General features: G+C 41.3%; 4 protein-coding genes across 4 annotated transcripts; all 4 read left to right on the forward strand.

The window, feature by feature from the left end:
• Positions 1–3,708: 3,708 nt before the first annotated feature.
• LOC308640475 (proline-rich protein 23C-like) lies at positions 3,709–4,428 on the forward strand (the record flags this gene model as incomplete). Its single annotated transcript, XM_081312369.1, has 1 exon — positions 3,709–4,428. The coding sequence occupies one exon, from the start codon at positions 3,709–3,711 to the stop codon at positions 4,426–4,428; it is 720 nt and encodes a 239-aa protein (XP_081168495.1).
• A 6,787-nt stretch (positions 4,429–11,215) lies between these two features.
• On the forward strand, positions 11,216–11,935 carry LOC308640472 (proline-rich protein 23C-like; the record flags this gene model as incomplete). The annotated part of the gene is made up of 1 exon (XM_081312366.1): positions 11,216–11,935. One exon carries the CDS (start codon positions 11,216–11,218, stop codon positions 11,933–11,935), a length of 720 nt encoding a protein of 239 aa, XP_081168492.1.
• Positions 11,936–41,227: 29,292 nt separating this feature from the next.
• Positions 41,228–41,947, forward strand: LOC308640473 (proline-rich protein 23C-like; the record flags this gene model as incomplete). The annotated part of the gene is made up of 1 exon (XM_081312367.1): positions 41,228–41,947. The coding sequence occupies one exon, from the start codon at positions 41,228–41,230 to the stop codon at positions 41,945–41,947; it is 720 nt and encodes a 239-aa protein (XP_081168493.1).
• Positions 41,948–48,709: 6,762 nt separating this feature from the next.
• On the forward strand, positions 48,710–49,429 carry LOC308640474 (proline-rich protein 23C-like; the record flags this gene model as incomplete). The annotated part of the gene is made up of 1 exon (XM_081312368.1): positions 48,710–49,429. One exon carries the CDS (start codon positions 48,710–48,712, stop codon positions 49,427–49,429), a length of 720 nt encoding a protein of 239 aa, XP_081168494.1.
• Between the last annotated feature and the right edge of the window lie 3,571 nt (positions 49,430–53,000).

Consider the following 53,000-nt stretch of genomic DNA (forward strand, 5'->3'; position numbering starts at 1 on the left):
CTCCACCACAAGGCCAGTAATTAAAGTTAAGCCCAGAAATATGGGCCTGTAAACAATGAAGGGGAGGGAAGAAAGGCACATAATTGTGTGTGTGTGTGTGTGTGTGTGTGTGTGTGCCTGCGCGAGTGTGTGCATGCATGTGTGTGTGTGTGTGCAGGTGTATGTGTCTGTTCTGCAGGATTCACCCAACATAAACCAGTAGGAATCAAGTATAAAACTGAAGCTGCTGGATATCAGCCTGTTAAAGAGAGAGTTTGGAAATTTAGAAGAATTCTCCTGTAATACAAGAGAGTTTTAACACCCTGGCAAGGACTTTGTTAAGACAGTACTCACATTCTTAAAAGCAACTCTCAGAAGCTTGGAGAAAAGAATGATCCACAGTACAAGCATATAAGCATATAAGTCTTACAGGAGGCAGGACAAAAGTGTTGAAAGGAAAGAGGACTTAGAGGTCACGTGTCAGAAATAGTCTATGAGAATATTCAAATAACCACAAAGTATACCAGAAGTAGAACTGTAAGAATAATAGGGAATCAGATAATCAGGTCATAAAAGACTATAGGAGAGCCATAGACACTTCATTAGACATCTGAGAAGTAAATGGTGTGTAGTATTCTGAGACCCAATTTATTAAAGTAAAAAAAAAAATAGAAGAGAGGAATATTTTATAGAAAATATAAGAAAATAATTGCCAATAATTATATGAAAAAAAAAAATGATGTGGCCACACAGGTAATCAGAAATGCAAAATAAAAACACAGGGTAGCACTTTACTATATCGGGTAGGAAAAGATTTAAGAATCCAGCAATAAGAAATGCTTGCAAGGCAAGTAACCCAGTCGATAAATGGGTACATGAAGTGTACAGACACTTCTCAAAAGAAGTATGAAGGGTCAACAATTATATAAAAAAATGTTCAACATTTTTAGCCACCAGGGAAACGCACAACAGGGTAGGGGATGTGGCTCAGCAGCACAGCACTTGCTTAGCACCAGCAAGGCCCTGGGTTGGATAATCTGCACCAATAAAAATAAATAAATAAAGGGAAATGCATATCAAAACTATACTGAGCAGTGGTGTACGCCTGCAATCCCAACTGCTAGGGAGGCTGAGGCAGAAAGATTGTGAGTTCAAATCCAGCCCCAGCAACTTAGTGAGGCCTTTAGCAACTCAGTGAGACCCTGTCTCTAAATAGAATACAAATAAGGACCTCGGGATGTGGCTCAGTGGTTAAAGGCCCCTGGGTTCATTCCCCAGTACAAAAACAAACAAACAAACAAATAACCTATACTGAGATTCCATCTGACTTCAGTTAGAAGTGCAGCCATCAAGAATACAAAGAATAAATGCTGGTGAGGATGGGATGATGGGGTAAGAAACTCTTACACACTGTTGGTGGGAATATAAATTAGTACAGCCACTGTGGAAATCAGTATGGGGGTTCTTCAAAAGGCTAAAAATAAATCTTCCATGTGATCCAGCTATACCACATTTGGGTATTTGTCAAAAAATAAAAAATAAAGACAGCACATTTTACAGATAACATGCATACCATCTTTATTGCAGCACAATTCACATTAGCCAAGTAATGGGATCAACCAAGGTGTCTGTCAACAAATAAATGGATAAAGAATACTATATATATATATATATATATATATATATATATATATATATACACACACACACACACACACACACACATATGACAACCACAAAATGCAGTTTTATTCAGACATAAAGAAGAACAAAAATGTCACTTGCAGAAGAATAGATGAAACTGGAGACCATAATTTTTTTGAGTGAATAAGTCAAAATCAGAGAGAAAAGTACCATGTGTTTTCTCCCATGTGTGGAAACTAGGAGGGAAAAAAAGGACCCCATGAAATTAGAAGGGAGATGGGAGAGTAGAGGGAAGGGATCAGGGGAGAAAAGAAGGAATAGTGAGGGAAGCACTGGGGAATGAAATTGATCCATTTATGGTTTTGTGTAGTAACCAATGAGCCACAGTGAAAGTTGCCATTCTGTACATTTTATAGGCACTGATGAATGGAAGAAAAGCAGGCAGGCCAGCAGACAGGCAGGCATATGAGAGATAAATGTTTGCAAGAATGTAGTGAAATTGAAACACATTGGGCTCCCGCGAATGTAAACCAAGAAATAGAAACATTGGAAATAAAACAGGGTAGACACACATGTTAATATGAAAGGCACACACAGTACCAAATCAGTGTTCGTTAGGTGTACACAATAAATACCTAAATTAAGTATAATTGATTTAAAGTCACGATTGCATTTGATTCTACAACAAACATAAATGAAGTGTTTAATTATGGGAAATTTTGCTTTACCACTTAGAGCCTCAGCTGTTGTAAGGGGAAAAAAAAGATCATATCTGGCAAGACCAGGGTGAGGAAGTACCAAGGATTGAACCCAGGGATAACAATTTAACCACTGAGCCAAATCCCCAGCCCGTTTTTTTTTTTTTTTTTCTTGAGACAGGGTCTCTCTAAATTGCTTAAGATCTCTTTAAATTGTTGAGGCGGGCTTTCAACTTGGGATCCTCTGGTTTCAACTGGCCAAATCGCCCGGATTACAGACATGCACCACTACGCCTAGAAAAATCATTTTTTAAAACAGTAAAATGGTGGACATATAAGTAAGTGCTCAATAAAAAAGAAAAAAAAGTTAATTGTATTGCTTTAATTTTAATAATGCAATTAACAATTTTATTACAGGCCTTAACCTTCAGGAACAAACTGCCATAAAGCTTTTCATTTTAGTATTTAAAATGCACTTTTCCTAAAAGAAAAATCTACATTTTTCATTTATTCTTAAGATAAAACGATTGTCAAACATTAAAAAGAATTTCAGGCCGGGCATGGTGGTGCAAGCCTGCAATCCCAGCAACTCAGCAGGCTGAGGAAAGAGGATCAGGAGTTCAAAGTCAATCTCAGCAACAGTTAGGCTCTAAACAACCTACCAAGATCCTAACTCTAAATAAAATACATAAAGAGCTGGGGATGTGGCTCAGTGATGCAGTGCCCCCGAGTTCTAAGTACCTCCCCATCCCCTCAAAATAATAATAATAATAAAATACTCAGAACTGGAATCTTGCTTAGCATTTGTAAGTCCCTGAGTTCAATCCCCAGCAGCAGAAAGGACAAAGTGGGGGGGCACTTTAAGTAGCCTTTGGGTGGGTTGGAGGTTGGGGATTACTAGGTGCAGGGGACTTTTTGAGTGTTTTCCCCAGAATCCTGGAAGACATGAATTCTAACGTTAGCCATCTTGAAATTCTACGCCTGTTTTTATCCCTCCACGCAAGAAACACCAGTGATTCTGCCCACTAGGTATTTCCCCACAGAGACACACCACAGCCAAAGCTGTTAGCCAGCCGACTCCTCCCATCTAGGGGCGGAGCTCCGTAGGGGCGGAGCTTAGCGTGACACTGGAACTTGGGTTGCGCGGGCAATATAATTGGCCCTCCAGGGCGCATCCGGGTCAGTGCATAGTTGCAAGGTTCCAAAGTGGGACGCCAAGCACAGCAGTGGGCGCAGATCCAAAGAAGCTAGGACTGCCGCCCACTCGAAAGCTTAGCGCACCTCACCTGTCCTCTGGACCTGACTGTCAGCACGCGCAGGACCGCGCCGCCTGCGCCCCGCACTCACTTTGCCCCGAAACGGGAGCATCCACCACAGCGCTGTCGACATGGTGGGCATTCGTCCACGCAGCCCCAGCGCCTGCCCTGCGCCCTGCGGGGGACCACAGCCTGGAGGACCTGGCCCTGCCAAACGCCGCCGACTAGACGACCCTGCAGACCCTGCAGAGGCCCCGGCGGAACCCACCTTGCAAAACTCTGCAGCAGCAGCCAACGCCACCGCGCTCACCTCCGTGGTGGTTGTGGCCGCGGGCTGCTCCTTACAGGTACCCATGGACGACGGCGACCTGGTGCTACAGCCTGCGCCAAGCTCTGTCCTGCAAGTGAGTCTCCAAGGACACAACCTCATTCTGATCCCTGAGGGCCTCGTGGGAGCCACCGACCAACGCCCAGGAGGCCAGGGAGACTGTCCTGAAGACCCGGAACTGGGCGCCTTCCTGAGACCCCTCGGTGAGAACATGGTCGTCGAGCAGGGATTCTTCTGCGAATTTATGCCAGAGATCGTCAGAAAAATAGAGGCCTTCGAGGAGCAATGGATGGACCCTCCAGCCGGCCCGCAGGGGCCCATCCCATATCTCCGTGCTTGGGCCCCCACCCCTAGTCCAGTGAGGCGCTCTTCTAATCCCGCCTACGACGTGGATTTCCACCTTCTGAGGCCCTTCCCCACCTCACCACTGCAACCTCTACCTCCCTCTCCAAGTTCAAGTCCCCAGGTGCGTCCTCAGCGCTCTCCAGGCCCTAGGAGCAAAGCCTGCAGACGTCTGTTCTAGGAAGAAAGGAACTTCTCCCCACCCCACCACCGGACCCAACTCCTGGACACTCTCCTGGGGGGCCTGCTGGATCCCCAGAGCCCCTCAATAGTCAGCAATTCTGTGCTGACAATTGTTTTTTCTGTACCCGATTGTAAGGAAATAAAGACATCACGAAGAGAAGGCAGATTCCACATTTCATCTTGGAAATGGAAAATCTTCAGGAAAACCAAAAACTGTGTTTTCAGATTTGGGGGATTCTTCACAGGATCATTCTCTAAACACACACACACACACACACACACACACACACACACACACACCATTTCCCTGCATTTTGTAGACGTTGTTTTCTCTCAAATGCACTTTTTAACTCATGTCGCCATTCCCCTCTTTTTTCCCCAAACCAAGAAAGCACTGGCTTTCTTATGCTGTGAGTTTCCTTCTGTGTTTTCCCATGGATTTATGAAGACATTCAGCCATAGCATGTCTAGTTCTTGATTTTTCCAGCTGCTGCCCCAGTGAACTGCCAAATACTATGATGGTTGCCACATCTGATTGTATGGTGTTTGTTCTCAGCAGTCTCTTAACCTGTTGAAGAAATTCTCTTCCAATCTTACTTCTTAATGTAAATGAGATTTATGTGGAATTTTATCAGATGTTGTCAGCATGCATTGGAATATATTTTTTAAATAAGTTCATCTGGTGATTTAAACCAATAGACTGATGGAAATGTTTGCTTTACTGCTATTCCACAGTGTTTTCTACCATTTAAATTGTACCCTGATTTTTTTCTAATGTAAATAAAACTTGTAACATTTGAAATGTTAATTTATTACCATGTTTGCTTCATTTCTATAAAGTAAAATATTACAAAACTGAAGCCAAAGGGTCATTTCATTTCAAAACATCAGTAACTATTCAGATTGACCACCGCACCTTACTAATTATTATTTTTAATTTTTAGTTGTACCTGAAAATACCTTTAGTTTATTCATTTATCTATTTTTTAATGTGATGCTGAGGATTGAACCCAGTGCCTCCATGGACTAGGCAAGGGTTCTACTGCTGAGCTACAACTCCAAATCCACATTACCAATTCTTTCCTACCTTTTTATTCTTAACATTCTACTCATTCAGTCTAGCCTCAATTTTCATCTGGCTGAAGAATATCCTTTCATAGTTATTTCCACCATGTCCTATGTGTGGTAAACTATCTTGGTTCTATAAATTTGAACATGGTTTTGCATGATAAACTCTCTTAGTATTGTATGCCTGAAAAGGCCATTATTACTCATGTATGAACATTTCAATTTGGTGTCAACACAGCTTATATATAATCAGAGATATGATAAATTATTGTATAGTTGTGTATTAAGAATTGTAAGGCAAAATAAATTTTAAAAAGAAAAAACGCCGTTATTACATATTCATTCTTAAATATAAAATGATATATAACTGTTTGAACAATATTCGCCTATTGCCATTTTTGTGATTGCAAGATAAAAAGTCTGCGAATCAAGTTGTTATTCCTTTTAGATGTGACTTTTCTACTCATTGTAGTATATTTTTAAATTGTCTTATTTTACACTTTGTGTTCCTTGATTTTTAAATGTTTTTATTATTGCATTATAGTTATACATAATAGTGGGGTACATTTTTGACACTCATATATGCATAGAATATAATTGGTTCCATTTTAATAACCATTACTTCCACTTTCCCTTCTCTCCACTCTCCCCTGTTCCTCTTCCTCTCTACTAGTCTTCCTTCTATTTATTTTTAGCTTTTTAATCAGTTGCTTTATAGATAATACATAATGACAGAATGCACTATGACATATTCACATATGTACATAGCATAATATGATCAATTTCACTCCACAGCTCCACACTTTGCCCACTCCTCCTCCTTCTCCCTCAATTCCCTTCTTCCATTCCACTGATGTCCCAAAGGAAAAAATTAAGAGCATGAATAAAGGGCTTACAGAATGAGGAAATCTTTACCACTACTCTACTGACAGGGAATTCATACTTAGAATATATTAAGAACTCAAAAATCTTAACCCCCCCCCCCAAATCACAAAAGAACCAATCAATAAGTGGGCAAAAGAACTAAACACACTTCTGAAAAGAAGAAATACAAACGACTAACAAACATGAAAAAAAAATGTTCAAAATGTTCAACATCCCTAGAAATCAGGGAAATGGGAGATACAGGAGTTTGGATTGCTTCAGAATCATGAAAGATCCAGTCATACCAGTGTTTTGGAAGAATCATCCAAACATATTTTTAAATCATTAGGAATTGTGACAGAATCAATATGGAATAGAGTAAAAAGCATTCAAGAAATGAGGGGCAAGAGCCCCAGGGTTGGAATGACAGTGGAGAGCTACACTAAGAAAGAGTAGTGGGCGGGATTGGTGTGGTGGCTCCCTTATTCCCAGAAGACCATCACAACATCTGAAGGTTGAGGCAGGAGGGTCACAAGTTCAAAGCCATCCTCAGCAACTTAGTGAGGCCCTAAGCAACTCAGTGAGACCCTGTCTCTAAACTACAAAAAAGAACAGGGAGTGTGGATCAGTGGTTGAGGTGAGGTTCCCTGGGTTCAATCCCTGGTACCAATACAAAACACAAAAATAACAAACAAACAAAAAAACAAAAAAACAGTAGTGTGGAATTGAATGACCATTTCTAAAATAATCAATGCATTTGGGAATGAGAAGGATGGTTAATTACCAATGAAATCTAAATATGAGATCCAGGCAGTCTCTTCAACTCATACAATTAGTCTTACATCTCTTGGAGCTAGGGGTAGGAACCTAAGCACCTGACCCAGAGTTTACTGAACAGATAGGTTGAATTCTCAAATTAGGCAAGTCTGTGCTGGTGAGGTCACACCTCTGATTGGGCTCTGACACATGGGGTAAAGACAACCAGGTGGACAGATTTGAATATCTTGAATTCCCAGACCCCAAGCCTGGAGAACTGGCCTGGTCTTCTCTGTTAATGGTTGACAGTGCCTTGCATTAAGTTGACAGAAGCAGCTCCCTGGCAAGGCAACATGAATTGACCTCAAAACCTGCCCTTAACTCCTCTCCACCACAAGGCCAGTAATTAAAGTTAAGCCCAGAAATATGGGCCTGTAAACAATGAAGGGGAGGGAAGAAATGCACATAATTGTGTGTGTGTGTGTGTGTGTGTGTGTGTGTGTGTGCCTGCGCGAGTGTGTGCATGCATGTGTGTGTGTGTGTGTGCAGGTGTATGTGTCTGTTCTGCAGGATTCACCCAACATAAACCAGTAGGAATCAAGTATAAAACTGAAGCTGCTGGATATCAGCCTGTTAAAGAGAGAGTTTGGAAATTTAGAAGAATTCTCCTGTAATACAAGAGAGTTTTAACACCCTGGCAAGGACTTTGTTAAGACAGTACTCACATTCTTAAAAGCAACTCTCAGAAGCTTGGAGAAAAGAATGATCCACAGTACAAGCATATAAGCATATAAGTCTTACAGGAGGCAGGAAAAAAGTGTTGAAAAGAAAGAGGACTTAGAGGTCACCTGTCAGAAATAGTCTATGAGAATATTCAAATAACCACAATGTATACCAGAAGTAGAACTGTAAGAATAATAGGGAATCAGATAATCAGGTCATAAAAGAGTATAGGAGAGCCATAGACACTTCATTAGTCATCTGAGAAGTAAATGGTGTGTAGTATTCTGAGACCCAATTTATTAAAGTAAAAAAAAAATAGAAGAGAGGAATATTTTATAGAAAATATAAGAAAATAATTGCCAATAATTATATGAAAAAAAATGATGTGGCCACACAGGTAATCAGAAATGCAAAATAAAAACACAGGGTAGCACTTTACTATATCGGGTAGGAAAAGATTTAAGAATCCAGCAATAAGAAATGCTTGCAAGGCAAGTAACCCAGTCGATAAATGGGTACATGAAGTGTACAGACACTTCTCAAAAGAAGTATGAAGGGTCAACAATTATATAAAAAAATGTTCAACATTTTTAGCCACCAGGGAAATGCACAACAGGGTAGGGGATGTGGCTCAGCAGCACAGCACTTGCTTAGCACCAGCAAGGCCCTGGGTTGGATAATCTGCACCAATAAAAATAAATAAATAAAGGGAAATGCATATCAAAACTATACTGAGCAGTGGTGTACGCCTGCAATCCCAACTGCTAGGGAGGCTGAGGCAGAAAGATTGTGAGTTCAAATCCAGCCCCAGCAACTTAGTGAGGCCTTTAGCAACTCAGTGAGACCCTGTCTCTAAATAGAATACAAATAAGGACCTCGGGATGTGGCTCAGTGGTTAAAGGCCCCTGGGTTCATTCCCCAGTACAAAAACAAACAAACAAAGAAATAACCTATACTGAGATTCCATCTGACTTCAGTTAGAAGTGCAGCCATCAAGAATACAAACAATAAATGCTGGTGAGGATGGGATGATGGGGTAAGAAACTCTTACACACTGTTGGTGGGAATATAAATTAGTACAGCCACTATGGAAATCAGTATGGGGGTTCTTCAAAAGGCTAAAAATAAATCTGCCATATGATCCAGCTATACCACATTTGGGTATTTGTCAAAAAATAAAAAATAAAGACAGCACATTTTACAGATAGCATGCATACCATCTTTATTGCAGCACAATTCACATTAGCCAAGTAATGGGATCAACCAAGGTGTCTGTCAACAGATAAATGGATAAAGAATATTATATATATATATATATATATATATATATATACACACACACACACACACACACACACACACACATATGCACACACACAAAATGCAGTTTTATTCAGACATAAAGAAGAACAAAAATGTCACTTGCAGAAGAATAGATGAAACTGGAGACCATAAATTTTGAGTGAATAAGTCAAAATCAGAGAGAAAAGTACCATGTGTTTTCTCCCATGTGTGGAAACTAGGAGGGAAAAAAAGGACCCCATGAAATTAGAAGGGAGATGGGAGAGTAGAGGGAAGGGATCAGGGGAGAAAAGAAGGAATAGTGAGGGAAGCACTGGGGAATGAAATTGATCCATTTATGGTTTTGTGTAGTAACCAATGAGCCACAGTGAAAGTTGCCATTCTGTACATTTTATAGGCACTGATGAATGGAAGAAAAGCAGGCAGGCCAGCAGACAGGCAGGCATATGAGAGATAAATGTTTGCAAGAATGTAGTGAAATTGAAACACATTGGGCTCCCGCGAATGTAAACCAAGAAATAGAAACATTGGAAATAAAACAGGGTAGACACACATGTTAATATGAAAGGCACACACAGTACCAAATCAGTGTTCGTTAGGTGTACACAATAAATACCTAAATTAAGTATAATTGATTTAAAGTCACGATTGCATTTGATTCTACAACAAACATAAATGAAGTGTTTAATTATGGGAAATTTTGCTTTACCACTTAGAGCCTCAGCTGTTGTAAGGGGAAAAAAAAGATCATATCTGGCAAGACCAGGGTGAGGAAGTACCAAGGATTGAACCCAGGGATAACAATTTAACCACTGAGCCAAATCCCCAGCCCGTTTTTTTTTTTTTTTTTTTTTTTCTTGAGACAGGGTCTCTCTAAATTGCTTAAGATCTCTTTAAATTGTTGAGGCGGGCTTTCAACTTGGGATCCTCTGGTTTCAACTGGCCAAATCGCCCGGATTACAGACATGCACCACTACGCCTAGAAAAATCATTTTTTAAAACAGTAAAATGGTGGACATATAAGTAAGTGCTCAATAAAAAAGAAAAAAAAGTTAATTGTATTGCTTTAATTTTAATAATGCAATTAACAATTTTATTACAGGCCTTAACCTTCAGGAACAAACTGCCATAAAGCTTTTCATTTTAGTATTTAAAATGCACTTTTCCTAAAAGAAAAATCTACATTTTTCATTTATTCTTAAGATAAAACGATTGTCAAACATTAAAAAGAATTTCAGGCCGGGCATGGTGGTGCAAGCCTGCAATCCCAGCAACTCAGCAGGCTGAGGAAAGAGGATCAGGAGTTCAAAGTCAATCTCAGCAACAGTTAGGCTCTAAACAACCTACCAAGATCCTAACTCTAAATAAAATACATAAAGAGCTGGGGATGTGGCTCAGTGATGCAGTGCCCCCGAGTTCTAAGTACCTCCCCATCCCCTCAAAATAATAATAATAATAAAATACTCAGAACTGGAATCTTGCTTAGCATTTGTAAGTCCCTGAGTTCAATCCCCAGCAGCAGAAAGGACAAAGTGGGGGGGCACTTTAAGTAGCCTTTGGGTGGGTTGGCGGTTGGGGATTACTAGGTGCAGGGGACTTTTTGAGTGTTTTCCCCAGAATCCTGGAAGACATGAATTCTAACGTTAGCCATCTTGAAATTCTACGCCTGTTTTTATCCCTCCACGCAAGAAACACCAGTGATTCTGCCCACTAGGTATTTCCCCACAGAGACACACCACAGCCAAAGCTGTTAGCCAGCCGACTCCTCCCATCTAGGGGCGGAGCTCCGTAGGGGCGGAGCTTAGCGTGACACTGGAACTTGGGTTGCGCGGGCAATATAATTGGCCCTCCAGGGCGCATCCGGGTCAGTGCATAGTTGCAAGGTTCCAAAGTGGGACGCCAAGCACAGCAGTGGGCGCAGATCCAAAGAAGCTAGGACTGCCGCCCACTCGAAAGCTTAGCGCACCTCACCTGTCCTCTGGACCTGACTGTCAGCACGCGCAGGACCGCGCCGCCTGCGCCCCGCACTCACTTTGCCCCGAAACGGGAGCATCCACCACAGCGCTGTCGACATGGTGGGCATTCGTCCACGCAGCCCCAGCGCCTGCCCTGCGCCCTGCGGGGGACCACAGCCTGGAGGACCTGGCCCTGCCAAACGCCGCCGACTAGACGACCCTGCAGACCCTGCAGAGGCCCCGGCGGAACCCACCTTGCAAAACTCTGCAGCAGCAGCCAACGCCACCGCGCTCACCTCCGTGGTGGTTGTGGCCGCGGGCTGCTCCTTACAGGTACCCATGGACGACGGCGACCTGGTGCTACAGCCTGCGCCAAGCTCTGTCCTGCAAGTGAGTCTCCAAGGACACAACCTCATTCTGATCCCTGAGGGCCTCGTGGGAGCCACCGACCAACGCCCAGGAGGCCAGGGAGACTGTCCTGAAGACCCGGAACTGGGCGCCTTCCTGAGACCCCTCGGTGAGAACATGGTCGTCGAGCAGGGATTCTTCTGCGAATTTATGCCAGAGATCGTCAGAAAAATAGAGGCCTTCGAGGAGCAATGGATGGACCCTCCAGCCGGCCCGCAGGGGCCCATCCCATATCTCCGTGCTTGGGCCCCCACCCCTAGTCCAGTGAGGCGCTCTTCTAATCCCGCCTACGACGTGGATTTCCACCTTCTGAGGCCCTTCCCCACCTCACCACTGCAACCTCTACCTCCCTCTCCAAGTTCAAGTCCCCAGGTGCGTCCTCAGCGCTCTCCAGGCCCTAGGAGCAAAGCCTGCAGACGTCTGTTCTAGGAAGAAAGGAACTTCTCCCCACCCCACCACCGGACCCAACTCCTGGACACTCTCCTGGGGGGCCTGCTGGATCCCCAGAGCCCCTCAATAGTCAGCAATTCTGTGCTGACAATTGTTTTTTCTGTACCCGATTGTAAGGAAATAAAGACATCAGGAAGAGAAGGCAGATTCCACATTTCATCTTGGAAATGGAAAATCTTCAGGAAAACCAAAAACTGTGTTTACAGATTTGGGGGATTCTTCACAGGATCATTCTCTAAACACACACACACACACACACACACACACACACACACACACACACACCATTTCCCTGCATTTTGTAGACGTTGTTTTCTCTCAAATGCACTTTTTAACTCATGTCGCCATTCCCCTCTTTTTTCCCCAAACCAAGAAAGCACTGGCTTTCTTATGCTGTGAGTTTCCTTCTGTGTTTTCCCATGGATTTATGAAGACATTCAGCCATAGCATGTCTAGTTCTTGATTTTTCCAGCTGCTGCCCCAGTGAACTGCCAAATACTATGATGGTTGCCACATCTGATTGTATGGTGTTTGTTCTCAGCAGTCTCTTAACCTGTTGAAGAAATTCTCTTCCAATCTTACTTCTTAATGTAAATGAGATTTATGTGGAATTTTATCAGATGTTGTCAGCATGCATTGGAATATATTTTTTAAATAAGTTCATCTGGTGATTTAAACCAATAGACTGATGGAAATGTTTGCTTTACTGCTATTCCACAGTGTTTTCTACCATTTAAATTGTACCCTGATTTTTTTCTAATGTAAATAAAACTTGTAACATTTGAAATGTTAATTTATTACCATGTTTGCTTCATTTCTATAAAGTAAAATATTACAAAACTGAAGCCAAAGGGTCATTTCATTTCAAAACATCAGTAACTATTCAGATTGACCACCGCACCTTACTAATTATTATTTTTAATTTTTAGTTGTACCTGAAAATACCTTTAGTTTATTCATTTATCTATTTTTTAATGTGATGCTGAGGATTGAACCCAGTGCCTCCATGGACTAGGCAAGGGTTCTACTGCTGAGCTACAACTCCAAATCCACATTACCAATTCTTTCCTACCTTTTTATTCTTAACATTCTACTCATTCAGTCTAGCCTCAATTTTCATCTGGCTGAAGAATATCCTTTCATAGTTATTTCCACCATGTCCTATGTGTGGTAAACTATCTTGGTTCTATAAATTTGAACATGGTTTTGCATGATAAACTCTCTTAGTATTGTATGCCTGAAAAGGCCATTATTACTCATGTATGAACATTTCAATTTGGTGTCAACACAGCTTATATATAATCAGAGATATGATAAATTATTGTATAGTTGTGTATTAAGAATTGTAAGGCAAAATAAATTTTAAAAAGAAAAAACGCCGTTATTACATATTCATTCTTAAATATAAAATGATATATAACTGTTTGAACAATATTCGCCTATTGCCATTTTTGTGATTGCAAGATAAAAAGTCTGCGAATCAAGTTGTTATTCCTTTTAGATGTGACTTTTCTACTCATTGTAGTATATTTTTAAATTGTCTTATTTTACACTTTGTGTTCCTTGATTTTTAAATGTTTTTATTATTGCATTATAGTTATACATAATAGTGGGGTACATTTTTGACACTCATATATGCATAGAATATAATTGGTTCCATTTTAATAACCATTACTTCCACTTTCCCTTCTCTCCACTCTCCCCTGTTCCTCTTCCTCTCTACTAGTCTTCCTTCTATTTATTTTTAGCTTTTTAATCAGTTGCTTTATAGATAATACATAATGATAGAATGCACTATGACATATTCACATATGTACATAGCATAATATGATCAATTTCACTCCACAGCTCCACACTTTGCCCACTCCTCCTCCTTCTGCCTCAATTCCCTTCTTCCATTCCACTGATGTCCCAAAGGAAAAAATTAAGAGCATGAATAAAGGGCTTACAGAATGAGGAAATCTTTACCACTACTCTTCTGACAGGGAATTAATACTTAGAATATATTAAGAACTCAAAAATCTTAATCCCCCCCCCCAAGTCACAAAAGAACCAATCAATAAGTGGGCAAAAGAACTAAACACACTTCTGAAAAGAAGAAATACAAACGACTAACAAACATGAAAAAAAATGTTCAAAATGTTCAACATCCCTAGAAATCAGGGAAATGGGAGATACAGGAGTTTGGATTGCTTCAGAATCATGAAAGATCCAGTCATACCAGTGTTTTGGAAGAATCATCCAAACATATTTTTAAATCATTAGGAATTGTGACAGAATCAATATGGAATAGAGTAAAAAGCATTCAAGAAATGAGGGGCAAGAGCCCCAGGGTTGGAATGAGAGTGGAGAGCTGCACTAAGAAAGAGTAGTGGGCGGGATTGGTGTGGTGGCTCCCGTATTCCCAGAAGACCATCCCAACATCTGAAGGTTGAGGCAGGAGGGTCACAAGTTCAAAGCCATCCTCAGCAACTTAGTGAGGCCCTAAGCAACTCAGTGAGACCCTGTCTCTAAACTACAAAAAAGAACAGGGAGTGTGGATCAGTGGTTGAGGTTCCCTGGGTTCAATCCCTGGTACCAATACAAAACACAAAAATAACAAACAAACAAAAAAACAAAAAAACAGTAGTGTGGAATTGAATGGCCATTTCTAAAATAATCAATGCATTTGGGAATGAGAAGGATGGTTAATTACCAATGAAATCTAAATATGAGATCCAGGCAGTCTCTTCAACTCATACAATTAGTCTTACATCTCTTGGAGCTAGGGGTAGGAACCTAAGCACCTGACCCAGAGTTTACTGAACAGATAGGTTGAATTCTCAAATTAGGCAAGTCTGTGCTGGTGAGGTCACACCTCTGATTGGGCTCTGACACATGGGGTAAAGACAACCAGGTGGACAGATTTGAATATCTTGAATTCCCAGACCCCAAGCCTGGAGAACTGGCCTGGTCTTCTCTGTTAATGGTTGACAGTGCCTTGCATTAAGTTGACAGAAGCAGCTCCCTGGCAAGGCAACATGAATTGACCTCAAAACCTTCCCTTAACTCCTCTCCACCACAAGGCCAGTAATTAAAGTTAAGCCCAGAAATATGGGCCTGTAAACAATGAAGGGGAGGGAAGAAAGGCACATAATTGTGTGTGTGTGTGTGTGTGTGTGTGTGTGCCTGCGCGAGTGTGTGCATGCATGTGTGTGTGTGTGTGCAGGTGTATGTGTCTGTTCTGCAGGATTCACCCAACATAAACCAGTAGGAATCAAGTATAAAACTGAAGCTGCTGGATATCAGCCTGTTAAAGAGAGAGTTTGGAAATTTAGAAGAATTCTCCTGTAATACAAGAGAGTTTTAACACCCTGGCAAGGACTTTGTTAAGACAGTACTCACATTCTTAAAAGCAACTCTCAGAAGCTTGGAGAAAAGAATGATCCACAGTACAAGCATATAAGCATATAAGTCTTACAAGAGGCAGGACAAAAGTGTTGAAAGGAAAGAGGACTTAGAGGTCACCTGTCAGAAATAGTCTATGAGAATATTCAAATAACCACAAAGTATACCAGAAGTAGAACTGTAAGAATAATAGGGAATCAGGTAATCAGGTCATCAAAGACTATAGGAGAGCCATAGACACTTCATTAGACATCTGAGAAGTAAATGGTGTGTAGTATTCTGAGACCCAATTTATTAAAGTAAAAAAAAAATAGAAGAGAGGAACATTTTATAGAAAATATAAGAAAATAATTGCCAATAATTATATAAAAAAAATGATGTAGCCACACAGGTAATCAGAAATGCAAAATAAAAACACAGGGTAGCACTTTACTATACCGGGTTGGAAAAGATTTAAGAATCCAGCAATAAGAAATGCATGCAAGGCAAGTAACCCAGTCGATAAATGGGTACATGAAGTGTACAGACACTTCTCAAAAGAAGTATGAAGGGTCAACAATTATATAAAAAAATGTTCAACATTTTTAGCCACCAGGGAAATGCACAACAGGGTAGGGGATGTGGCTCAGCAGCACAGCACTTGCTTAGCACCAGCAAGGCCCTGGGTTGGATAATCCGCACCAATAAAAATAAATAAATAAAGGGAAATGCATATCAAAACTATACTGAGCAGTGGTGTATGCCTGCAATCCCAGCTGCTAGGGAGGCTGAGGCAGAAAGATTGTGAGTTCAAATCCAGCCTCAGCAACTTAGTGAGGCCCTTAGCAACTCAGTGAGACCCTGTCTCTAAATAGAATACAAATAAGGACCTGGGGATGTGGCTCAGTGGTTAAAGGCCCCTGGGTTCATTCCCAAGTACAAAAACAAACAAACAAACAAATAACCTATACTGAGATTCCATCTGACTTCAGTTAGAAGTGCAGCCATCAAGAATACAAACAATAAATGCTGGTGAGGATGGGATGATGGGGTAAGAAACTCTTACACACTGTTGGTGGGAATATAAATTAGTAGAGCCACTGTGGAAATCAGTATGGGGGTTCTTCAAAAGGCTAAAAATAAATCTGCCATATGATCCAGCTATACCACATTTGGGTATTTGTCAAAAAATAAAAAATAAAGACAGCACATTTTACAGATAACATGCATACCATGTTTATTGCAGCACAATTCACATTAGCCAAGTAATGGGATCAACCAAGGTGTCTGTCAACAGATAAATGGATAAAGAATACTATATATATATATATATATATATATATATATATATATATATATATATACACACACACACACACACACACACACACATATGCACACACACAAAATGCAGTTTTATTCAGACATAAAGAAGAACAAAAATGTCACTTGCAGAAGAATAGATGAAACTGGAGACCATAATTTTTTTGAGTGAATAAGTCAAAATCAGAGAGAAAAGTACCATGTGTTTTCTCCCATGTGTGGAAACTAGGAGGGAAAAAAAGGACCCCATGAAATTAGAAGGGAGATGGGAGAGTAGAGGGAAGGGATCAGGGGAGAAAAGAAGGAATAGTGAGGGAAGCACTGGGGAATGAAATTGATCCATTTATGGTTTTGTGTAGTAACCAATGAGCCACAGTGAAAGTTGCCATTCTGTACATTTTATAGGCACTGATGAATGGAAGAAAAGCAGGCAGGCCAGCAGACAGGCAGGCATATGAGAGATAAATGTTTGCAAGAATGTAGTGAAATTGAAACACATTGGGCTCCCGCGAATGTAAACCAAGAAATAGAAACATTGGAAATAAAACAGGGTAGACACACATGTTAATATGAAAGGCACACACAGTACCAAATCAGTGTTCGTTAGGTGTACACAATAAATACCTAAATTAAGTATAATTGATTTAAAGTCACGATTGCATTTGATTCTACAACAAACATAAATGAAGTGTTTAATTATGGGAAATTTTGCTTTACCACTTAGAGCCTCAGCTGTTGTAAGGGGAAAAAAAAGATCATATCTGGCAAGACCAGGGTGAGGAAGTACCAAGGATTGAACCCAGGGATAACAATTTAACCACTGAGCCAAATCCCCAGCCCGTTTTTTTTTTTTTTTTTTTTTTTTTTTTTCTTGAGACAGGGTCTCTCTAAATTGCTTAAGATCTCTTTAAATTGTTGAGGCGGGCTTTAAACTTGGGATCCTCTGGTTTCAACTGGCCAAATCGCCCGGATTACAGACATGCACCACTACGCCTAGAAAAATCATTTTTTAAAACAGTAAAATGGTGGACATATAAGTAAGTGCTCAATAAAAAAGAAAAAAAAGTTAATTGTATTGCTTTAATTTTAATAATGCAATTAACAATTTTATTACAGGCCTTAACCTTCAGGAACAAACTGCCATAAAGCTTTTCATTTTAGTATTTAAAATGCACTTTTCCTAAAAGAAAAATCTACATTTTTCATTTATTCTTAAGATAAAACGATTGTCAAACATTAAAAAGAATTTCAGGCCGGGCATGGTGGTGCAAGCCTGCAATCCCAGCAACTCAGCAGGCTGAGGAAAGAGGATCAGGAGTTCAAAGTCAATCTCAGCAACAGTTAGGCTCTAAACAACCTACCAAGATCCTAACTCTAAATAAAATACATAAAGAGCTGGGGATGTGGCTCAGTGATGCAGTGCCCCCGAGTTCTAAGTACCTCCCCATCCCCTCAAAATAATAATAATAATAAAATACTCAGAACTGGAATCTTGCTTAGCATTTGTAAGTCCCTGAGTTCAATCCCCAGCAGCAGAAAGGACAAAGTGGGGGGGCACTTTAAGTAGCCTTTGGGTGGGTTGGAGGTTGGGGATTACTAGGTGCAGGGGACTTTTTGAGTGTTTTCCCCAGAATCCTGGAAGACATGAATTCTAACGTTAGCCATCTTGAAATTCTACGCCTGTTTTTATCCCTCCACGCAAGAAACACCAGTGATTCTGCCCACTAGGTATTTCCCCACAGAGACACACCACAGCCAAAGCTGTTAGCCAGCCGACTCCTCCCATCTAGGGGCGGAGCTCCGTAGGGGCGGAGCTTAGCGTGACACTGGAACTTGGGTTGCGCGGGCAATATAATTGGCCCTCCAGGGCGCATCCGGGTCAGTGCATAGTTGCAAGGTTCCAAAGTGGGACGCCAAGCACAGCAGTGGGCGCAGATCCAAAGAAGCTAGGACTGCCGCCCACTCGAAAGCTTAGCGCACCTCACCTGTCCTCTGGACCTGACTGTCAGCACGCGCAGGACCGCGCCGCCTGCGCCCCGCACTCACTTTGCCCCGAAACGGGAGCATCCACCACAGCGCTGTCGACATGGTGGGCATTCGTCCACGCAGCCCCAGCGCCTGCCCTGCGCCCTGCGGGGGACCACAGCCTGGAGGACCTGGCCCTGCCAAACGCCGCCGACTAGACGACCCTGCAGACCCTGCAGAGGCCCCGGCGGAACCCACCTTGCAAAACTCTGCAGCAGCAGCCAACGCCACCGCGCTCACCTCCGTGGTGGTTGTGGCCGCGGGCTGCTCCTTACAGGTACCCATGGACGACGGCGACCTGGTGCTACAGCCTGCGCCAAGCTCTGTCCTGCAAGTGAGTCTCCAAGGACACAACCTCATTCTGATCCCTGAGGGCCTCGTGGGAGCCACCGACCAACGCCCAGGAGGCCAGGGAGACTGTCCTGAAGACCCGGAACTGGGCGCCTTCCTGAGACCCCTCGGTGAGAACATGGTCGTCGAGCAGGGATTCTTCTGCGAATTTATGCCAGAGATCGTCAGAAAAATAGAGGCCTTCGAGGAGCAATGGATGGACCCTCCAGCCGGCCCGCAGGGGCCCATCCCATATCTCCGTGCTTGGGCCCCCACCCCTAGTCCAGTGAGGCGCTCTTCTAATCCCGCCTACGACGTGGATTTCCACCTTCTGAGGCCCTTCCCCACCTCACCACTGCAACCTCTACCTCCCTCTCCAAGTTCAAGTCCCCAGGTGCGTCCTCAGCGCTCTCCAGGCCCTAGGAGCAAAGCCTGCAGACGTCTGTTCTAGGAAGAAAGGAACTTCTCCCCACCCCACCACCGGACCCAACTCCTGGACACTCTCCTGGGGGGCCTGCTGGATCCCCAGAGCCCCTCAATAGTCAGCAATTCTGTGCTGACAATTGTTTTTTCTGTACCCGATTGTAAGGAAATAAAGACATCAGGAAGAGAAGGCAGATTCCACATTTCATCTTGGAAATGGAAAATCTTCAGGAAAACCAAAAACTGTGTTTTCAGATTTGGGGGATTCTTCACAGGATCATTCTCTAAACACACACACACACACACACACACACACACACACACACACACACACCATTTCCCTGCATTTTGTAGACGTTGTTTTCTCTCAAATGCACTTTTTAACTCATGTCGCCATTCCCCTCTTTTTTCCCCAAACCAAGAAAGCACTGGCTTTCTTATGCTGTGAGTTTCCTTCTGTGTTTTCCCATGGATTTATGAAGACATTCAGCCATAGCATGTCTAGTTCTTGATTTTTCCAGCTGCTGCCCCAGTGAACTGCCAAATACTATGATGGTTGCCACATCTGATTGTATGGTGTTTGTTCTCAGCAGTCTCTTAACCTGTTGAAGAAATTCTCTTCCAATCTTACTTCTTAATGTAAATGAGATTTATGTGGAATTTTATCAGATGTTGTCAGCATGCATTGGAATATATTTTTTAAATAAGTTCATCTGGTGATTTAAACCAATAGACTGATGGAAATGTTTGCTTTACTGCTATTCCACAGTGTTTTCTACCATTTAAATTGTACCCTGATTTTTTTCTAATGTAAATAAAACTTGTAACATTTGAAATGTTAATTTATTACCATGTTTGCTTCATTTCTATAAAGTAAAATATTACAAAACTGAAGCCAAAGGGTCATTTCATTTCAAAACATCAGTAACTATTCAGATTGACCACCGCACCTTACTAATTATTATTTTTAATTTTTAGTTGTACCTGAAAAATACCTTTAGTTTATTCATTTATCTATTTTTTAATGTGATGCTGAGGATTGAACCCAGTGCCTCCATGGACTAGGCAAGGGTTCTACTGCTGAGCTACAACTCCAAATCCACATTACCAATTCTTTCCTACCTTTTTATTCTTAACATTCTACTCATTCAGTCTAGCCTCAATTTTCATCTGGATGAAGAATATCCTTTCATAGTTATTTCCACCATGTCCTATGTGTGGTAAACTATCTTGGTTCTATAAATTTGAACATGGTTTTGCATGATAAACTCTCTTAGTATTGTATGCCTGAAAAGGCCATTATTACTCATGTATGAACATTTCAATTTGGTGTCAACACAGCTTATATATAATCAGAGATATGATAAATTATTGTATAGTGGTGTATTAAGAATTGTAATGCAAAATAAATTTTAAAAAGAAAAAAACGCCGTTATTACATACTCATTCTTAAATATAAAATGATATATAACTGCTTGAACAATATTCGCCTATTGCCATTTTTGTGGTTGCAAGATAAAAAGTCTGCGAATCAAGTTGTTATTCCATTTAGATGTGACTTTTCTACTCATTGTAGTATATTTTTAAATTGTCTTATTTTACACTTTGTGTTCCTTGATTTTTAAATGTTTTTATTATTGCATTATAGTTATACATAATAGTGGGGTTCATTTTTGACACTCATATATGCATAGAATATAATTGGTTCCATTTTAATAACCATTACTTCCACTTTCCCTTCTCTCCACTCTCCCCTGTTCCTCTTCCTCTCTACTAGTCTTCCTTCTATTTATTTTTAGCTTTTTAATCAGTTGCTTTATAGATAATACATAATGATAGAATGCACTATGACATATTCACATATGTACATAGCATAATATGATCAATTTCACTCCACAGCTCCACACTTTGCCCACTCCTCCTCCTTCTCCCTCAATTCCCTTCTTCCATTCCACTGATGTCCCAAAGGAAAAAATTAAGAGCATGAATAAAGGGCTTACAGAATGAGGAAATCTTTACCACTACTCTTCTGACAGGGAATTAATACTTAGAATATATTAAGAACTCAAAAGTCTTAATCCCCCCCCAAATCACAAAACAACCAATCAATAAGTGGGCAAAAGAACTAAACACACTTCTGAAAAGAAGAAATACAAACGACTAACAAACATGAAAAAAAAATGTTCAAAATGTTCAACATCCCTAGAAATCAGGGAAATGGGAGATACAGGAGTTGGGATTGCTTCAGAATCATGAAAGATCCAGTCATACCAGTGTTTTGGAAGAATCATCCAAACATATTTTTAAATCATTAGGAATTGTGACAGAATCAATATGGAATAGAGTAAAAAGCTTTCAAGAAATGAGGGGCAAGAGCCCCAGGGTTGGAATGACAGTGGAGAGCTGCACTAAGAAAGAGTAGTGGGCGGGATTGGTGTGGTGGCTCCCGTATTCCCAGAAGACCATCCCAACATCTGAAGGTTGAGGTAGGAGGGTCACAAGTTCAAAGCCATCCTCAGCAACTTAGTGAGGCCCTAAGCAACTCAGTGAGACCCTGTCTCTAAACTACAAAAAAGAACAGGGAGTGTGGATCTGTGGTTGAGGTTCCCTGGGTTCAATCCCTGGTAGCAAAAACAAAACAAAACAAAACAAAACAAAAACAGTAGTGTGGAATTGAATGGCCATTTCTAAAATAATCAATGCATTTGGGAATGAGAAGGATGGTTAATTACCAATGAAATCTAAATATGAGATCCAGGCAGTCTCTTCAACTCATACAATTAGTCTTACATCTCTTGGAGCTAGGGGTAGGAACCTAAGCACCTGACCCAGAGTTTACTGAACATATAGGTTGAATTCTCAAATTAGGCAAGTCTGTGCTGGTGAGGTCACACCTCTGATTGGGCTCTGACACATGGGGTAAAGACAACCAGGTGGACAGATTTGAATATCTTGAATTCCCAGACCCCAAGCCTGGAGAACTGGCCTGGTCTTCTCTGTTAATGGTTGACAGTGCCTTGCATTATGTTGACAGAAGCAGCTCCCTGGCAAGGCAACATGAATTGACCTCAAAACCTTCCCTTAACTCCTCTCCACCACAAGGCCAGTAATTAAAGTTAAGCCCAGAAATATGGGCCTGTAAACAATGAAGGGGAGGGAAGAAAGGCACATAATTGTGTGTGTGTGTGTGTGTGTGTGTGTGTGTGCCTGCGCGAGTGTGTGCATGCATGTGTGTGTGTGTGTGCAGGTGTATGTGTCTGTTCTGCAGGATTCACCCAACATAAACCAGTAGGAATCAAGTATAAAACTGAAGCTGCTGGATATCAGCCTGTTAAAGAGAGAGTTTGGAAATTTAGAAGAATTCTCCTGTAATACAAGAGAGTTTTAACACCCTGGCAAGGACTTTGTTAAGACAGTACTCACATTCTTAAAAGCAACTCTCAGAAGCTTGGAGAAAAGAATGATCCACAGTACAAGCATATAAGCATATAAGTCTTACAGGAGGCAGGAAAAAAGTGTTGAAAAGAAAGAGGACTTAGAGGTCACCTGTCAGAAATAGTCCATGAGAATATTCAAATAACCACAAAGTATACCAGAAGTAGAACTGTAAGAATAATAGGGAATCAGATAATCAGGTCATAAAAGACTATAGGAGAGCCATAGACACTTCATTAGACATCTGAGAAGTAAATGGTGTGTAGTATTCTGAGACCCAATTTATTAAAGTAAAAAAAAAATAGAAGAGAGGAATATTTTATAGAAAATATAAGAAAATAATTGCCAATAATTATATGAAAAAAATGATGTGGCCACACAGGTAATCAGAAATGCAAAATAAAAACACAGGGTAGCACTTTACTATATCGGGTAGGAAAAGATTTAAGAATCCAGCAATAAGAAATGCTTGCAAGGCAAGTAACCCAGTCGATAAATGGTTACATGAAGTGTACAGACACTTCTCAAAAGAAGTATGAAGGGTCAACAATTATATAAAAAAATGTTCAACATTTTTAGCCACCAGGGAAATGCACAACAGGGTAGGGGATGTGGCTCAGCAGCACAGCACTTGCTTAGCACCAGCAAGGCCCTGGGTTGGATAATCTGCACCAATAAAAATAAATAAATAAAGGGAAATGCATATCAAAACTATACTGAGCAGTGGTGTACGCCTGCAATCCCAACTGCTAGGGAGGCTGAGGCAGAAAGATTGTGAGTTCAAATCCAGCCCCAGCAACTTAGTGAGGCCTTTAGCAACTCAGTGAGACCCTGTCTCTAAATTGAATACAAATAAGGACCTCGGGATGTGGCTCAGTGGTTAAAGGCCCCTGGGTTCATTCCCCAGTACAAAAACAAACAAACAAAGAAATAACCTATACTGAGATTCCATCTGACTTCAGTTAGAAGTGCAGCCATCAAGAATACAAACAATAAATGCTGGTGAGGATGGGATGATGGGGTAGGAAACTCTTACACACTGTTGGTGGGAATATAAATTAGTACAGCCACTATGGAAATCAGTATGGGGGTTCTTCAAAAGGCTAAAAATAAATCTTCCATATGATCCAGCTATACCACATTTGGGTATTTGTCAAAAAATAAAAAATAAAGACAGCACATTTTACAGATAACATGCATACCATCTTTATTGCAGCACAATTCACATTAGCCAAGTAATGGGATCAACCAAGGTGTCTGTCAACAGATAAATGGATAAAGAATATTATATATATATATATATATATATATATATATATATATATATATATATATATACATATACACACACACACACATATGCACACACACACAAAATGCAGTTTTATTCAGACATAAAGAAGAACAAAAATGTCACTTGCAGAAGAATAGATGAAACTGGAGACCATAATTTTTTTGAGTGAATAAGTCAAAATCAGAGAGAAAAGTACCATGTGTTTTCTCCCATGTGTGGAAACTAGGAGGGAAAAAAAGGACCCCATGAAATTAGAAGGGAGATGGGAGAGTAGAGGGAAGGGATCAGGGGAGAAAAGAAGGAATAGTGAGGGAAGCACTGGGGAATGAAATTGATCCATTTATGGTTTTGTGTAGTAACCAATGAGCCACAGTGAAAGTTGCCATTCTGTACATTTTATAGGCACTGATGAATGGAAGAAAAGCAGGCAGGCCAGCAGACAGGCAGGCATATGAGAGATAAATGTTTGCAAGAATGTAGTGAAATTGAAACACATTGGGCTCCCGCGAATGTAAACCAAGAAATAGAAACATTGGAAATAAAACAGGGTAGACACACATGTTAATATGAAAGGCACACACAGTACCAAATCAGTGTTCGTTAGGTGTACACAATAAATACCTAAATTAAGTATAATTGATTTAAAGTCACGATTGCATTTGATTCTACAACAAACATAAATGAAGTGTTTAATTATGGGAAATTTTGCTTTACCACTTAGAGCCTCAGCTGTTGTAAGGGGAAAAAAAAGATCATATCTGGCAAGACCAGGGTGAGGAAGTACCAAGGATTGAACCCAGGGATAACAATTTAACCACTGAGCCAAATCCCCAGCCCGTTTTTTTTTTTTTTTTTTTTTTTTTCTTGAGACAGGGTCTCTCTAAATTGCTTAAGATCTCTTTAAATTGTTGAGGCGGGCTTTAAACTTGGGATCCTCTGGTTTCAACTGGCCAAATCGCCCGGATTACAGACATGCACCACTACGCCTAGAAAAATCATTTTTTAAAACAGTAAAATGGTGGACATATAAGTAAGTGCTCAATAAAAAAGAAAAAAAAGTTAATTGTATTGCTTTAATTTTAATAATGCAATTAACAATTTTATTACAGGCCTTAACCTTCAGGAACAAACTGCCATAAAGCTTTTCATTTTAGTATTTAAAATGCACTTTTCCTAAAAGAAAAATCTACATTTTTCATTTATTCTTAAGATAAAACGATTGTCAAACATTAAAAAGAATTTCAGGCCGGGCATGGTGGTGCAAGCCTGCAATCCCAGCAACTCAGCAGGCTGAGGAAAGAGGATCAGGAGTTCAAAGTCAATCTCAGCAACAGTTAGGCTCTAAACAACCTACCAAGATCCTAACTCTAAATAAAATACATAAAGAGCTGGGGATGTGGCTCAGTGATGCAGTGCCCCCGAGTTCTAAGTACCTCCCCATCCCCTCAAAATAATAATAATAATAAAATACTCAGAACTGGAATCTTGCTTAGCATTTGTAAGTCCCTGAGTTCAATCCCCAGCAGCAGAAAGGACAAAGTGGGGGGGCACTTTAAGTAGCCTTTGGGTGGGTTGGAGGTTGGGGATTACTAGGTGCAGGGGACTTTTTGAGTGTTTTCCCCAGAATCCTGGAAGACATGAATTCTAACGTTAGCCATCTTGAAATTCTACGCCTGTTTTTATCCCTCCACGCAAGAAACACCAGTGATTCTGCCCACTAGGTATTTCCCCACAGAGACACACCACAGCCAAAGCTGTTAGCCAGCCGACTCCTCCCATCTAGGGGCGGAGCTCCGTAGGGGCGGAGCTTAGCGTGACACTGGAACTTGGGTTGCGCGGGCAATATAATTGGCCCTCCAGGGCGCATCCGGGTCAGTGCATAGTTTGCAAGGTTCCAAAGTGGGACGCCAAGCACAGCAGTGGGCGCAGATCCAAGAAGCTAGGACTGCCGCCCACTCGAAAGCTTAGCGCACCTCACCTGTCCTCTGGACCTGACTGTCAGCACGCGCAGGACCGCGCCGCCTGCGCCCCGCACTCACTTTGCCCCGAAACGGGAGCATCCACCACAGCGCTGTCGACATGGTGGGCATTCGTCCACGCAGCCCCAGCGCCTGCCCTGCGCCCTGCGGGGGACCACAGCCTGGAGGACCTGGCCCTGCCAAAACGCCGCCGACTAGACGACCCTGCAGACCCTGCAGAGGCCCCGGCGGAACCCACCTTGCAAAACTCTGCAGCAGCAGCCAACGCCACCGCGCTCACCTCCGTGGTGGTTGTGGCCGCGGGCTGCTCCTTACAGGTACCCATGGACGACGGCGACCTGGTGCTACAGCCTGCGCCAAGCTCTGTCCTGCAAGTGAGTCTCCAAGGACACAACCTCATTCTGATCCCTGAGGGCCTCGTGGGAGCCACCGACCAACGCCCAGGAGGCAGGGAGACTGTCCTGAAGACCCGGAACTGGGCGCCTTCCTGAGACCCCTCGGTGAGAACATGGTCGTCGAGCAGGGATTCTTCTGCGAATTTATGCCAGAGATCGTCAGAAAAATAGAGGCCTTCGAGGAGCAATGGATGGACCCTCCAGCCGGCCCGCAGGGGCCCATCCCATATCTCCGTGCTTGGGCCCCCACCCCTAGTCCAGTGAGGCGCTCTTCTAATCCCGCCTACGACGTGGATTTCCACCTTCTGAGGCCCTTCCCCACCTCACCACTGCAACCTCTACCTCCCTCTCCAAGTTCAAGTCCCCAGGTGCGTCCTCAGCGCTCTCCAGGCCCTAGGAGCAAAGCCTGCAGACGTCTGTTCTAGGAAGAAAGGAACTTCTCCCCACCCCACCACCGGACCCAACTCCTGGACACTCTCCTGGGGGGCCTGCTGGATCCCCAGAGCCCCGCAATAGTCAGCAATTCTGTGCTGACAATTGTTTTTTCTGTACCCGATTGTAAGGAAATAAAGACATCAGGAAGAGAAGGCAGATTCCACATTTCATCTTGGAAATGGAAAATCTTCAGGAAAACCAAAAACTGTGTTTTCAGATTTGGGGGATTCTTCACAGGATCATTCTCTAAACACACACACACACACACACACACACACACACACACACACACCATTTCCCTGCATTTTGTAGACGTTGTTTTCTCTCAAATGCACTTTTTAACTCATGTCGCCATTCCCCTCTTTTTTCCCCAAACCAAGAAAGCACTGGCTTTCTTATGCTGTGAGTTTTCCTTCTGTGTTTTCCCATGGATTTATGAAGACATTCAGCCATAGCATGTCTAGTTCTTGATTTTTCCAGCTGCTGCCCCAGTGAACTGCCAAATACTATGATGGTTGCCACATCTGATTGTATGGTGTTTGTTCTCAGCAGTCTCTTAACCTGTTGAAGAAATTCTCTTCCAATCTTACTTCTTAATGTAAATGAGATTTATGTGGAATTTTATCAGATGTTGTCAGCATGCATTGGAATATATTTTTTAAATAAGTTCATCTGGTGATTTAAACCAATAGACTGATGGAAATGTTTGCTTTACTGCTATTCCACAGTGTTTTCTACCATTTAAATTGTACCCTGATTTTTTTCTAATGTAAATAAAACTTGTAACATTTGAAATGTTAATTTATTACCATGTTTGCTTCATTTCTATAAAGTAAAATATTACAAAAACTGAAGCCAAAGGGTCATTTCATTTCAAAACATCAGTAACTATTCAGATTGACCACCGCACCTTACTAATTATTATTTTTAATTTTTAGTTGTACCTGAAAAATACCTTTAGTTTATTCATTTATCTATTTTTAATGTGATGCTGAGGATTGAACCCAGTGCCTCCATGGACTAGGCAAAGGGTTCTACTGCTGAGCTACAACTCCAAATCCACATTACCAATTCTTTCCTACCTTTTTATTCTTAACATTCTACTCATTCAGTCTAGCCTCAATTTCATCTGGATGAAGAATATCCTTTCATAGTTATTTCCACCATGTCCTATGTGTGGTAAACTATCTTGGTTCTATAAATTTGAACATGGTTTTGCATGATAAACTCTCTTAGTATTGTATGCCTGAAAAGGCCATTGTTTCTCATGTATGAACATTTCAATTTGGTGTCAACACAGCTTATATATAATCAGAGATATGATAAATTATTGTATAGTGGGTGTATTAAGAATTGTAATGCAAAATAAATTTTAAAAAGAAAAAAACGCCGTTATTACATATTCATTCTTAAATATAAAATGATATATAACTGTTTGAACAATATTCGCCTATTGCCATTTTTGTGGTTGCAAGATAAAAAGTCTGCGAATCAAGTTGTTATTCCATTTAGATGTGACTTTTCTACTCATTGTAGTATATTTTTAAATTGTCTTATTTTACACTTTGTGTTTCCTTGATTTTTAAATGTTTTTATTATTGCATTATAGTTATACATAATAGTGGGGTTCATTTTTGACACTCATATATGCATAGAATATAATTGGTTCCATTTTAATAACCATTACTTCCACTTTCCCTTCTCTCCACTCTCCCCTGTTCCTCTTCCTCTCTACTAGTCTTCCTTCTATTTATTTTTAGCTTTTTAATCAGTTGCTTTATAGATAATACATAATGATAGAATGCACTATGACATATTCACATATGTACATAGCATAATATGATCAATTTCACTCCACAGCTCCACACTTTGCCCACTCCTCCTCCTTCTCCCTCAATTCCCTTCTTCCATTCCACTGATGTCCCAAAGGAAAAAATTAAGAGCATGAATAAAGGGCTTACAGAATGAGGAAATCTTTACCACTACTCTTCTGACAGGGAATTAATACTTAGAATATATTAAGAACTCAAAAGTCTTAATCCCCCCCCAAATCACAAAACAACCAATCAATAAGTGGGCAAAAGAACTAAACACACTTCTGAAAAGAAGAAATACAAACGACTAACAAACATGAAAAAAAAATGTTCAAAATGTTCAACATCCCTAGAAATCAGGGAAATGGGAGATACAGGAGTTGGGATTGCTTCAGAATCATGAAAGATCCAGTCATACCAGTGTTTTGGAAGAATCATCCAAACATATTTTTAAATCATTAGGAATTGTGACAGAATCAATATGGAATAGAGTAAAAAGCATTCAAGAAATGAGGGGCAAGAGCCCCAGGGTTGGAATGAGAGTGGAGAGCTGCACTAAGAAAGAGTAGTGGGCGGGATTGGTGTGGTGGCTCCCGTATTCCCAGAAGACCATCACAACATCTGAAGGTTGAGGCAGGAGGGTCACAAGTTCAAAGCCATCCTCAGCAACTTAGTGAGGCCCTAAGCAACTCAGTGAGACCCTGTCTCTAAACTACAAAAAAAGAACAGGGAGTGTGGATCTGTGGTTGAGGTTCCCTGGGTTCAATCCCTGGTAGCAAAAACAAAACAAAACAAAACAAAACAAAAACAGTAGTGTGGAATTGAATGGCCATTTCTAAAATAATCAATGCATTTGGGAATGAGAAGGATGGTTAATTACCAATGAAATCTAAATATGAGATCCAGGCAGTCTCTTCAACTCATACAATTAGTCTTACATCTCTTGGAGCTAGGGGTAGGAACCTAAGCACCTGACCCAGAGTTTACTGAACATATAGGTTGAATTCTCAAATTAGGCAAGTCTGTGCTGGTGAGGTCACACCTCTGATTGGGCTCTGACACATGGGTTAAAGACAACCAGGTGGACAGATTTGAATATCTTGAATTCCCAGACCCCAAGCCTGGAGAACTGGCCTGGTCTTCTCTGTTAATGGTTGACAGTGCCTTGCATTATGTTGACAGAAGCAGCTCCCTGGCAAGGCAACATGAATTGACCTCAAAACCTTCCCTTAACTCCTCTCCACCACAAGGCCAGTAATTAAAGTTAAGCCCAGAAATATGGGCCTGTAAACAATGAAGGGGAGGGAAGAAAGGCACATAATTGTGTGTGTGTGTGTGTGTGTGTGTGTGTGTGTGCCTGCGCGAGTGTGTGCATGCATGTGTGTGTGTGTGTGCAGGTGTATGTGTCTGTTCTGCAGGATTCACCCAACATAAACCAGTAGGAATCAAGTATAAAACTGAAGCTGCTGGATATCAGCCTGTTAAAGAGAGAGTTTGGAAATTTAGAAGAATTCTCCTGTAATACAAGAGAGTTTTAACACCCTGGCAAGGACTTTGTTAAGACAGTACTCACATTCTTAAAAGCAACTCTCAGAAGCTTGGAGAAAAGAATGATCCACAGTACAAGCATATAAGCATATAAGTCTTACAGGAGGCAGGAAAAAAGTGTTGAAAAGAAAGAGGACTTAGAGGTCACCTGTCAGAAATAGTCCATGAGAATATTCAAATAACCACAAAGTATACCAGAAGTAGAACTGTAAGAATAATAGGGAATCAGATAATCAGGTCATAAAAGACTATAGGAGAGCCATAGACACTTCATTAGACATCTGAGAAGTAAATGGTGTGTAGTATTCTGAGACCCAATTTATTAAAGTAAAAAAAAAATAGAAGAGAGGAATATTTTATAGAAAATATAAGAAAATAATTGCCAATAATTATATGAAAAAAAATGATGTGGCCACACAGGTAATCAGAAATGCAAAATAAAAACACAGGGTAGCACTTTACTATATCGGGTAGGAAAAGATTTAAGAATCCAGCAATAAGAAATGCTTGCAAGGCAAGTAACCCAGTCGATAAATGGGTACATGAAGTGTACAGACACTTCTCAAAAGAAGTATGAAGGGTCAACAATTATATAAAAAAATGTTCAACATTTTTAGCCACCAGGGAAATGCACAACAGGGTAGGGGATGTGGCTCAGCAGCACAGCACTTGCTTAGCACCAGCAAGGCCCTGGGTTGGATAATCTGCACCAATAAAAATAAATAAATAAAGGGAAATGCATATCAAAACTATACTGAGCAGTGGTGTACGCCTGCAATCCCAACTGCTAGGGAGGCTGAGGCAGAAAGATTGTGAGTTCAAATCCAGCCCCAGCAACTTAGTGAGGCCTTTAGCAACTCAGTGAGACCCTGTCTCTAAATAGAATACAAATAAGGACCTCGGGATGTGGCTCAGTGGTTAAAGGCCCCTGGGTTCATTCCCCAGTACAAAAACAAACAAACAAACAAATAACCTATACTGAGATTCCATCTGACTTCAGTTAGAAGTGCAGCCATCAAGAATACAAACAATAAATGCTGGTGAGGATGGGATGATGGGGTAAGAAACTCTTACACACTGTTGGTGGGAATATAAATTAGTACAGCCACTATGGAAATCAGTATGGGGGTTCTTCAAAAGGCTAAAAATAAATCTTCCATATGATCCAGCTATACCACATTTGGGTATTTGTCAAAAAATAAAAAGTAAAGACAGCACATTTTACAGATAGCATGCATACCATCTTTATTGCAGCACAATTCACATTAGCCAAGTAATGGGATCAACCAAGGTGTCTGTCAACAGATAAATGGATAAAGAATATTTTATATATATATATATATATATATATATATATATATATATATATATATATACACACACACACACACACACACACACACACACACACATATGCACACACACAAAATGCAGTTTTATTCAGACATAAAGAAGAACAAAAATGTCACTTGCAGAAGAATAGATGAAACTGGAGACCATAAATTTTGAGTGAATAAGTCAAAATCAGAGAGAAAAGTACCATGTGTTTTCTCCCATGTGTGGAAACTAGGAGGGAAAAAAAGGACCCCATGAAATTAGAAGGGAGATGGGAGAGTAGAGGGAAGGGATCAGGGGAGAAAAGAAGGAATAGTGAGGGAAGCACTGGGGAATGAAATTGATCCATTTATGGTTTTGTGTAGTAACCAATGAGCCACAGTGAAAGTTGCCATTCTGTACATTTTATAGGCACTGATGAATGGAAGAAAAGCAGGCAGGCCAGCAGACAGGCAGGCATATGAGAGATAAATGTTTGCAAGAATGTAGTGAAATTGAAACACATTGGGCTCCCGCGAATGTAAACCAAGAAATAGAAACATTGGAAATAAAACAGGGTAGACACACATGTTAATATGAAAGGCACACACAGTACCAAATCAGTGTTCGTTAGGTGTACACAATAAATACCTAAATTAAGTATAATTGATTTAAAGTCACGATTGCATTTGATTCTACAACAAACATAAATGAAGTGTTTAATTATGGGAAATTTTGCTTTACCACTTAGAGCCTCAGCTGTTGTAAGGGGAAAAAAAAGATCATATCTGGCAAGACCAGGGTGAGGAAGTACCAAGGATTGAACCCAGGGATAACAATTTAACCACTGAGCCAAATCCCCAGCCCGTTTTTTTTTTTTTTTTTTTTTTTTTTTTCTTGAGACAGGGTCTCTCTAAATTGCTTAAGATCTCTTTAAATTGTTGAGGCGGGCTTTAAACTTGGGATCCTCTGGTTTCAACTGGCCAAATCGCCCGGATTACAGACATGCACCACTACGCCTAGAAAAATCATTTTTTAAAACAGTAAAATGGTGGACATATAAGTAAGTGCTCAATAAAAAAGAAAAAAAAGTTAATTGTATTGCTTTAATTTTAATAATGCAATTAACAATTTTATTACAGGCCTTAACCTTCAGGAACAAACTGCCATAAAGCTTTTCATTTTAGTATTTAAAATGCACTTTTCCTAAAAGAAAAATCTACATTTTTCATTTATTCTTAAGATAAAACGATTGTCAAACATTAAAAAGAATTTCAGGCCGGGCATGGTGGTGCAAGCCTGCAATCCCAGCAACTCAGCAGGCTGAGGAAAGAGGATCAGGAGTTCAAAGTCAATCTCAGCAACAGTTAGGCTCTAAACAACCTACCAAGATCCTAACTCTAAATAAAATACATAAAGAGCTGGGGATGTGGCTCAGTGATGCAGTGCCCCCGAGTTCTAAGTACCTCCCCATCCCCTCAAAATAATAATAATAATAAAATACTCAGAACTGGAATCTTGCTTAGCATTTGTAAGTCCCTGAGTTCAATCCCCAGCAGCAGAAAGGACAAAGTGGGGGGGCACTTTAAGTAGCCTTTGGGTGGGTTGGCGGTTGGGGATTACTAGGTGCAGGGGACTTTTTGAGTGTTTTCCCCAGAATCCTGGAAGACATGAATTCTAACGTTAGCCATCTTGAAATTCTACGCCTGTTTTTATCCCTCCACGCAAGAAACACCAGTGATTCTGCCCACTAGGTATTTCCCCACAGAGACACACCACAGCCAAAGCTGTTAGCCAGCCGACTCCTCCCATCTAGGGGCGGAGCTCCGTAGGGGCGGAGCTTAGCGTGACACTGGAACTTGGGTTGCGCGGGCAATATAATTGGCCCTCCAGGGCGCATCCGGGTCAGTGCATAGTTGCAAGGTTCCAAAGTGGGACGCCAAGCACAGCAGTGGGCGCAGATCCAAAGAAGCTAGGACTGCCGCCCACTCGAAAGCTTAGCGCACCTCACCTGTCCTCTGGACCTGACTGTCAGCACGCGCAGGACCGCGCCGCCTGCGCCCCGCACTCACTTTGCCCCGAAACGGGAGCATCCACCACAGCGCTGTCGACATGGTGGGCATTCGTCCACGCAGCCCCAGCGCCTGCCCTGCGCCCTGCGGGGGACCACAGCCTGGAGGACCTGGCCCTGCCAAACGCCGCCGACTAGACGACCCTGCAGACCCTGCAGAGGCCCCGGCGGAACCCACCTTGCAAAACTCTGCAGCAGCAGCCAACGCCACCGCGCTCACCTCCGTGGTGGTTGTGGCCGCGGGCTGCTCCTTACAGGTACCCATGGACGACGGCGACCTGGTGCTACAGCCTGCGCCAAGCTCTGTCCTGCAAGTGAGTCTCCAAGGACACAACCTCATTCTGATCCCTGAGGGCCTCGTGGGAGCCACCGACCAACGCCCAGGAGGCCAGGGAGACTGTCCTGAAGACCCGGAACTGGGCGCCTTCCTGAGACCCCTCGGTGAGAACATGGTCGTCGAGCAGGGATTCTTCTGCGAATTTATGCCAGAGATCGTCAGAAAAATAGAGGCCTTCGAGGAGCAATGGATGGACCCTCCAGCCGGCCCGCAGGGGCCCATCCCATATCTCCGTGCTTGGGCCCCCACCCCTAGTCCAGTGAGGCGCTCTTCTAATCCCGCCTACGACGTGGATTTCCACCTTCTGAGGCCCTTCCCCACCTCACCACTGCAACCTCTACCTCCCTCTCCAAGTTCAAGTCCCCAGGTGCGTCCTCAGCGCTCTCCAGGCCCTAGGAGCAAAGCCTGCAGACGTCTGTTCTAGGAAGAAAGGAACTTCTCCCCACCCCACCACCGGACCCAACTCCTGGACACTCTCCTGGGGGGCCTGCTGGATCCCCAGAGCCCCGCAATAGTCAGCAATTCTGTGCTGACAATTGTTTTTTCTGTACCCGATTGTAAGGAAATAAAGACATCAGGAAGAGAAGGCAGATTCCACATTTCATCTTGGAAATGGAAAATCTTCAGGAAAACCAAAAACTGTGTTTTCAGATTTGGGGGATTCTTCACAGGATCATTCTCTAAACACACACACACACACACACACACACACACACACACACCCCATTTCCCTGCATTTTGTAGACGTTGTTTTCTCTCAAATGCACTTTTTAACTCATGTCGCCATTCCCCTCTTTTTTCCCCAAACCAAGAAAGCACTGGCTTTCTTATGCTGTGAGTTTCCTTCTGTGTTTTCCCATGGATTTATGAAGACATTCAGCCATAGCATGTCTAGTTCTTGATTTTTCCAGCTGCTGCCCCAGTGAACTGCCAAATACTATGATGGTTGCCACATCTGATTGTATGGTGTTTGTTCTCAGCAGTCTCTTAACCTGTTGAAGAAATTCTCTTCCAATCTTACTTCTTAATGTAAATGAGATTTATGTGGAATTTTATCAGATGTTGTCAGCATGCATTGGAATATATTTTTTAAATAAGTTCATCTGGTGATTTAAACCAATAGACTGATGGAAATGTTTGCTTTACTGCTATTCCACAGTGTTTTCTACCATTTAAATTGTACCCTGATTTTTTTCTAATGTAAATAAAACTTGTAACATTTGAAATGTTAATTTATTACCATGTTTGCTTCATTTCTATAAAGTAAAATATTACAAAACTGAAGCCAAAGGGTCATTTCATTTCAAAACATCAGTAACTATTCAGATTGACCACCGCACCTTACTAATTATTATTTTTAATTTTTAGTTGTACCTGAAAATACCTTTAGTTTATTCATTTATCTATTTTTTAATGTGATGCTGAGGATTGAACCCAGTGCCTCCATGGACTAGGCAAGGGTTCTACTGCTGAGCTACAACTCCAAATCCACATTACCAATTCTTTCCTACCTTTTTATTCTTAACATTCTACTCATTCAGTCTAGCCTCAATTTTCATCTGGCTGAAGAATATCCTTTCATAGTTATTTCCACCATGTCCTATGTGTGGTAAACTATCTTGGTTCTATAAATTTGAACATGGTTTTGCATGATAAACTCTCTTAGTATTGTATGCCTGAAAAGGCCATTGTTTCTCATGTATGAACATTTCAATTTGGTGTCAACACAGCTTATATATAATCAGAGATATGATAAATTATTGTATAGTGGTGTATTAAGAATTGTAATGCAAAATAAATTTTAAAAAGAAAAAAACGCCGTTATTACATACTCATTCTTAAATATAAAATGATATATAACTGCTTGAACAATATTCGCCTATTGCCATTTTTGTGGTTGCAAGATAAAAAGTCTGCGAATCAAGTTGTTATTCCATTTAGATGTGACTTTTCTACTCATTGTAGTATATTTTTAAATTGTCTTATTTTACACTTTGTGTTCCTTGATTTTTAAATGTTTTTATTATTGCATTATAGTTATACATAATAGTGGGGTTCATTTTTGACACTCATATATGCATAGAATATAATTGGTTCCATTTTAATAACCATTACTTCCACTTTCCCTTCTCTCCACTCTCCCCTGTTCCTCTTCCTCTCTACTAGTCTTCCTTCTACTTATTTTTAGCTTTTTAATCAGTTGCTTTATAGATAATACATAATGATAGAATGCACTATGACATATTCACATATGTACATAGCATAATATGATCAATTTCACTCCACAGCTCCACACTTTGCCCACTCCTCCTCCTTCTCCCTCAATTCCCTTCTTCCATTCCACTGATGTCCCAAAGGAAAAAATTAAGAGCATGAATAAAGGGCTTACAGAATGAGGAAATCTTTACCACTACTCTTCTGACAGGGAATTAATACTTAGAATATATTAAGAACTCAAAAGTCTTAATCCCCCCCCAAATCACAAAACAACCAATCAATAAGTGGGCAAAAGAACTAAACACACTTCTGAAAAGAAGAAATACAAACGACTAACAAACATGAAAAAAAAATGTTCAAAATGTTCAACATCCCTAGAAATCAGGGAAATGGGAGATACAGGAGTTTGGATTGCTTCAGAATCATGAAAGATCCAGTCATACCAGTGTTTTGGAAGAATCATCCAAACATATTTTTAAATCATTAGGAATTGTGACAGAATCAATATGGAATAGAGTAAAAAGCATTCAAGAAATGAGGGGCAAGAGCCCCAGGGTTGGAATGACAGTGGAGAGCTGCACTAAGAAAGAGTAGTGGGCGGGATTGGTGTGGTGGCTCCCGTATTCCCAGAAGACCATCACAACATCTGAAGGTTGAGGCAGGAGGGTCACAAGTTCAAAGCCATCCTCAGCAACTTAGTGAGGCCCTAAGCAACTCAGTGAGACCCTGTCTCTAAACTACAAAAAAGAACAGGGAGTGTGGATCTGTGGTTGAGGTTCCCTGGGTTCAATCCCTGGTAGCAAAAACAAAACAAAACAAAACAAAACAAAAACAGTAGTGTGGAATTGAATGGCCATTTCTAAAATAATCAATGCATTTGGGAATGAGAAGGATGGTTAATTACCAATGAAATCTAAATATGAGATCCAGGCAGTCTCTTCAACTCATACAATTAGTCTTACATCTCTTGGAGCTAGGGGTAGGAACCTAAGCACCTGACCCAGAGTTTACTGAACATATAGGTTGAATTCTCAAATTAGGCAAGTCTGTGCTGGTGAGGTCACACCTCTGATTGGGCTCTGACACATGGGGTAAAGACAACCAGGTGGACAGATTTGAATATCTTGAATTCCCAGACCCCAAGCCTGGAGAACTGGCCTGGTCTTCTCTGTTAATGGTTGACAGTGCCTTGCATTATGTTGACAGAAGCAGCTCCCTGGCAAGGCAACATGAATTGACCTCAAAACCTTCCCTTAACTCCTCTCCACCACAAGGCCAGTAATTAAAGTTAAGCCCAGAAATATGGGCCTGTAAACAATGAAGGGGAGGGAAGAAAGGCACATAATTGTGTGTGTGTGTGTGTGTGTGTGTGTGTGTGCCTGCGCGAGTGTGTGCATGCATGTGTGTGTGTGTGTGCAGGTGCATGTGTCTGTTCTGCAGGATTCACCCAACATAAACCAGTAGGAATCAAGTATAAAACTGAAGCTGCTGGATATCAGCCTGTTAAAGAGAGAGTTTGGAAATTTAGAAGAATTCTCCTGTAATACAAGAGAGTTTTAACACCCTGGCAAGGACTTTGTTAAGACAGTACTCACATTCTTAAAAGCAACTCTCAGAAGCTTGGAGAAAAGAATGATCCACAGTACAAGCATATAAGCATATAAGTCTTACAGGAGGCAGGACAAAAGTGTTGAAAAGAAAGAGGACTTAGAGGTCACCTGTCAGAAATAGTCTATGAGAATATTCAAATAACCACAAAGTATACCAGAAGTAGAACTGTAAGAATAATAGGGAATCAGATAATCAGGTCATAAAAGACTATAGGAGAGCCATAGACACTTCATTAGACATCTGAGAAGTAAATGGTGTGTAGTATTCTGAGACCCAATTTATTAAAGTAAAAAAAAAAATAGAAGAGAGGAATATTTTATAGAAAATATAAGAAAATAATTGCCAATAATTATATGAAAAAAAATGATGTGGCCACACAGGTAATCAGAAATGCAAAATAAAAACACAGGGTAGCACTTTACTATATCGGGTAGGAAAAGATTTAAGAATCCAGCAATAAGAAATGCTTGCAAGGCAAGTAACCCAGTCGATAAATGGGTACATGAAGTGTACAGACACTTCTCAAAAGAAGTATGAAGGGTCAACAATTATATAAAAAAATGTTCAACATTTTTAGCCACCAGGGAAATGCACAACAGGGTAGGGGATGTGGCTCAGCAGCACAGCACTTGCTTAGCACCAGCAAGGCCCTGGGTTGGATAATCTGCACCAATAAAAATAAATAAATAAAGGGAAATGCATATCAAAACTATACTGAGCAGTGGTGTACGCCTGCAATCCCAACTGCTAGGGAGGCTGAGGCAGAAAGATTGTGAGTTCAAATCCAGCCCCAGCAACTTAGTGAGGCCTTTAGCAACTCAGTGAGACCCTGTCTCTAAATAGAATACAAATAAGGACCTCGGGATGTGGCTCAGTGGTTAAAGGCCCCTGGGTTCATTCCCCAGTACAAAAACAAACAAACAAACAAATAACCTATACTGAGATTCCATCTGACTTCAGTTAGAAGTGCAGCCATCAAGAATACAAACAATAAATGCTGGTGAGGATGGGATGATGGGGTAAGAAACTCTTACACACTGTTGGTGGGAATATAAATTAGTACAGCCACTATGGAAATCAGTATGGGGGTTCTTCAAAAGGCTAAAAATAAATCTTCCATATGATCCAGCTATACCACATTTGGGTATTTGTCAAAAAATAAAAAGTAAAGACAGCACATTTTACAGATAGCATGCATACCATCTTTATTGCAGCACAATTCACATTAGCCAAGTAATGGGATCAACCAAGGTGTCTGTCAACAGATAAATGGATAAAGAATATTTTATATATATATATATATATATATATATATATACATATACACACACACACACATATGCACACACACACAAAATGCAGTTTTATTCAGACATAAAGAAGAACAAAAATGTCACTTGCAGAAGAATAGATGAAACTGGAGACCATAAATTTTGAGTGAATAAGTCAAAATCAGAGAGAAAAGTACCATGTGTTTTCTCCCATGTGTGGAAACTAGGAGGGAAAAAAAGGACCCCATGAAATTAGAAGGGAGATGGGAGAGTAGAGGGAAGGGATCAGGGGAGAAAAGAAGGAATAGTGAGGGAAGCACTGGGGAATGAAATTGATCCATTTATGGTTTTGTGTAGTAACCAATGAGCCACAGTGAAAGTTGCCATTCTGTACATTTTATAGGCACTGATGAATGGAAGAAAAGCAGGCAGGCCAGCAGACAGGCAGGCATATGAGAGATAAATGTTTGCAAGAATGTAGTGAAATTGAAACACATTGGGCTCCCGCGAATGTAAACCAAGAAATAGAAACATTGGAAATAAAACAGGGTAGACACACATGTTAATATGAAAGGCACACACAGTACCAAATCAGTGTTCGTTAGGTGTACACAATAAATACCTAAATTAAGTATAATTGATTTAAAGTCACGATTGCATTTGATTCTACAACAAACATAAATGAAGTGTTTAATTATGGGAAATTTTGCTTTACCACTTAGAGCCTCAGCTGTTGTAAGGGGAAAAAAAAGATCATATCTGGCAAGACCAGGGTGAGGAAGTACCAAGGATTGAACCCAGGGATAACAATTTAACCACTGAGCCAAATCCCCAGCCCGTTTTTTTTTTTTTTTTTTTTTTTTTTTTCTTGAGACAGGGTCTCTCTAAATTGCTTAAGATCTCTTTAAATTGTTGAGGCGGGCTTTCAACTTGGGATCCTCTGGTTTCAACTGGCCAAATCGCCCGGATTACAGACATGCACCACTACGCCTAGAAAAATCATTTTTTAAAACAGTAAAATGGTGGACATATAAGTAAGTGCTCAATAAAAAAGAAAAAAAAGTTAATTGTATTGCTTTAATTTTAATAATGCAATTAACAATTTTATTACAGGCCTTAACCTTCAGGAACAAACTGCCATAAAGCTTTTCATTTTAGTATTTAAAATGCACTTTTCCTAAAAGAAAAATCTACATTTTTCATTTATTCTTAAGATAAAACGATTGTCAAACATTAAAAAGAATTTCAGGCCGGGCATGGTGGTGCAAGCCTGCAATCCCAGCAACTCAGCAGGCTGAGGAAAGAGGATCAGGAGTTCAAAGTCAATCTCAGCAACAGTTAGGCTCTAAACAACCTACCAAGATCCTAACTCTAAATAAAATACATAAAGAGCTGGGGATGTGGCTCAGTGATGCAGTGCCCCCGAGTTCTAAGTACCTCCCCATCCCCTCAAAATAATAATAATAATAAAATACTCAGAACTGGAATCTTGCTTAGCATTTGTAAGTCCCTGAGTTCAATCCCCAGCAGCAGAAAGGACAAAGTGGGGGGGCACTTTAAGTAGCCTTTGGGTGGGTTGGCGGTTGGGGATTACTAGGTGCAGGGGACTTTTTGAGTGTTTTCCCCAGAATCCTGGAAGACATGAATTCTAACGTTAGCCATCTTGAAATTCTACGCCTGTTTTTATCCCTCCACGCAAGAAACACCAGTGATTCTGCCCACTAGGTATTTCCCCACAGAGACACACCACAGCCAAAGCTGTTAGCCAGCCGACTCCTCCCATCTAGGGGCGGAGCTCCGTAGGGGCGGAGCTTAGCGTGACACTGGAACTTGGGTTGCGCGGGCAATATAATTGGCCCTCCAGGGCGCATCCGGGTCAGTGCATAGTTGCAAGGTTCCAAAGTGGGACGCCAAGCACAGCAGTGGGCGCAGATCCAAAGAAGCTAGGACTGCCGCCCACTCGAAAGCTTAGCGCACCTCACCTGTCCTCTGGACCTGACTGTCAGCACGCGCAGGACCGCGCCGCCTGCGCCCCGCACTCACTTTGCCCCGAAACGGGAGCATCCACCACAGCGCTGTCGACATGGTGGGCATTCGTCCACGCAGCCCCAGCGCCTGCCCTGCGCCCTGCGGGGGACCACAGCCTGGAGGACCTGGCCCTGCCAAACGCCGCCGACTAGACGACCCTGCAGACCCTGCAGAGGCCCCGGCGGAACCCACCTTGCAAAACTCTGCAGCAGCAGCCAACGCCACCGCGCTCACCTCCGTGGTGGTTGTGGCCGCGGGCTGCTCCTTACAGGTACCCATGGACGACGGCGACCTGGTGCTACAGCCTGCGCCAAGCTCTGTCCTGCAAGTGAGTCTCCAAGGACACAACCTCATTCTGATCCCTGAGGGCCTCGTGGGAGCCACCGACCAACGCCCAGGAGGCCAGGGAGACTGTCCTGAAGACCCGGAACTGGGCGCCTTCCTGAGACCCCTCGGTGAGAACATGGTCGTCGAGCAGGGATTCTTCTGCGAATTTATGCCAGAGATCGTCAGAAAAATAGAGGCCTTCGAGGAGCAATGGATGGACCCTCCAGCCGGCCCGCAGGGGCCCATCCCATATCTCCGTGCTTGGGCCCCCACCCCTAGTCCAGTGAGGCGCTCTTCTAATCCCGCCTACGACGTGGATTTCCACCTTCTGAGGCCCTTCCCCACCTCACCACTGCAACCTCTACCTCCCTCTCCAAGTTCAAGTCCCCAGGTGCGTCCTCAGCGCTCTCCAGGCCCTAGGAGCAAAGCCTGCAGACGTCTGTTCTAGGAAGAAAGGAACTTCTCCCCACCCCACCACCGGACCCAACTCCTGGACACTCTCCTGGGGGGCCTGCTGGATCCCCAGAGCCCCGCAATAGTCAGCAATTCTGTGCTGACAATTGTTTTTTCTGTACCCGATTGTAAGGAAATAAAGACATCAGGAAGAGAAGGCAGATTCCACATTTCATCTTGGAAATGGAAAATCTTCAGGAAAACCAAAAACTGTGTTTTCAGATTTGGGGGATTCTTCACAGGATCATTCTCTAAACACACACACACACACACACACACACACACACACACACACCATTTCCCTGCATTTTGTAGACGTTGTTTTCTCTCAAATGCACTTTTTAACTCATGTCGCCATTCCCCTCTTTTTTCCCCAAACCAAGAAAGCACTGGCTTTCTTATGCTGTGAGTTTCCTTCTGTGTTTTCCCATGGATTTATGAAGACATTCAGCCATAGCATGTCTAGTTCTTGATTTTTCCAGCTGCTGCCCCAGTGAACTGCCAAATACTATGATGGTTGCCACATCTGATTGTATGGTGTTTGTTCTCAGCAGTCTCTTAACCTGTTGAAGAAATTCTCTTCCAATCTTACTTCTTAATGTAAATGAGATTTATGTGGAATTTTATCAGATGTTGTCAGCATGCATTGGAATATATTTTTTAAATAAGTTCATCTGGTGATTTAAACCAATAGACTGATGGAAATGTTTGCTTTACTGCTATTCCACAGTGTTTTCTACCATTTAAATTGTACCCTGATTTTTTTCTAATGTAAATAAAACTTGTAACATTTGAAATGTTAATTTATTACCATGTTTGCTTCATTTCTATAAAGTAAAATATTACAAAACTGAAGCCAAAGGGTCATTTCATTTCAAAACATCAGTAACTATTCAGATTGACCACCGCACCTTACTAATTATTATTTTTAATTTTTAGTTGTACCTGAAAAATACCTTTAGTTTATTCATTTATCTATTTTTTAATGTGATGCTGAGGATTGAACCCAGTGCCTCCATGGACTAGGCAAGGGTTCTACTGCTGAGCTACAACTCCAAATCCACATTACCAATTCTTTCCTACCTTTTTATTCTTAACATTCTACTCATTCAGTCTAGCCTCAATTTTCATCTGGATGAAGAATATCCTTTCATAGTTATTTCCACCATGTCCTATGTGTGGTAAACTATCTTGGTTCTATAAATTTGAACATGGTTTTGCATGATAAACTCTCTTAGTATTGTATGCCTGAAAAGGCCATTGTTTCTCATGTATGAACATTTCAATTTGGTGTCAACACAGCTTATATATAATCAGAGATATGATAAATTATTGTATAGTGGTGTATTAAGAATTGTAATGCAAAATAAATTTTAAAAAGAAAAAAACGCCGTTATTACATATTCATTCTTAAATATAAAATGATATATAACTGTTTGAACAATATTCGCCTATTGCCATTTTTGTGGTTGCAAGATAAAAAGTCTGCGAATCAAGTTGTTATTCCATTTAGATGTGACTTTTCTACTCATTGTAGTATATTTTTAAATTGTCTTATTTTACACTTTGTGTTCCTTGATTTTTAAATGTTTTTATTATTGCATTATAGTTATACATAATAGTGGGGTTCATTTTTGACACTCATATATGCATAGAATATAATTGGTTCCATTTTAATAACCATTACTTCCACTTTCCCTTCTCTCCACTCTCCCCTGTTCCTCTTCCTCTCTACTAGTCTTCCTTCTATTTATTTTTAGCTTTTTAATCAGTTGCTTTATAGATAATACATAATGATAGAATGCACTATGACATATTCACATATGTACATAGCATAATATGATCAATTTCACTCCACAGCTCCACACTTTGCCCACTCCTCCTCCTTCTCCCTCAATTCCCTTCTTCCATTCCACTGATGTCCCAAAGGAAAAAATTAAGAGCATGAATAAAGGGCTTACAGAATGAGGAAATCTTTACCACTACTCTTCTGACAGGGAATTAATACTTAGAATATATTAAGAACTCAAAAGTCTTAATCCCCCCCCAAATCACAAAACAACCAATCAATAAGTGGGCAAAAGAACTAAACACACTTCTGAAAAGAAGAAATACAAACGACTAACAAACATGAAAAAAAAATGTTCAAAATGTTCAACATCCCTAGAAATCAGGGAAATGGGAGATACAGGAGTTGGGATTGCTTCAGAATCATGAAAGATCCAGTCATACCAGTGTTTTGGAAGAATCATCCAAACATATTTTTAAATCATTAGGAATTGTGACAGAATCAATATGGAATAGAGTAAAAAGCATTCAAGAAATGAGGGGCAAGAGCCCCAGGGTTGGAATGAGAGTGGAGAGCTGCACTAAGAAAGAGTAGTGGGCGGGATTGGTGTGGTGGCTCCCGTATTCCCAGAAGACCATCACAACATCTGAAGGTTGAGGCAGGAGGGTCACAAGTTCAAAGCCATCCTCAGCAACTTAGTGAGGCCCTAAGCAACTCAGTGAGACCCTGTCTCTAAACTACAAAAAAAGAACAGGGAGTGTGGATCTGTGGTTGAGGTTCCCTGGGTTCAATCCCTGGTAGCAAAAACAAAACAAAACAAAACAAAACAAAAACAGTAGTGTGGAATTGAATGGCCATTTCTAAAATAATCAATGCATTTGGGAATGAGAAGGATGGTTAATTACCAATGAAATCTAAATATGAGATCCAGGCAGTCTCTTCAACTCATACAATTAGTCTTACATCTCTTGGAGCTAGGGGTAGGAACCTAAGCACCTGACCCAGAGTTTACTGAACATATAGGTTGAATTCTCAAATTAGGCAAGTCTGTGCTGGTGAGGTCACACCTCTGATTGGGCTCTGACACATGGGTTAAAGACAACCAGGTGGACAGATTTGAATATCTTGAATTCCCAGACCCCAAGCCTGGAGAACTGGCCTGGTCTTCTCTGTTAATGGTTGACAGTGCCTTGCATTATGTTGACAGAAGCAGCTCCCTGGCAAGGCAACATGAATTGACCTCAAAACCTTCCCTTAACTCCTCTCCACCACAAGGCCAGTAATTAAAGTTAAGCCCAGAAATATGGGCCTGTAAACAATGAAGGGGAGGGAAGAAAGGCACATAATTGTGTGTGTGTGTGTGTGTGTGTGTGTGTGTGCCTGCGCGAGTGTGTGCATGCATGTGTGTGTGTGTGTGCAGGTGTATGTGTCTGTTCTGCAGGATTCACCCAACATAAACCAGTAGGAATCAAGTATAAAACTGAAGCTGCTGGATATCAGCCTGTTAAAGAGAGAGTTTGGAAATTTAGAAGAATTCTCCTGTAATACAAGAGAGTTTTAACACCCTGGCAAGGACTTTGTTAAGACAGTACTCACATTCTTAAAAGCAACTCTCAGAAGCTTGGAGAAAAGAATGATCCACAGTACAAGCATATAAGCATATAAGTCTTACAGGAGGCAGGAAAAAAGTGTTGAAAAGAAAGAGGACTTAGAGGTCACCTGTCAGAAATAGTCCATGAGAATATTCAAATAACCACAAAGTATACCAGAAGTAGAACTGTAAGAATAATAGGGAATCAGATAATCAGGTCATAAAAGACTATAGGAGAGCCATAGACACTTCATTAGACATCTGAGAAGTAAATGGTGTGTAGTATTCTGAGACCCAATTTATTAAAGTAAAAAAAAAATAGAAGAGAGGAATATTTTATAGAAAATATAAGAAAATAATTGCCAATAATTATATGAAAAAAAATGATGTGGCCACACAGGTAATCAGAAATGCAAAATAAAAACACAGGGTAGCACTTTACTATATCGGGTAGGAAAAGATTTAAGAATCCAGCAATAAGAAATGCTTGCAAGGCAAGTAACCCAGTCGATAAATGGGTACATGAAGTGTACAGACACTTCTCAAAAGAAGTATGAAGGGTCAACAATTATATAAAAAAATGTTCAACATTTTTAGCCACCAGGGAAATGCACAACAGGGTAGGGGATGTGGCTCAGCAGCACAGCACTTGCTTAGCACCAGCAAGGCCCTGGGTTGGATAATCTGCACCAATAAAAATAAATAAATAAAGGGAAATGCATATCAAAACTATACTGAGCAGTGGTGTACGCCTGCAATCCCAACTGCTAGGGAGGCTGAGGCAGAAAGATTGTGAGTTCAAATCCAGCCCCAGCAACTTAGTGAGGCCTTTAGCAACTCAGTGAGACCCTGTCTCTAAATAGAATACAAATAAGGACCTCGGGATGTGGCTCAGTGGTTAAAGGCCCCTGGGTTCATTCCCCAGTACAAAAACAAACAAACAAACAAATAACCTATACTGAGATTCCATCTGACTTCAGTTAGAAGTGCAGCCATCAAGAATACAAACAATAAATGCTGGTGAGGATGGGATGATGGGGTAAGAAACTCTTACACACTGTTGGTGGGAATATAAATTAGTACAGCCACTATGGAAATCAGTATGGGGGTTCTTCAAAAGGCTAAAAATAAATCTTCCATATGATCCAGCTATACCACATTTGGGTATTTGTCAAAAAATAAAAAATAAAGACAGCACATTTTACAGATAACATGCATACCATCTTTATTGCAGCACAATTCACATTAGCCAAGTAATGGGATCAACCAAGGTGTCTGTCAACAGATAAATGGATAAAGAATATTATATATATATATATATATATATATATATATATACATATACACACACACACACATATGCACACACACACAAAATGCAGTTTTATTCAGACATAAAGAAGAACAAAAATGTCACTTGCAGAAGAATAGATGAAACTGGAGACCATAATTTTTTTGAGTGAATAAGTCAAAATCAGAGAGAAAAGTACCATGTGTTTTCTCCCATGTGTGGAAACTAGGAGGGAAAAAAAGGACCCCATGAAATTAGAAGGGAGATGGGAGAGTAGAGGGAAGGGATCAGGGGAGAAAAGAAGGAATAGTGAGGGAAGCACTGGGGAATGAAATTGATCCATTTATGGTTTTGTGTAGTAACCAATGAGCCACAGTGAAAGTTGCCATTCTGTACATTTTATAGGCACTGATGAATGGAAGAAAAGCAGGCAGGCCAGCAGACAGGCAGGCATATGAGAGATAAATGTTTGCAAGAATGTAGTGAAATTGAAACACATTGGGCTCCCGCGAATGTAAACCAAGAAATAGAAACATTGGAAATAAAACAGGGTAGACACACATGTTAATATGAAAGGCACACACAGTACCAAATCAGTGTTCGTTAGGTGTACACAATAAATACCTAAATTAAGTATAATTGATTTAAAGTCACGATTGCATTTGATTCTACAACAAACATAAATGAAGTGTTTAATTATGGGAAATTTTGCTTTACCACTTAGAGCCTCAGCTGTTGTAAGGGGAAAAAAAAGATCATATCTGGCAAGACCAGGGTGAGGAAGTACCAAGGATTGAACCCAGGGATAACAATTTAACCACTGAGCCAAATCCCCAGCCCGTTTTTTTTTTTTTTTTTTTTTTTTTTTTTCTTGAGACAGGGTCTCTCTAAATTGCTTAAGATCTCTTTAAATTGTTGAGGCGGGCTTTCAACTTGGGATCCTCTGGTTTCAACTGGCCAAATCGCCCGGATTACAGACATGCACCACTACGCCTAGAAAAATCATTTTTTAAAACAGTAAAATGGTGGACATATAAGTAAGTGCTCAATAAAAAAGAAAAAAAAGTTAATTGTATTGCTTTAATTTTAATAATGCAATTAACAATTTTATTACAGGCCTTAACCTTCAGGAACAAACTGCCATAAAGCTTTTCATTTTAGTATTTAAAATGCACTTTTCCTAAAAGAAAAATCTACATTTTTCATTTATTCTTAAGATAAAACGATTGTCAAACATTAAAAAGAATTTCAGGCCGGGCATGGTGGTGCAAGCCTGCAATCCCAGCAACTCAGCAGGCTGAGGAAAGAGGATCAGGAGTTCAAAGTCAATCTCAGCAACAGTTAGGCTCTAAACAACCTACCAAGATCCTAACTCTAAATAAAATACATAAAGAGCTGGGGATGTGGCTCAGTGATGCAGTGCCCCCGAGTTCTAAGTACCTCCCCATCCCCTCAAAATAATAATAATAATAAAATACTCAGAACTGGAATCTTGCTTAGCATTTGTAAGTCCCTGAGTTCAATCCCCAGCAGCAGAAAGGACAAAGTGGGGGGGCACTTTAAGTAGCCTTTGGGTGGGTTGGCGGTTGGGGATTACTAGGTGCAGGGGACTTTTTGAGTGTTTTCCCCAGAATCCTGGAAGACATGAATTCTAACGTTAGCCATCTTGAAATTCTACGCCTGTTTTTATCCCTCCACGCAAGAAACACCAGTGATTCTGCCCACTAGGTATTTCCCCACAGAGACACACCACAGCCAAAGCTGTTAGCCAGCCGACTCCTCCCATCTAGGGGCGGAGCTCCGTAGGGGCGGAGCTTAGCGTGACACTGGAACTTGGGTTGCGCGGGCAATATAATTGGCCCTCCAGGGCGCATCCGGGTCAGTGCATAGTTGCAAGGTTCCAAAGTGGGACGCCAAGCACAGCAGTGGGCGCAGATCCAAAGAAGCTAGGACTGCCGCCCACTCGAAAGCTTAGCGCACCTCACCTGTCCTCTGGACCTGACTGTCAGCACGCGCAGGACCGCGCCGCCTGCGCCCCGCACTCACTTTGCCCCGAAACGGGAGCATCCACCACAGCGCTGTCGACATGGTGGGCATTCGTCCACGCAGCCCCAGCGCCTGCCCTGCGCCCTGCGGGGGACCACAGCCTGGAGGACCTGGCCCTGCCAAACGCCGCCGACTAGACGACCCTGCAGACCCTGCAGAGGCCCCGGCGGAACCCACCTTGCAAAACTCTGCAGCAGCAGCCAACGCCACCGCGCTCACCTCCGTGGTGGTTGTGGCCGCGGGCTGCTCCTTACAGGTACCCATGGACGACGGCGACCTGGTGCTACAGCCTGCGCCAAGCTCTGTCCTGCAAGTGAGTCTCCAAGGACACAACCTCATTCTGATCCCTGAGGGCCTCGTGGGAGCCACCGACCAACGCCCAGGAGGCCAGGGAGACTGTCCTGAAGACCCGGAACTGGGCGCCTTCCTGAGACCCCTCGGTGAGAACATGGTCGTCGAGCAGGGATTCTTCTGCGAATTTATGCCAGAGATCGTCAGAAAAATAGAGGCCTTCGAGGAGCAATGGATGGACCCTCCAGCCGGCCCGCAGGGGCCCATCCCATATCTCCGTGCTTGGGCCCCCACCCCTAGTCCAGTGAGGCGCTCTTCTAATCCCGCCTACGACGTGGATTTCCACCTTCTGAGGCCCTTCCCCACCTCACCACTGCAACCTCTACCTCCCTCTCCAAGTTCAAGTCCCCAGGTGCGTCCTCAGCGCTCTCCAGGCCCTAGGAGCAAAGCCTGCAGACGTCTGTTCTAGGAAGAAAGGAACTTCTCCCCACCCCACCACCGGACCCAACTCCTGGACACTCTCCTGGGGGGCCTGCTGGATCCCCAGAGCCCCTCAATAGTCAGCAATTCTGTGCTGACAATTGTTTTTTCTGTACCCGATTGTAAGGAAATAAAGACATCAGGAAGAGAAGGCAGATTCCACATTTCATCTTGGAAATGGAAAATCTTCAGGAAAACCAAAAACTGTGTTTTCAGATTTGGGGGATTCTTCACAGGATCATTCTCTAAACACACACACACACACACACACACACACACACACACACACCATTTCCCTGCATTTTGTAGACGTTGTTTTCTCTCAAATGCACTTTTTAACTCATGTCGCCATTCCCCTCTTTTTTCCCCAAACCAAGAAAGCACTGGCTTTCTTATGCTGTGAGTTTCCTTCTGTGTTTTCCCATGGATTTATGAAGACATTCAGCCATAGCATGTCTAGTTCTTGATTTTTCCAGCTGCTGCCCCAGTGAACTGCCAAATACTATGATGGTTGCCACATCTGATTGTATGGTGTTTGTTCTCAGCAGTCTCTTAACCTGTTGAAGAAATTCTCTTCCAATCTTACTTCTTAATGTAAATGAGATTTATGTGGAATTTTATCAGATGTTGTCAGCATGCATTGGAATATATTTTTTAAATAAGTTCATCTGGTGATTTAAACCAATAGACTGATGGAAATGTTTGCTTTACTGCTATTCCACAGTGTTTTCTACCATTTAAATTGTACCCTGATTTTTTTCTAATGTAAATAAAACTTGTAACATTTGAAATGTTAATTTATTACCATGTTTGCTTCATTTCTATAAAGTAAAATATTACAAAACTGAAGCCAAAGGGTCATTTCATTTCAAAACATCAGTAACTATTCAGATTGACCACCGCACCTTACTAATTATTATTTTTAATTTTTAGTTGTACCTGAAAATACCTTTAGTTTATTCATTTATCTATTTTTTAATGTGATGCTGAGGATTGAACCCAGTGCCTCCATGGACTAGGCAAGGGTTCTACTGCTGAGCGACAACTCCAAATCCACATTACCAATTCTTTCCTACCTTTTTATTCTTAACATTCTACTCATTCAGTCTAGCCTCAATTTTCATCTGGATGAAGAATATCCTTTCATAGTTATTTCCACCATGTCCTATGTGTGGTAAACTATCTTGGTTCTATAAATTTGAACATGGTTTTGCATGATAAACTCTCTTAGTATTGTATGCCTGAAAAGGCCATTATTACTCATGTATGAACATTTCAATTTGGTGTCAACACAGCTTATATATAATCAGAGATATGATAAATTATTGTATAGTTGTGTATTAAGAATTGTAAGGCAAAATAAATTTTAAAAAGAAAAAACGCCGTTATTACATATTCATTCTTAAATATAAAATGATATATAACTGTTTGAACAATATTCGCCTATTGCCATTTTTGTGATTGCAAGATAAAAAGTCTGCGAATCAAGTTGTTATTCCTTTTAGATGTGACTTTTCTACTCATTGTAGTATATTTTTAAATTGTCTTATTTTACACTTTGTGTTCCTTGATTTTTAAATGTTTTTATTATTGCATTATAGTTATACATAATAGTGGGGTACATTTTTGACACTCATATATGCATAGAATATAATTGGTTCCATTTTAATAACCATTACTTCCACTTTCCCTTCTCTCCACTCTCCCCTGTTCCTCTTCCTCTCTACTAGTCTTCCTTCTATTTATTTTTAGCTTTTTAATCAGTTGCTTTATAGATTATACATAATGACAGAATGCACTATGACATATTCACATATGTACATAGCATAATATGATCAATTTCACTCCACAGCTCCACACTTTGCCCACTCCTCCTCCTTCTCCCTCAATTCCCTTCTTCCATTCCACTGATGTCCCAAAGGAAAAAATTAAGAGCATGAATAAAGGGCTTACAGAATGAGGAAATCTTTACCACTACTCTACTGACAGGGAATTCATACTTAGAATATATTAAGGACTCAAAAATCTTAATCCCCCCCCAAATCACAAAAGAACCAATCAATAAGTGGGCAAAAGAACTAAACACACTTCTGAAAAGAAGAAATACAAACGACCAACAAACATGAAAAAAAAATGTTCAAAATGTTCAACATCCCTAGAAATCAGGGAAATGGGAGATACAGGAGTTTGGATTGCTTCAGAATCATGAAAGATCCAGTCATACCAGTGTTTTGGAAGAATCATCCAAACATATTTTTAAATCATTAGGAATTGTGACAGAATCAATATGGAATAGAGTAAAAAGCATTCAAGAAATGAGGGGCAAGAGCCCCAGGGTTGGAATGACAGTGGAGAGCTGCACTAAGAAAGAGTAGTGGGCGGGATTGGTGTGGTGGCTCCCGTATTCCCAGAAGACCATCCCAACATCTGAAGGTTGAGGCAGGAGGGTCACAAGTTCAAAGCCATCCTCAGCAACTTAGTGAGGCCCTAAGCAACTCAGTGAGACCCTGTCTCTAAACTACAAAAAAGAACAGGGAGTGTGGATCAGTGGTTGAGGTTCCCTGGGTTCAATCCCTGGTACCAATACAAAACACAAAAATAACAAACAAACAAAAAAACAAAAAAACAGTAGTGTGGAATTGAATGACCATTTCTAAAATAATCAATGCATTTGGGAATGAGAAGGATGGTTAATTACCAATGAAATCTAAATATGAGATCCAGGCAGTCTCTTCAACTCATACAATTAGTCTTACATCTCTTGGAGCTAGGGGTAGGAACCTAAGCACCTGACCCAGAGTTTACTGAACAGATAGGTTGAATTCTCAAATTAGGCAAGTCTGTGCTGGTGAGGTCACACCTCTGATTGGGCTCTGACACATGGGGTAAAGACAACCAGGTGGACAGATTTGAATATCTTGAATTCCCAGACCCCAAGCCTGGAGAACTGGCCTGGTCTTCTCTGTTAATGGTTGACAGTGCCTTGCATTAAGTTGACAGAAGCAGCTCCCTGGCAAGGCAACATGAATTGATCTCAAAACCTTCCCTTAACTCCTCTCCACCACAGGCCAGTAATTAAAGTTAAGCCCAGAAATATGGGCCTGTAAACAATGAAGGGGAGGGAAGAAAGGCACATAATTGTGTGTGTGTGTGTGTGTGTGTGTGTGTGTGCCTGCGCGAGTGTGTGCATGCATGTGTGTGTGTGTGTGTGCAGGTGTATGTGTCTGTTCTGCAGGATTCACCCAACATAAACCAGTAGGAATCAAGTATAAAACTGAAGCTGCTGGATATCAGCCTGTTAAAGAGAGAGTTTGGAAATTTAGAAGAATTCTCCTGTAATACAAGAGAGTTTTAACACCCTGGCAAGGACTTTGTTAAGACAGTACTCACATTCTTAAAAGCAACTCTCAGAAGCTTGGAGAAAAGAATGATCCACAGTACAAGCATATAAGCATATAAGTCTTACAGGAGGCAAGACAAAAGTGTTGAAAAGAAAGAGGACTTAGAGGTCACCTGTCAGAAATAGTCTATGAGAATATTCAAATAACCACAAAGTATAC

This window comes from Spermophilus citellus (genome assembly GCF_964194105.1).
Source record: "Spermophilus citellus genome assembly, contig: SCAFFOLD_620, whole genome shotgun sequence".
NCBI classification, from domain to species: Eukaryota; Metazoa; Chordata; class Mammalia; order Rodentia; family Sciuridae; genus Spermophilus; species Spermophilus citellus.